Source organism: Enhydra lutris, unplaced genomic scaffold, assembly GCF_002288905.1.
Source record: "Enhydra lutris kenyoni isolate GAN:26980312 unplaced genomic scaffold, ASM228890v2 scaffoldscaffold26, whole genome shotgun sequence".
Taxonomy (NCBI): Eukaryota; Metazoa; Chordata; class Mammalia; order Carnivora; family Mustelidae; genus Enhydra; species Enhydra lutris.
The window spans coordinates 16,867,860-16,939,948 of record NW_019154110.1 but is presented as its reverse complement, the minus strand read 5'-3'; the positions used below and the strand labels follow the sequence as shown (position 1 = coordinate 16,939,948).

At 41.2% G+C, this 72,089-nt stretch overlaps 1 protein-coding gene across 1 annotated transcript; it reads right to left on the bottom strand.

Annotated features, from left to right (window-relative positions):
* Nucleotides 1-63,933: 63,933 nt before the first annotated feature.
* On the bottom strand, nt 63,934-66,215 carry LOC111151761 (transmembrane protein 100). Its single transcript, XM_022509946.1, has 2 exons — nt 65,979-66,215; nt 63,934-64,554 (listed from the first exon to the last, which is right to left on the bottom strand). Exon 2 carries the CDS (start codon nt 64,486-64,488, stop codon nt 64,084-64,086), a length of 405 nt encoding a protein of 134 aa, XP_022365654.1. The 5' UTR covers nt 64,489-64,554; nt 65,979-66,215; the 3' UTR covers nt 63,934-64,083.
* Nucleotides 66,216-72,089: the final 5,874 nt, after the last annotated feature.

The following is a 72,089-nucleotide window of genomic DNA, read 5'->3' as shown; positions in this document are numbered from 1 at the left end:
TTTCTATCTACTGGTTAGGCACATAGTGTTTACCAGTATGCCATGATGAATATATCTGCAAGAAATAAATTACTGCCAATGTCTATAATCTAAAAAGCAGGACAATTTAAAAAAATAAGAATACAACACATTCTGTATAAAGGAGAACTCAATTCTCAATTTTACTATTTTATAAATATTTTCGTGAAGTGTAGGAAATGAGTTTCCTAGTTTCTTAGTCCTAATTTGGGTAATCTAAGTAAAATAAACAGAGTCACAGTATTGCTCTAATATCACTTGTTCATACATTCATTTAACATCTACTGAGGCCTGCTATGTCCTGGACTGACAGTAAAGCAGTGAACAAAACAGAGGAGGGGAGAGAACCTGCTATAGGTAGAAGTTCAGAAATGTTATTTCCCTTCCCTTGCTATTGGATGGAATGACCATGCCAAAAAAAATTATTATTCAAGTTATTGTTAAACTTTATGTAACTGGAATGTATTTGGAAACATTGATGCATAGCTCAGGGCTGATTTTCAGAGAAAGTGTCTGTGAGTTTATGTCAAAGAGAAAAGGCACAAAGAAATGAAATCTTCCATGAGAATTGTAAAATTTATGACTTGTTTCCTAGCCAAGGGCAGGGACAACATTCCTAAATAAACACTGCTCTCATCTAGATGAAGAGAAGTAACAGAAAATGAAGCTAGCTAGCTTCCCATGACTTCACTGTCATCCATTATGTGACCTTCTGTAGCCGGGTCAGACACACCTTCATGTTTCCTCCCCAGCAATCCAGAAATCCTACAATAAGTTACTTTTAGGAAATCATTATAGTATTGATAAAAATATTACTCTGAGGTTGGCGCCAAGAACTTTCTGGGGACAACTATGGGGAATGACCTGCGCTGGACCTAACTCTTTGTATTTTATCTACATTTAAAAAAATAAAAGATATCTGTCCATGACCAGTTTGCTTTCCTTTCCTTCCCTCCATTTCTCCCTCCCTCTCTTCTTTTTTTTCTTCCTTCTGGATTCGTCCTTCTTTCCTCCCCTCCTTCCTTCTCCCTCTGTAAGTTCCTTATAGGAACAATTGAGCCTGTATTTTTCATTGTAATATATTAGCACATAGCATTCAATCAATATTGAAGGATTGAATGAATGAATGAGTGAATGTATTCAGTACGTGTGTGTGTGTGGAGAGCCAAATATGGATGAAGAATGGTAGTACGTCCTGGGATTTGGGGTGGAAAGAAAAGGGGGTTTGAGAATGATGTAGCAGTCTGTATTAGTGCAAGTCTGTGCCCTTCTATTAAATGTGTATTGTCCTGGGAACAGAGCCTCAGTCAATTAATAAAAGTGCCAGGTTTGTGTTCCTTCCTACCACACTCTAGCTGTGGGAGCTTAGGGAAATTATTGAAATCTCCTTGAGCCTCCTTTTCTTTTTTTTAAAATGGAATACTACTTACCTGTCCTATCTACTAGGGTTTCTGTGAGGATCAATTGATGTAGGGTGCAGATTCAGAAAAGTTCAGGGACTTGTCCAGGTTACACAGCTAATGAGTAGCTTGGATGCGATGGCCAGAACTCTTTTTTCACTGGACTCTGTCTCATCCATTCAGTTCAAGTAATATAGCCAGATATCAGCAAAATAGGATGGCATTGTTGCCATTTTTCTGCCATTTCATTTTTTGGTATTGCTGAGTTCAGACTTAGAGCACACGTAAAAGTGTATCTTTCCTACCTATCCTTAAATGATCCCAAGAGGGTCATCAGGCATAAATCAGGAGACAAGTGAGCTTTTTTTTTTTTTTTTTTTTTTTTTTTTAGTTGGTTGGTTAAATGATAACATGATTTCAAGTTATGGAAAACCTTGGCATCACTGATTCAGGGGGGAAAGAACTATACTTCTTATTCCAATAAATCAGCAGTCAACTTAAAATACATGGTAGCTCGGGGCGCCTGGGTGGCTCAGCGGATTAAAGCCTCTGCCTTCCGCTCAGGTCATGGTCTCAGGGTCCTGGGATCGAGCCCCGCGTCGGGCTCTCTGCTCCGCGGGGAGTCTGCTTCCTCCTCTCTCTGCCTGCCTCTCTGCCTACTTGTGATTTCTGTCTGTCAAATAAATAAACAAACAAACAAACAAAAAAAAATACATGGTAGCTAAAGGACTGTAGCCTGGGCTCCCTCTCGCTCAGGATATTTTGTGAGAGTGAAGATATCATGCTCCCCCAGGAGAAATAGAGCCTTGCAGGAGGAGAGCAAAGAGGAAACATGTGCATGAGTGTGAGCTCAGCACATTGTCAACAAGTGATACATTTCCCTAATCTGTGAGGCTTCGCTTGTGACCTGGGCTGGGGTCCTCTGCTTGGAGTCCTGCATCTCTTCCAGTGTGGATGATGTAGCTGGAGGGAATAGGACATGTCCCCGAGAAGACTGCCAGCTGCTTTCTTGGGCCACTCAAGTTTAAAAGAGAACATTACACCCATACCTTTGAGGGATGGGGGATGGGTTTCTTGGAAATGACTGTCATAACTGGATGAGCACTTGTTCTGGGTGGTTCTAGCAGAGTGCCTTTGAATGTGTGTTCCAGATACCCTATAGCTACACTCTCTCCTTCTTTCCTTTCAAATTCTCTCAGGTCATGACATTCCTCTGACAATTATTTCTTTCAACTGTTGTACGTTAGTTTGTTGCTCTATCCTCTTAGGCCACAGAGGGATTTCTGGTGGCCTTTATAAAGGGACACACGGGGGGCACCTGGGTGGCTCAGTGGGTTGAGCCTCTGCCTTCAGCGCAGGTCATGGTCTCAGGTCCTGGGATCTAGCCCCGCATCAGGCTCTCTGCTCAGCGGGGAGCCTGCTTCCCCCCTCTCTCTCTGCCTGCCTTTCTGCCTACTTGTGATCTCTCTCTCTCTGTCAAATAAATAAAATCTTTAAAAAAAAAAATAAAGGGACACACTGGTCCCCATTCCCTGTCTGTTTTTATCCTGTCCTTCTTCAGTCATTTCCTGGGAGGAACTTCCAGTCTGGGTACAACGTGTGCATTTTACCAACCTGCTTAATTAATATTCTTGGTGTTTTATTGGCAGCTCCAGAACATTCCTCCAGAACAGCAACTCCTTGTTGCCAGGCTTCACCATTTACTCACTGTGTTACCTTGACTAAATTATTAATCTTTATGTGCTTCAGCTTTCTCATGAGTAAAACAGGAAAGGTCATAGCACCTGCCTCATCAGGGCAAGGGAAGGAGGGGAAGTAGAACACAGAGATTTAGAGTGTGGATCTGTGGGGTTTCAAATCCCAGCTCTGTTATTTCCTGCTTATGGGCCTTTCACTTTTGGAAGCCTCTGGTTTTTCACTTTTCCAAATGGAGATCACAGGAGGACCAATACTGTAGAACTGTGATGACAATTAAATGAGGTAATATTGATCAACTGCTTAGCACAAAGCTTGGCACTGAGTGTGAGGTGATCTGTAGGTATGAGAATGTGCAGCCACAACCAACCGCCTGCCTGTTGGTTCTGTTGGGAAGTCATTTTCCTCTCTGTTCTTTAAAAAAACAAAACAAAACCATTTAAAAAAAAAGATTTTATTTAGAGAGAGTGTGAGAGCAGGAGCACGAGTAGGGGGAGTGGAAAAGGGAGAAGCAGGTTTCCCCCCCGAGCAGGGGGCCCGATGTGGGGCTCATGTGGAGCTTGTGTGGGGCTTAATATGGGGCTCGATGTGGGGCTCAATTCCAGGACCCCGGGATCATGACCTGAGCCGAAAACAGATGTCTAACGACTGAGCCACCAGGTGCCTCAAAAAGCCATTGTTTTTTATCTACAAAGAAGGGGGAAGGAAAATAATCATATTTTGCCTTTGCCAAGTAACAAGAATGAACAAGGATAATGACATGTATGAATGTGCTTTGAGACATAGAACAACACAAATCCAGGGAAATAATATTCTCCATATATCCTTCTTGGAGTAAGAATCAGAACGGCTCTAGGTCCATGTGATTAGAGTAGAAACTTGCCTACAGGGGCGCCTGGGTGGCTCAGGCGTCTGCCCTTGGCTCAGGTCATGATCCCAGGGTTCTGGGATCAAGTCCCGCATCGGGCTCCCTGCTCAGCGGGGAGCCTGCTTTTCCCTCTGCCTCTCTTTCTCTGTCTCTCATGAATAAATAAATAAAATCTTAAAAAAAAAAAAAAAAAGAAAGAAACTTGCCTTCAATTCCTCAATTTTTCAAGTAATGCAGTTCGCAGTTCGAGCACAACACATCTCCTCTCCCCAGAGACCAATCACTAACTGTCATTTGACACATTTATAACACACTTCCTTCGAAGAAAATGCTTACTGCATATCATACAATAAACCGTTTCCTAGTTCCAGTGCTGAACATCAGCGACCCACAGGCAACTTCATTTCAAAGAGCTACATGCTGTTTCTCTAACAGCCTAACCAACTCAGCTTCCCACCTCATTCCCAGAGTGTTAACTCTTTCTGTTCAAAGGAGCATAGGCTCATTTTGAGCCAGCAAAAGTGTGTGCATTATAAACCTGCGAGCGCAGCAGGATAGAACAGATCATTTGAGTTTTCCTCCAGGGCTGACTCCTTTTTACTTTCAGATCAAATTCTGTACTTCTGGACTCACCATTTGCACTGAACCAATGACCAGGACTCCAGAGGGTAAACCTACATGAATGCTTTACTAGGATAGTAGCATCTCTGCACTGCTAGTGTTCTGTGTTTAGGGTTTACCTAATAGCCTCAAAGACTTAGTATCTGTGAGTCCTAGACTGCTATCTTCAGCCGGCCCTTTAACAAGCTCCACTTGGGGCTTCCAGCCAGTGAGACTGGTCTTGTTGACTGACTCTGGAGTCTTGCTATTGGCACCAGGGACCCAGCCTGCTCCTGCGTGCTATGTCTGTTTTAGACCATCAGTCAGGAAGCCACAGACCTAGATATGAATCTTGATGCAGAAATTTGCTAGCTGTGGGTATGTGGGTATAGTCAGGGCGCAGGAATGCAAAAGCATGTGGCTCCAAGGATCCCAAACAGACCAGATTCAGCCACTTGCCACTGACAGAATCCAAAAAGGCAGAGAATTGAGTGATGGTAAAACAAGAAAGGAATTTATTTCAGTGAGGCCAATAGCCGGGAAAACAGAGGATTAGCATCTCAAAGACTGTCTCCAAAAGAGCTTCCAAGTTAATAAAAGGAAAATGTAGGACAAAGGTCATTGGGTATATGCAGGTAGTCAGTAAAAGTCAGGGTGGTCATTGTCTTGGGGGTCAGTCACATAGGGTCTTGCTGGCTCAGGGCAGCCTTAGTGCTCGAGGGAGTGGTTTCAGTTCCCATCACAGATGCTTTGCCAGCAGGGTCTTTTGCCTGAGATAACAGATAAACCGGAAAGAAGAATTTAATCAATTAGAAGGTTTGAGGTCAAAATGGAGATAGTTGAAGTTCTCTTTCATGGGTGCATGGTCAAGTTAGCTTGGCCACTTCAAGTTTCCATTTCTTTATCGACAGAATGGGGTTGCATTAGTTTCCCCCTATGCTGTTGTGAAGAGTAAATGAGATAATGAATGCAGCAGTTGCTTTTTCAACAACTAGTACATAAGATGGTCTCAAGCAATACTAATTGAAATTGGATGCTTATCTGTTTTTCTGATATCTGAGTCTTTCCAGCTTCCCTGTCCTCCAGATTTTTCCAGTTTTAGCCTTCACTGCCTAACCCTTCTCAGTTGTTATTTATACTCCTTCAAGTGAACATACTGACCTTTGCATTGGATGCCTGGAAAATTATTTGTCTCAACATTCTAAGTCCATCTGTCAATTAAGATAAATTTAGTGCATTTCTCAAGCCTTCAAGGTTCATTTCTACTGGAAAAATTCAGATGCAAATGAGACATCTGGTTCTTATATACAGATGGTCCATGCATTACTTGCATCTTTGTCAAATAAAGTTAATGTGAAGCCTCATGTAGACACAGTCCACAAGTCCTCTGTTTGCTGTGTTAGGGATTAGAAGATGATGAAAAAATGGCAAGAGTATGAGGAAACTCTTTTCTGAAGTCCTGTTAATTTATGTTTTGCTGTAAGTCTAATCATTCAATTGTTCTTAGCAAATGCTTTTTTATTTTTCCCATGTGTATGGCACTGTTTTCAATTCTGTAGGAATTTAAAGAAAACCGTGGTGTAAACTCTGCTCGAAAAGGTAACATATAGGCACCTGGGTAGCTCAGTCGGTTAAGCATCCAACTGTTGATTTTGGCTCAGGTCATGATCTTAGGGTCATGGGATTGAGCCCCAAGTCAGTCTCTGCACTCAGCGGGGAATCTGCTTGGGACTCTCTCTCTCCCCCTACCTCTACTCCCTCCCTGCTCTCACACATTTTCGCTCTTAAATAAATAAATAAATAAATCTTTTTAAAAAAAAGGTGACATGAGCTCTCTCAAAAACTGTATCTTTTTATGTAGGTCTCAAACCATGGATTGCAGATCGTAGGGCTGGGTTTTCTAAAGTTTTTTTTTTTTTTTTAAGATTTTATTTATTTATTTGTCAGAGAGAGAGGAGCGAGAGTGAGCACAGGCAGACAGAGTGGCAGGCAGAGGCAGAGGGAGAAGCAGGCTCCCTGCCAAGCAAGGAGCCCGATGTGGGACTCGATCCCAGGTTGCTGGGATCATGACCTGAGCTGAAGGCAGCTGCTTAACCAACTGAGCCACCCAGGTGTCCCTGGGTTTTCTAATTGGAATCATGATTTGCAAACTCTGGGTCTGATTATTAATGTAAAATCAATTAAAAGACAATAAATATTTATTAAATGAGTGCTACTTTTAGCTGTGGGTTATCAAAGATAAGGCAAGTTCAGTCTTTGCCCTTTAGAAGATTTTGGTTTACTTGAGGGAGGCAGACAAGTAACTGGATAATTGTAATACAGTATGAGCAGTCCAAATGTCAGAGCTATAAGAAGGAATTGAAAACACACACACAAGAGCTAGGGTGGGTTTTAGTCCAGACTTAAATGCCACCTTCCTCCCCTGAACTACCTCAGCATTTCATCTGACCTGCCACGATGGTCCTTTTCCATTTTTGCATCCTCCACAAATATTTGTAGAATGAATGAACAATTTCCTTACCTTTTCCAAACACAGGAAGCTGGTATTTATAGCTGAATAGTTACTATTCGATACCTGATCCTGTATACTGTTAGATAAGCTGGTAGCTAAGTGATAAAGTCCCTTAGAACCCCTCCCCTGAGAACTTACATCTTTGCAAGACCCTGAAGGGGATAGGAATTTAATGAAATAAGTACATAATCAAATAAAAGAACCCACCCCTGGAACTTAGAACATGGCAGATTTGGCTACACATCATGCTGGGAGATGGGGAAGGGGGTCATATGAAAACCAGATGTGGCTAAAGGATCTTTACAAATAATCATCCAAGAACACCCTCCTATTCCCTCCCTTAGTCCATGGTCTCCTTTTATTTCTCAGTTCACTTCTTCAACTCCCATGTTTAATCCGGCTTCTATCTCCACTTCTGACCCTTCTCAGATTTGGAGACCTGCCCTATTCCCCTTTCCTAACCTTTGCTTCTACCTTTATTTTTCATTTTTTTCTGCCCTCTTGGTATCACGGTTAACTATAGCTTCAAATAAAAGACCCCTGCATGCTTCCTTCCTGAGATACCCTCACAGGCTGGTTGGACCCATTAAATTCCCCCTCCAAAATTAAGACAAGTAAAGGAGGATGGAATTGAGGTGTTTTGAGTCCCACATATGACACTGACCAACTATGTGATCTTAGAAAAGAGTCTTTACCTTCCTGTGTCTACATCCCCATCTGGAAAAATAGAGATAATATTTTATGAACACTCAGGTGGTTCTGAAAATCAAAACCAAATATATAAAGTGTCTGGGACAAAGATGACACTCAACAAATGACAGTTCTTTCCCTTGTCACCTCTCTCAGCTGTGGCTTCTGTTTCCTCCCAGGCACTGATGGCAAAGTGACATTTCTGCTAAGACAAAAGGATTAGGCAGGCCCCTTTCTAGGGAAATTCCAGATTCACCTACCTACCTTTGGTGCTTCCTCCTGCTGTTCAGAGTTTGTTTCCTGTTTGCTCTCTTGGTTCATCTCAGGAGCACTGGTGTATTCCTCAATCCAGCACAGTTATTTTGTCAGCTAACTCATTGATAGTTTAATATGACACAAATTCATGTATTGGTAATACCAAAAGAGTCAAGTTAATCAGCAAAAAAAGGACTCGAGTTATGTTACATTATTTCCAATGGTATAAAACAAGGATATCTGGGCTATCTTATTTTTGACTGGTGCCTTAAGGGTTTTATATTGCCTTTGCGTATACATACTCTTATGTACATAAACTAAGCTGTGAGAGTGTTTTTGCTTTAATAACCTGGATCTAAGTGGATCCCCATCCCCTGAGCCTCACTCTATTGCCCTCTTGAACAGGGAATGGTAATCCTTGCGCTTTGTTCACTCAGCGGCAATATGGGGATACCAAGAAAGAAATGCAATTTAAAAGATTTCGAAAGAGGGCACAGAGGGCCTTGGTGGCAGTCTGTTGGTTAAGCATCTGACATTTGGTTCAGGCTCAGGTTGTAATCTCAGGGTCATGGGATCGAGCTCTGCATCAGGCTCCACGCCCAGGCCAGAGTCTGCTTGAGATTTTCTCTCCCTCTCCCTCTCCCTCTCCCTTTGTCCCTCCCACTTGTGCTCTCTCTCTGTCTCAGTCTCTCTCTCAAATAAATAAATTAAAAAAAAAAAAAAGACTTTTAAAGAAGACCAAGAATGCATTCTAACACATGGAATCAAAAGAATATGCCCAAAGGAGCCCGAGTTTTCATTTATTTGATTTTTACCATCTACGCTATCAGAATAGGGGGCTAAATGAATATCTTTACCCTTGATCCTTAACCATCCTTAGAGATTGAGAAGGCAAATGGGACACTTGTCACCCCCAAGTATTAGGGTTCTCCAGAGAAACAAAACCCATAGAACAGTGTGTTTTGTGTGTGTGTGTGTGTGTGTTAGAGTATTGGGAGAGCAAGTTCTTGGCAGAATGTTCAGATATATTTTGGGCATTATAAGTTTGAAATTCCTCCAAAAAGGCAATTAATGTAGGGGTTCAAAATACTAGGGAAGGATCAAGACAACTAGTTTATGTTGAATGGTAATCCAGGAAGTTGAATATATATAAAAGTTTCTGGTGCTCTTTGGGGATGTTTTATGACCAAAGTGGGTATTTGATTTTACCTGATTTCAAAAATATTCCAGCCTAAAATTATCACAGTCATGCTGTCTGGCTTGGAGTTTAGAATTAGGATTTTCCATCTCCTTGTATGCTGGAGAAACTCCCTGATTATTTTCTTAGTCTTCTTAAGAGATTTCTTTCAACTCATTCCTGTCAGGGGAGGGAGAACCTTTTCTACAGACCCTTGTCCTTTTTCCACCAAATACAAAGAGATATCAGTCTTACTCCAAGATCAGCTTTTTATTAAGATAAGTAATTTTGTCCTTAGCTGGTCTAATGAGATGTCATGAAATGTGGCTTTAAACACAGCTCAGAAATAATGTATTTATTGTTTGCCATGAAGCCTGCATTTCATATACCTCCATTAACCACATCTTACCTGAACATTTTTCAATCTCCAACTCAAGTGATCCCTGATTCCCCTTAAAGACATCAGTTCCCAATATTGGCGGCTGCCTGTTTTCATTTGTGCCTTCAGGTGAGAAAGGAGCATGTGGGGCGGAGTCTAAAGTTTTTAGCTAACAATTCATGTTCCTCATGCCATCCAGCGTCACCATTACTTGTCTTTCATCTGTGCCTCCAGATACTAACGTTCTGGTCATCTCCTGTCGTTCACTGAGTTTGGGTGTCTGCCTCCATCTCTTTCTCTCTACCTCATGTCCTGTCATCCTCCTGGATGTCCCAGTATCCTAGCCCCTTATTTGAATGTTTCCCTAAGGCACTCAGTGGTACATCAAGGGTTACATAAAGCAGCTGGGGGGAAAAAAAAACATATATAGAGAGCCAAATATTATTTGAAGATTTTATACTTATTTTGAAATAAGTACAGGTGGAGTACGAAGTAGAATGTAAGTATATGGAGTTGTTTTTTTTTTTTAAGATTTTATTTATTTATTTGACAGAGAGAGAAATCACAAGTAGGCAGAGCAGCAGGCAGAGAGAGGGGGAAGCAGGCTCCCCGCCGAGCAGAGAGCCCGATGCGGGTCTCGATCCCAGGACCCTGAAATCATGACCTGAGCCGAAGGCAGGGGCTTAACCCACTGAGTCACCCAGGCGCCCCATAAGTATTTGGAGATTTTAAACACAAAACAGAGACAGGTTGCTTCTGTGCGTTTTTTATGCTTTGTCTTTAAAGGATTCTTGGTGGAGAAGTGTGACAAGTGCTACCCTAGTAGTTAAGTTCCTTGTAGGCCTCAATTCAGCCACCAATGACCATGGCCAAAACCCTAAAAAACTTGCTTATCATCCAGAACTTGCTCATCTCTGAATTTTTATCTCCAAACACCGGTCTCTTTGTAACTTTGTAAACTTTGCCAGTTTACTTGTAGGAAAATGGTGTTTCAATTCAATTCACTTTACAGGGGTGCCTGAATGGCTCAGCCGGTTAAGTGGCTGCCTTTGGCTCAGGTCATGATCTCAGGGTCCTGGAATCGAGTCCCATATCTGGTTCCCTGCTCAGCAGGGAGTCTGCTTCTCCCTCTCTCTGCCTCTCCTCCTGCTTGGTGTGCTCTCTCTCATGCTCACTCCCCTCTCTCTCTCAAATAAACAAATTTTTTTTAAAAGATTTTATTTATTTATTTGACAGACCAAGATCACAAGTAGGCAGAGAGGCAGGCAGAGAGAGAGGGGGAAGCAGGCTCCCTGTGGAGCAGAGAGCCTGATGTGGGGCTCCATCCCAGGACCCTGAGATCATGACCTGAGCCGAAGGCAGAGGCTTAACCAACTGAGCCCCCCAGGCACCCCTAAATAAATAAAATCTTAAAAAAATAAATTCACTTTACATTTGATTCCTAATGAGGTTGATTTTTTTTTTCATGTTTGTTGGTCATTTTTATTTTTTCTTATTTATTTTCCTGCTTAGGTGTCTTTTTTTTATAGTTGGGTAGTACTTGTACCAGCAAAAATGTTTTATTTAATTTTTTATCATTTTGTTTTTGTAAATCATTTTATTTTAAAAATTATGATTGTTTTTAATTCAGCTTACCAGACTTTGAAAACATTATTTTAAAAATAATTGGATTTAGGGGCACCTGGGTGGCTCAGTTGGTTGAACTTCTGCCTTCCACTCATGTTACAATCCAGGAGTCCCAGGATGGAGCCCCATGCCCAGCTCCCCACTGCTCAGTGTGGAATCTACTTCTCTCTCTGCCCCTCCCACTGCCTGTGTGCTCACTCACTCTCTCTCTCTCTTTCTTTCTTGAATAAATAAATAAAGTCTTAAAAAGAAAAGAATAATTGGGTTAAAAAAATACCATTACTTTAGGACGGAACTGCGTCTTAACTTTATAGGTGGGTAAGTCTCATCTGGCAATTGACCTGTGGCCCATTCTTCTGAAGTGAACCTTCTTCCTGCCTCTAGTAGTTACAAATAGTATCTAGATGCTTATTAAGAATTTTAAAAATCATTTTCATTAATTTTTGTGTTCAAAATCTCATATACCTGAGAGAAGTTTTCTTTCTTTCTTTCTTTCTTTTTTTTTTTAAGATTTTATTTATTTATTTGACAGACCAAGATCACAAGTAGGCAGAGAGGCAGGCAGAGAGAGAGAGGAAGGGAAGCAGGCTCCCCGCTGAGCAGAGAGCCCGATGCGGGGCTCGATCCCAGGACCCTGGAATCATGACCTGAGCTGAAGGCAGAGGCTTAACCAACTGAGCCACCCAGGTGCCCCGAGAAGTTTTCTTTCTAAGGACAGTTTCTTTTTTTTTTTTTTTTAAATGAATAATTAAATGAAAATCTAGTTAATGATATATATAGTATCACTCCAGACCTTGGAACTATTAGGAACTTTGAAAAGACCCAAGAAAATAAATCCCAAATAGACCTTAGACCCAAATGCTTCAGCAGCAACTACTTTCAATTTCGCCTGATGTTAAGACAGCACATAATATTAGACTTTAATTTTAGGACCAATATTTAGGGCCTTTATATTAGGATCTTGAACACAGCCTTTCCATGTGTGTTCTAACTGTGAGAGGAATGCCTCCCTCCCGTGTGCTTTATAGTTTGTCAGAGGCTTACCAGAGCAATTTTTAGTATAAACAGACCTTTCAGTTTTGTTTTGTTTTACTACTCGTCTAATCCCTCTTCACAGGGAAAGCATCCAAATTATAGACACGATGCTGTACTCATAAACCCCAGTCCCTCTGGACACTGGGACTTTGTTTCTGGTAAAGCACATCTGTCTGCTTTCCCAGGGGTCCTCTTAGACCCTCAAGCAAATAGATCCATGGTGGGTCCTGCCATGGAGTCTGTCCAACACCCACAGATGTGTCAGAATCCGGAGGTGGTCGGGGACTCAAGCTGGCATCTCTGCCCACCACTGCCTGTTCTAGAGCCAAAGGGTGAACAGTGGTCAGAATCAGGGAGAGCAGCAGCTTCTGAGTCTCTAGAGCTATTTCTGTTCATGTGGCCACAGGCATTTCTGGTCGAATGCTGCCACTCACAGCACTCACATAAGATCTGGAAGCCATTTGGAGATCAAAGACACCCACAGACATCAGCAAAGCAAAGCTAGGGGCAGCTTCTGGCTGTACAAAGGGTATTAACATACACTTCTATTTAAGAGCCCGGAGGCTTCCTGGTCGAGCTGCTGGCTGAAGAGTTGCTGAAGAAAATCCATGGCTTCACCATTTTGTCCATGTCCAAACCTGATTGGGTTTGGATCAGGAATGGGAAGCACCCTCAGTAGAATCAATGGAGTGTCCAGAGAGGAGTTTGTCAAAGGTTGGGAGATGAGGGCACCCTCTCCACCCTCCTCTTAGCACTCATATAGCAAGGACTTGGCCTTCCTGACTGCTCAGGATGCAGATGGGATCCCTTGAGGCAGTGAACCAGGGTCTGTTTCTGCTCCTCAGAGCACACAGCAGATTTCATGTGATGTTCAGCTTTGGAGTTCCTGAACCAAGAACAAAAAAAGCTACACTCCATTCCATTTCTTATTTAAGTAATCCCCCTTTCATCCCTTCCTTCCCTTTGTTTTTTCTCCTCTCTACGCTCCATCTTCTCACCTCCTCTTGCCATTCTTCCCTCTCCCTTCCATCCCCTCTCCTTCCATCTCCTTTCCTTGCTGCTGAGCCTCTTAGAATTTAACTTTAGTAGAGGTTGGTACAAGATAGTTTAATCTAGATTCTTGCCTCTTTGATCAGGGTCCCATGGTGCCTCATGACTGAGAGGAAAGAATGAATTCCTTTGGGGTTCATGAGTCTGAGCCCTGAGACATTTCCTGTAGCAACCCCACTATCAATTCCCCGTGGAGAAGCTGGGGAAACTTCCAGGGTGAGACATGGAGGCAGAAACCACTGGGGTGACCCACTAGGGGTCACTAGAGTGGGCTCTGAGAAGGGACAGGGCATGGAAGCCAGAAGAGAAACAACCTATGATCTAATCTTGCTTTCCACTTGTGAGTCCTTAGGCAAGTCACCTTCCCTCTCTGTGCCTCAAAGTTCTGTCTGCAAAAATTAAGATGCTGGACCTAACGGGCTTTTCCAGTGCATTCATTTTTTGATCTCCTTTGTTATGCATTGCCAGAAGACTGTAGGCTTCCCACCCCCATAACAAATGTTATTTTCTTTGATAAATGAACAGGCTTATAATGTCAGTGACCCTTGAAAAAACTTGCAAGCAGAGAAAAGGGAACAATTCCTGTTCACATCTGACCCTGGGAAAATGGGTGGCTGGTTCCTCCCAGTCACACACACAGTCTCTGGCTCCTGCCTCAGTAGCTCATCTCTTACTGACATCACCCACTAGCTCCAGGAAACTCTCAATCTCTTTCTCCAGCGTGTGCCTGGGGGCGGGGGGAAGGGGATCAATCTTCTTTTTAGAAACTCAGAAGGTGTAGAGGTTGAAAACTGAATGTGCCTTGGAAAACAAGCAAAAAAGCTAGTATTTCTGAATATAGGCTTCTGAAGATGTTTGGGAGCCAAGCTCAGATAAGCTACATTCTCAACAGAGGTTGTTTTAGATCCACTGAGTTCTAATGAGATCTTCAGACTCTCAGAAGACTCACTCTCTCCAAGTTTTATGGCAACAAAATTCTAGTGTTACCACAAGAGATCTAACAGTCCCCAGAGCTGGCTCTGTGATGGGACTATGACCAGTGTTTACAAAAAGTGGGGTCATCTGGAGGTGGGCCATGGGAGCAGATCAAAGATAATCCTCATTTTGCTAAGAATGCTCTTTTCACCACCTACTCTGTTCCCCCAGACCACAACTTGGGTCCTGATTGTTAAGTTCCCTCATAGGAGAGAATGAAAAAAACATCAGCCTCTCTGTTCTATGGCCAGTAGAGCCTTTGGAAATGGAAAACTAAATTCAGGAATTCATATGGGAAAATAATCACTGGTTGGTTGATTTGTTTCCTTGTCATCAGACTTGGTTTCTGTCCCTGATCATTATTACAGACAGTTCCCATGGCCCTGGCACGAGCCAGACGTACGTGAGGAGGGTGGGGGCCTTGGCCTTTGCTCCCCATCTATGGTGAGGGGCTTCCAAGAGCTGTGGGGAAAGAGGTGGGGCTCAGAGATTATTCCCATTTGGGGAAAATAGAATGAAATATTAGGGCAAATTTCTGGTACTAGGAAATGCATTGTTGTTTCTAGTGAGGACAGTTCTCTGAGAAAGTGAATGGGGATAGAAAGCAGATGGTATTCCTGGTACTCTCAGTAGTAAGATGGACCAGTCTAGTCTCTTCTTTCTAAAATATTGCAGGGTGGGAAAACAAGACCAAATGACTTAATATGACTGGATGCTGTGGACCAGCGTTAGAGATGAAACACCATCTAAAGCTGCAACTTTTTGGTATGTATTTGCTTTACTTTGAACCTCAGGAATGGGGAAGAATGGTAGACCTAGGTGTTATAATTTGGATCCTCCGGAAACTCCAGTGAGTGATCCAAAGGCACACAATTTGTAGTTTGAAATGGAAACTGAAGTGACTGGATAATGTCCTTAAGCATTAATGTGGGCAAGAATGTCAATTATTAGAAAAACCAATGCTGGAACACTGGGGGTGCAAGGAGGTCCCCTGAAGCTATGTTCTTTGATCCCTTTTGCTGCTATTTGAGTGACTTCCTGCCATGGCTGTCACCCTGTCCATTAAGGATTTATTCTTCAAAGACAGTGCTTCTCGGAACATTGCCCTGTCCCTGAGTGACTCTTCCCCGATGTGTCCTGGGCCAGATGGTCAGAATGCTGCTCTGCTACAGTGTGTGGAGACATCAGGCTATAATTGCCCTCACAAGTAATGACATGCCTGGACATACTGCTCACCTCAGCTCTGGTTGCCACAGAGATGATTTCACTGTCCTTTCCATTCCAGCTTACTGTTTTGCCCTGCCTGTCACCCCTCCAGTAACCTTCCTCTCCTCTCAAGCTGCAAGTCTCCCTCATGCCCTCAGACATGACAAACAAGCATCTTCCTAGATGTATCTCAACTTCATAAGGAGGTGTCCATGAAGACAGTTTTTCCTCTGCCCCAAGAGAAATCATTCTCAACTTGGCAGTCTCCCTGGTTTATGTCCCCCCAAATTCCAAGACCTAGAGTTTTCTTTTTGAGGCATAGACCGCAGCGGAGAAAGTCTAAGAAATATATCTCCAACCTGTTCTTTCTTTCAGCTGTCCTACTTCTCTTGTCAGAGAGCTTTGCAAATTTATGCCTACAATTTCTCCAAATCTTCGTATTTTTTTTACCCACCACGTAAGTCACCAGCCTATTTGAATGACACAGAGTTCCTATTTCCATGTGATATTCAATACAACTATGTATATATAAAACCTAATTCCATTTAAATTAAAATAGACATATATATATATTTGTAAAACTGAGAGACATTTACTTTTCACATTTTTAGTTCTTTTTTTTTTTTTTAAAGATTTTTTTTATTTGACAGAGAGAGATAGTGAGAGAGGGAACACAAGCGAGGGGAGTGGGAGAGGGAGAAACAGGCTTCCTGCGGAGCAGGGATTCGATGCGGGGCTCAATCCCAGAACTCTGGGATCATGACCCGAGCCGAAGGCAGACACTTAATGACTGAGCCACCCAGGCGCCCCACATTTTTAGTTCTTTTTAAATTTTTTTTATTTTTTAAAGATTTTATTTATTTATTTGACAGAGAGAGATCACAAGTAGACGGAGAGGCAGGCAGAGAGAGAAAGAGAGAGAGAGGGAAGCAGGCTCCCCGCTGAGCAGAGAGCCCGATGCGGGACTCGATCCCAGGATCCTGAGATCATGACCTGAGCCGAAGGCAGCGGCTTAACCCACTGAGCCACCCAGGCGCCCCCACATTTTTAGTTCTTTGACTATAAAAGTAAGGTGTATATGTTAGAACAACTCAAAAAACATAGAAGGGTCTAAAGTCAAATAACTCTCTTCCCCCAGTTTCACAGTAAGAGGTACCAAGGGCGCAGTGCACACAAATAGATTTGTGGACATGTGTAATGTTTTATTCAAAATGTGATCACGGGCTCAGTTAAGTGTCTGCCTTCAGCTCAGGTTATAATCCCAGGGTTCTGGGATGGCGCCCTGTGGGGGCGCCCCACTCGGCGGAGAGTCTGCTTCTCCCTCTTCCTCTGCTGCTCCCTGCCCCACTCATGATTTCTCTCACTCACTCTCTCTCTAATAAATAAGATCTTTAAAGAAAACAAAACACAATGTGATCATACACCACATATTACTAGTCTTTAACTCTTTTTACTTGATATGACTATTCTTCTTTATTAATATACAAATCTTCTAAATTTTTCTATTTTTTTAGTTGACTGATTTTTAAGATTAAGTAAGATATATAAAGAATATCTAAAGAGTAAAGACAATAAATGTACATTGTCAAACGTGAAAACAATGGAAAATGGGCATACAACAGAAAGTATCTTATCTTTCCTCAGACCTCTAGTTTCCCTTTCTCAGAAACCACAACTTTTAGCACTCCTGCGACTTATTTTGGAAATTTGGAACAATGGATATCTTTCAAATAAATGTCTACCTCACTTTCCCCCCTTTCTTCATACTCATAGGTTAGAAAAACAAGGAAAATCCTTTCTTTTGTAAATGCTCAGGGTCTTCATGACCTCACAAAGCACTAAATAGAAATAATTTTTCAGGGAAAGCCACGAACCATCTGCAGCTGACAGAAGAGTGTAAGGATAACTCAGAACTGGAATGAGCCATGGCCATTACAAGTCTAGAGGACTGTGACTTTTTTGCAGTTCACTGACCTGGTTGAAATTTTGAAAGCTACAAAACATCTTGTCATAAAAATAAGCATATATGTGTTTGCATAAAATTATAGGAGGCTCACAAATGTCCTGGAGCCTAGCCATAGGCTCCAGGTTAAGAACATCCCCTTCCTGTAGAGAGAGAAAGCTGAGGCAAGGTAGGTAAATATCACAGACAGCTTGAGACAGAGCTCTAATTGGAACCAAGGTCTTCTGACACCTAGTCCCTTACTTGGTTTAAATGGTGTGTCCATGAGGACACTGTGTTTAATCTTCTTAAATTTTTTTCTTTTTTCACTCTGTTTAATCTTACTCTCTAATCTATAAAGAAGTGAGAGCATTGTGCAAATGAACAGCATGGTGAATCGTCCTGCTTAATAGTCTAGGGGGAAGTGGGCTACATGGTGGTTGGATGATAGAATGTGTAATCTGCCTGTTGTTCAGTGTATTTGTCAGAGCTCCCCAGAGAACCAGAACCATAGGAGGTATGTTCTTGTGTGTGTGTGTATGTGTGTGTGTATGTATGTATGTGTGTGTGTGTATATATTTATATATATATTTATTTATTTATTTTAAAGAATTGGTTCATGCTGTTATGGAGTCTGGCAAGTCCAAAATCTGCAGGGTGGGCTGGCAGATCCAGAAAAGAGCTGATGTTACAGTTAAAGTCTGAAAGCCATCTGCTGCAGAATTCTTTCTTGCTTTGAGGTCAGTCCTTGTTACATGAAGGCTACAAGTGATTGGATGAGGCCCAGTCATATTATGGAGGAGTAGCAATATGTTTTATTCAAAGTCTACTGAATCAAATGTTAATCTCATTCCCCAAGTGCCCTTCAAGTTGACACATAAAATTAACCATCATTGGGGCACCTAGACGGCTCAGTCAGTTAAACATCTGCTTTCAGCTCAGGTCATGATCTCAGGGCCCTGGGCTCCCTGGTCAGCAGAGAGTCTGCTCCTCCCCCTTCCTCTACCCACTTCCTCCCCCCACCCACCCCACCCTGCTCATGTGCTCTCTTGTAGGCATTCTGGCTCTCTCTGCTTTAAAAAAAATAAATTAATTTAAAAAAAAATTAACCATCACAGTGAGTCTTGTCCTGCTCTTTCTATCAGCTCTTTCAGACTTAGGTCATAACCCATGGGAATGTAATTGAGCCTGGAAGAGCATTTCCTGGAATGAGGAGATGCATTTGTATTATCCTCTGATGACAAAGCTAGAAATGTGTACTTTCTGGTACCAGCAACTCACTCTAATGAGTGTACATCTGTTCTAGTGAGGTTATACAGGAACTGGCAATTTTATACACAAATGATATTAAATTTGAAAACTTCCTTGGAGTCCAGAAAGTGTGCAGAAGTTCAGCATCCTGAACTTCTGCTCCTTAACAGTCAGGTGCCCAGCAGTTGTGTTAGCCATTGAGGAAATAGAACAGCTCCTATGTCAAGAAACTTACCGTTCCCTGAGAAGAATAGACCAGAAAATTTCCCTCCAGCTTTCCCTCCAGTCAATGCTCTGAAAAAAGAGTTTGCACAGAATGCTGCAGGAAGCACATTCTCAAGGATAGCTCCTCTCTCACAGTTCATTCCCCCTTCGTGTTTACTGCAAACACTTGCTTTAGGACTGGCACACAGAGATTCCCCCTGGCTGACTTGTTTAGCTTTCCTTATCTCTCTCCATCTTCTTCACCTTCAGAATCCAGTTTCCGTAAGGTGGTTTCACCAGAATAAAAGTGTTTCAATGCAGATTGGTGCAATGCAGATTGGAGAATGAGGAATTTGGGCCCGGAGTCTAATTTATCGCTTCATCTATGGAGGGAAGCCACATGGAGTCTAATTTATCGCTTCATCTGTGGAGGGAAGCCACATGGATTGATTTGGGTCCTCAGAAGCACAGCCCCTGGCATCAACATAAATAGAAGCCCCTCGAAGGAAGGCAGCTGGGTAGCTGATAGATTTCTGAAATAAGGGTTCTATTAAAAGGTCACTATGTTGTACTGTTATGTTAGCAATTATCACAGAGGAAGTTAGTCTGGGAGTAGGACCAGATTTTCCAAAGCTGGACTTGTAAATACCATGGAAGTAGACTTTCCTGTTGGTGACAGAAAGACTGACATTTCACAGCAGACGTTTGTGAGTGCAGGTTGATTAGATTATGGTTTCAAGGGGTTTCAATTTCTGGTTCACTGAAAGCTAACTTTAAACCACAGGTCCAAAATTTCCCCTCTGATACCTTTGTGCTGTGCTAGCCCAGTCTCTGCAGCTGAGGGGAAGGTTCTAGACTGTGTTTACTATCTAAAATTAAACAGGGCTAGTACAGCACAGGCTGGTTATGAAAAGCCTAGTTCTGTCATCCTAAATTGGTTAAAAGCTCTTCTGAAACCTGCTATACTTTTCTTCTAGAAGAATTCATGCTCCAGTTCAGAATTTAGAAATTAAGCAATGGGTGTATTCACTGAATACTGGGAGCAAGAGAGTGTACACTTCTTATTTGCCCAAACTTGAAACAGAATGAACCAAACCTTATTCTGTTGTAGAAAATAGTCTCTACATTTCAAATAGGACCTAATATCTGGAACAGATTAAAGTAGTAAAAAGCTTAATGTGGTTTACTTTTGAGTAAACAAAATGAAAAACAGTTGTTGGAAAACAACCCTATTACCCAGAAAGAAGAGAAATGGGAAGAAAGTCCAATTAGGTCAACCCCAAAGAACTTTGAACTTACCTTACTAACTTGAACTGAAATCCAACAGAAGAATCGAAAATCACTTATGAAAATATTTATCATGGTAGTATTAGTTAGGTATGCATTTGATATTATTCAATGCATTATCAAAGAAATACTCAGTCATCCTTTTGTTTCAAGCTGGCTAATTATCTACAAAACCAAATTTAAGACACATTGTGGAAGAGTTTAGCAATGTTGAAAATTGGCTGCAATTAGCCAATTCTTTAAAAATACTGCGGAATAAGCTTACAGGCAAATGGTCAAACATAAGGTTTAAGAGGGAGCAGAGACCTATGTGAAGTCAGTCATGATCTTAGTTTAAAAAATATTATTCCTAAAGGTATTAAAAATCACCGAAATTAATAATTTCAAAACCCAATGGACATGCTCTTTTGCTGGGTGATGTAAGAAATAACATGAGGCACCATTTGTGATGGTGTTTAAACAGGGGTCAGTGATGGTTATATTGGCAGCTTATCCTTGGGACTCTCTTAGAAACAAGGAAAGGGGTGATGCCAGAAAGAAAAATGTTTTCTTTAGTGGTAAGTCTCATTAAAGTCTGAGGTGATTGGCTTTCTCCAACACGGCATGAAAACACATCTCCGTGACTCTGAGTATTGTGATTTAGCGGCTCAAATATTTTGGTGGGTGTGAGCCAACAAAGGACCAAAACAGGGTTTGTAGAAAAATATTAAATGGCTGGTAGATATGAATAAGAATGTGATATACTTTCTACAAATCCTAATAACATAGAAATTTAAAACTGTCCTACAGACTTCCCTGCTTGTATCTTCACCTTCTTTTAATCTCATTGGCTCCTTCCCTCAACTTATGAATGTGTTTAATTATGATTTCTTAAAAGCTTCCTTTAAAATAGTTTATTGTTGAACTTTTATTTTTTCACATTTCTATGACATGCAAGATTGGGATACTTTCATTTTATGTATTTCCTTATCTGTATCATTTTGAATTGACTAAAGTCATTGTAAGGGCCTATTCAGCCAGAGCAGCCCCACCCCGGTTGAACTGCCATTTTGCTGTAAAGCTTAAATTGACCTTGCCCCCCGCCCAGGAGAACTTACTTAAAAGCAAGTCCGGTAAACCAGTCCCAGGTAACAAAGTCCAAGTATAAGGGTGGGTCAGGCCAGGTGGAGGTATTCAATCAGTGGGGGCACATACTGTCTCCTAGCTACCAAGGAGTAGGGGCCCCGCCTTTTGGGAGCCTTTTGGCGCCAATCCTAACCAAGGTGTGATAGGCTGGTTCAAATGTCTACTAGGGTAAATTGTAATTCAATTTGTCGCCTAGCATCACTGTGGAGTTTCCTGTGTGTGTGTTACAATCTCATTGGCCACCTGTGTGTGGCCAGGCCCAACCACATGGCCTTTGCTCTATAAAAGTTAGTCTGGAAAGCAGGGAGGGGTCGTCCTTTCTGGAGGGGCGGCCCTGACCAGTCTGTTTGACAGTCGGTCTGATTCCTGATGCTTGGTGAAATAAAGCTTTGCTTAACCTTTGCTTTGTATCAGTCTCGCTCCTTCAATCACGGACCCATTATTGGGGTACCCAATTTTGGGGGGACCCAACAGTCATCTTCACAGTAATTCTTCTTGCTCAGGTCGTCAATGATTTCTTAATTTCCAATTGCAAAAATCGAAAATCGGTGGTTTTGGTCCTCAGCCCATTTGATCTCAGACACTAACACTTCCACAACCTCCTCTTTTAAAATCATCTCTTTTGAAATGCAGAGAACATTCTTTTTTTGACTCTCTTCCTATCTCTGGTTCCGCAATCTTCTTTATGAGAGCTTTTCTTCCTCTTTCTCAGAGGTTCCTTCCCAGCCTAGTGAACAATCTCATTCCTCCCCTGACTTATGCAACTACCTGTTCTCAGCCCATGATTCCCAAAGTCCAACAACCATTCCTGTGTTGAAAGATCATTCACTGAGCAAGTTTTACATCCTAGGCACTGGGAATACAATGAAGACAAGGACCTTAAAGTTTAGAGTGGAAACAGATAATTCCTTTATAGAGGGATAAATGAAATTATGCTGAACAAACTATTTGAACACAGAAGATCACCTCCCTCAAGCTCCCATCTCCCTTTCAAACTTCACAGATATATCCCCAACATCTTCAGTGAAATATTTCTTGATCACCACAAACTCAGCATGTTGAAGTGAGAATAATCTGTTCCTCCATCCTACACTTGCCTAGCACCTAAACCCTCAGTTTGCCCTGATACTTCCTATCTTGGTTAATAATAAAACCATACAAGCAGATGTCCAAGCATGAATTCCCATGTTTCTTTTTTCATCCCTTTCTCACCCTTTATATTCAATTAGTCACTCCCTAAGCATTTCTCAAATCTGTTTGTCCTTCTTTTCATGACATCTGACCTTTCCTTATTTTAAGATCTTTTCTTTTCTGTACTATATTATCCAGTCCTCTGAACGGTCTCCTTGCCCCTCAAATCTTCCCTTCTAATCCAAATTACTAGAAATAGCATTTTACATCTTAGGGTTGTTATTCATTTCATTCATCCAGACATGTGGTCATCTCAAAAATTGTTAAGCTCCTGTTAGGCATCATCCACTGTATAGGTACCAGGGATAGAAATGTGCATAGAAGCAATTCCTAGCCTTGGGAAATGCATGATTTAATGGGGGTAGGAAGTCATTAAACATCAGTATTCATAAATGTAGGCATTGAATATTATATTTAATATTTGAAAAATTTTTTTAAAGATTTTATTTATTTATTTGACAGAGAGAGATCACAAGCAGACAGAGAGGCAGGCAGAGAGAGAGAGAGAGAGAGAGGGAAGCAGGCTCCCTGCTGAGCAGAGAGCCCGACGTGGGCCTCGATCCTAGGACCCTGAGATCATGACCTGATCCGAAGGCAGCGGCTTAACCCACTGAGCCACCCAGGCGCCCGTAATATTTGAAATTTAAGACAAAATATGAATCAAGCCATTAGAGAAATGTAAACAAAGAACCCAAGGATTTGAGAGGAATGAGAAGTCAACTGCAGTTGGCAATCAAGAAAGCTTCTGTACGGGAGAAGTCTTGTACTGTGTCTTACCCTCTATTAGGGATTCTACATGGGGTTTTCAAAAAACCTCTCTTAGAATCCCAAAGGTGAAGGAGATTAATATTTGTTTAGAAATTACTAAACAAGGAACCTGGGTAGCTCAATGGGTTAAGTGTCTGACTCTTGATTTTGGCTTTGGTCATAATCTCAGGGAAATGAGATCGAGCCCTATGTTGGAATCCACACTGGGTGTGGAGCCTACTTGGGATTCTCTCCCTCTTCCTCTCCCTCTTCCCCTCCCCAACCCCCTTGTGAATGTGCTCTCTCTCTCTCTCTCTCTCTCTCATTCTCAAATAAATAAATAAATAAACAAATAAAAATACCATTCCAGGAACTGTAAGATATAACACATACATTATTCATTTAATATTTACAAAAAACCTATGAGATAGATGATTTTCATTTCCATTTTACAAATGAGGGAAACTAAAGTTTAAATAAGTTAATTAACGTGGCTGACTTCATGCCCCAGCTAGTAGCAAAGCTGGAGATGGCACTCAGGGCCTACTGACTTCATTGCCCTGGCTCTCTTACACGTTTCTCAAGAGGCTTATCCCTAAGAGCCACGGCATATAATAAAGAAGAGCTTGGATTATGGCAAACATAAATGAGGTGTGTGCAGATCCATCACAGTCCATATGGGAAACAAAGGGCACATTCAGTGAGGTCATTGAGTGATGAGTAAGAGAAACACTTATGAAGTCATAGGCAGGAGTACCAAGCCATTCATAAGGAATGAATGGCAGAATACTCAGGCTTAGTAATGGAGGGATACCTCTCACTCCCAGGGCCAAAGGGGCAGAGGAAGGGAATAGTCACCAAGACCCAAGGCAGAGAGGTATGTGGAGAGGGCCACCTGACAAATGAAGGATGCTGCCAACCAGTAGTGACTCTGCAGATGGAGAGCCACGGGAATGACTATCCTGACCCACTTTCCACTCAGCCTCTCATCTCTGCGTTGGACAAACTCAACTGGAAGTCTGGGAGCGAGGTAGATCTTGGGAGAGTCTGGCAAATGAAAGAATGAGGGACACAGAAAAAATTGAATAGGCCATCATGGTACCTTCCCTGAGACTATGCCATGATATTGCTGCCATTCCTTCATACAACAATGAATCTTCAAACTAACCTTCAGATGGAGTCTTTTGAGTTCTAGGACTGTGTCTCATACAACTTTCTATTCCCAATTTCTAGAATGAGGCCCAGTAGATTAACAGGCTCTCAGTGTATGCTTATTGAATTGACTTGAATTAATAAAGGAATTGTATTGCCTGGTAGATATAAACCTAAAATATTTTAGAAATATAATTTTCATCTGGGAGGGAGGGTACTCCCAAATTTCTCAGATTTTCAGACTCACAATAGGACTAGAAACTGGATAAAGGTTTGAACAAAATGTGGATAACTCAGAGAACCTGTGTGTGGCTGTCAAGAATGATCTGTCATTTTAGACACACAGTTTGATTTATTCCTCATGAGGTTGCCCAGGAGGAGGGCAAGGAGGCCGACTCAGCATTATTGCATCTTTATTTGAAATCACGAACACATGCAGAAGAGCAAAGATGATGCTGTCAACACCTGCTTGCAGAGCGACGTGGAAGATTCCAACACAGTGCGTGTTGCTGTAAACAGACCCTCCAAGCAATGTGTGGTGAACAACGTATGATACTCAGATCCCTCTCTCTGCCACCCACACATTTGTCTTAATGGAAGACCCTCCCAACCTCTCTGTCTCTTTGTCACAAGAAGTTATTCAACAAAATTAAAATCAGAAAGGTCTAGATCCAAAGGCCCTTATATGTGTTTTGTTGTATTCTTTCTTTGCAGCTGAGGAAACTAAGACCAACATACACTGGCAGAACGCCTTACTCGCATTACACCTAACAAAGACAGCATGTTTAGTCCCTTACCAAGCAAACAGGTGTTGCACGAAGTCTGACCTTTGTTTTCAAAATCCTTTGGTTGATGGCAAGTGTTGTTCTCAACCAGAGCCTAATTTGTCTGAACCTCAGTTTCTTTATTTTATAAGAAAGAGTATCATAATAATCTCCAAAGGTTATAATGATAAAAGTGAGTGGATACATATAACCTTAAAATGCACTAAAATTCATTGAGTTATTCACCAATATATGAATGTTGCTCACTGGTGGCCAACTCTACACTCCTCCACTCAGGCTTTGGAGACCAGCTCCTCTTCGAGGATTTTGCTCTTGAAAGTTTTCTTTTTTCTGTTTCATCCTCCCCCCCCCCAAATAAACTTTATTTTATAGTGGTTTTAGATTGACAGAAAAATTGGGAAGATAGTTATGGAATTCCCATGAACCTCCCATTCTGTCTTATCAATTTTTCTCTCTCTTGAGGACCCTTCCTATCAGTGGACACACATTGTGCATCCCATCTTAAAACAGAATGACAGCATCTTCTCCCTTCACATCCCTTTTCAATTATTACTCTGTTTTATAGGAGAGAGCACAAGTAGGTGGAGTGGCAGGCAGAGGGAATGGGAGAAGCAGACTTCCTTCTGAGTAGGGAAGCCAGTGTGGGGCTCCATCACAGAACCCTGGGTTCATGATCTGAGATGAAGGCAGTTGCTTAACCAAGTGAGCCACCCAGGTGCCCCCCCCACCTTTTTTTCTAAAGATTTTATTTATTTCTGAAACCATTCACACTTTTTCCATCTCCAAACATAGCCATTCATTCTAAGTTGTCTGAAGCCTAGCCTACTGAAAGGTTTCCAAAGTGGTGGTCTTGTTTCTTTTGCCTCCTCCTCCCCCATTACTATTTCATATCTTAGTTTTAATTTCTCCATCGCACATATAACTATTTTAAATCTCACTCTTCTTCATTTATTCTTCTCCCTCTAATGCAGACCTTTGGAGAGCAGACACTCTGCCTGTCTTGTTCACCACTAACCCCAAGGCCTTGATACTGCTGGCACATAGTAAGGCACTCCGTAAATATATGTTCAATGAATAAATGAAAGAATGTGCTCAGCAATAGAAATGTAGTGGCAAACAAACATAAAAACTTGTGATTGTTTTTATCACCTTCACAACAGGGGCCAGAGTATCAAAAAAAACACCCATTCAGAGCCCCCCAGATAATCCCACCCTACCTGGCCACACAACCTAAGAAGAAGAATGAATTGGTTGTCAAGAGCTCTGTGGTGGATTAGTAGAGGGTGGTTGACTTCAGACACCTGTGGAAGGCCAGCGGTTATGAGATGTCAGGACTACACAAGGCAGTGCAGAGGCATGATGCCACTAACTGAACACATGTGCTCTGTGTTGGGAACGCTGCTCAGTGCTTCCCTCATATTATCTCATTGCATTAGATTCCAGTCATTCCATAAAGCATCTATTTGTTGCCCTCACTTTTCGTATGAAGTAAGTGAGGCACAGAGGGATTGTGTAAATTGAAGAAAGTTACAAAACTAGAAAATGACAAGTCAGAGATTCCAAAGCCTGGTTTCTCCCCATTGCATACTGTAATTTTGAGAACTATATAAGACATCTTGTCAAGTTATAATAACAAGAAGGTGAACCAATAATTGGATCCCAGGTCCCAATGCTTGTTTGGGGTTGAATTCAGTGTCCCAGGTATTAGCCAGATGAAGAATCTTTTTGTGAGAAACTGAAATGATCATTAAAAATGTTCCAATATTAAGAATTAAAATGAGACCTATTCCCCCTCTTATTCATTTCCCAACTCCTAGTAAATATTTACTGAGTGTCTACTATGCGCCAGGCACCTGACAGATGCTAGGGAAGTAGTAGTAACGAGACTGACATAATGTCCTTTTGAAGTTTCCTTTGGAAGAAAAGAGGCTACATTCAATTCTTCACCACATACACCATTCAGTTTCAGTGTCTTAATAGCAATGGGGTTCTTCATGGTCTAGAGACAGCCATGGGTCCTCTAGCAGTTTCCGTGGAGATGATACATCAGTGATGAATTTAGATGACACCATTTCCATCCAGGTCATCTTTGTTAGCTTAAGAGTATGTCTTCCTTTAGCTAGTCAAGTTTTGCAAAAGTTTGCTTACACTGGAGAAAACCTTGGTACGTCGTAAATTATTGATTGGGTCTGGGAAATTTTTTTTTAAATTTTTTATTTTAATCACCCAGTGCTCACCATGAAATGTCCACTCCTTAATCCCCATCACCTATGTCACCCATCCCCTCACCCATTTCCCCTCTGGTCCATCTATTCTCTGTTAAGAGTCTATTCTTGGTTTTTTTCTTTCTCTCTTTCCCATTGTTTGTTTCATTTCTTAAGTTCTACATATGAATGAAATCATGTGGTATTTGTCTTTTTCTGTCTGATTTATTTCACTTAGGATCATACTCTCTAGCTCCTTCCATGTCATTGCAAATGGCAAGAGTCCATTATTTTTTATGGCTGAATAATATTCTGTTATACACACACGTGTGCACCACATCTTTATCCATTCATCTGTTGATGAACACTTGGGCTGCTTCCATATCTTGACTGTTATACATAATGCTGCTATAAACCTCAGAGAGCTTGTATCCTGTTGAATTAGTACTTTTGTATTCTTTGGGTAAATACCCAGTAGTGTAGTTGCTGGGTCATAATGTAGCTCTATTTTTAGCTTTTTGAAGAACCTCCATACTGTTTTCCAGAGTGGCTGCATCGGTTTCCCACCAACAGTGCAAGGGGGTTCCTTTTTCTGGGCAATGTTTAAGAAGTGGTATTGAGAGGCTTTGGGGGATTGACTGGAGATGAAAGGGATGAAGAAATGGAAGAGTCAAAGATGACTTCCTGGCTTGGAGTCTGAGCAACTGGGTAATTGGTGTTGTCATTTATTAGAAGAAATGTACTAGAAGTGGAACAGGATGTTTGTTTAAGAGAAAGATCATGAAGTCAGTTTTTGATATGTTGACACAGAGGTGCTCTATGAGACATTCATGTAGCATGTTCAGTAGGCAGCTGAACACCCAGGGTGGAATCTCCAAAAATAAATAAATAAATAAATAAATAGAGAGAGTGGGGGGGGAGAGAGAGAGACAGAGAGAGAGAGAGAGAAACCTGGGGAATTATCAACATATAATAATAAAACCACAAAAGTGGAAAAATACATCTTATGAGAGGTGAGCCATGGAATTCAATAATTCAGATAGAGGGAGTAGTTTTCTATTATTTAGACAAGGCATTTTTAACTCTGTGGATTTGTTTTCTTTAATATCCAAATACTTTACTTTGGGGGAAAAAAAACAATAAAAACAAAAGAAGAATCAAAGTAAATGAAACAAAAAAATCCAATGTCACTTTCTCTTCTAATAATCGTCTTTAAACAATCTCATCTTGCCTAATTGTTCAGGATCAAGTCAGATAACTATTCCCCCAAGAGAAAGACACAGAAATGGAAATTGAATTAAATTCTAACAAAATGAGCCAATGTATTTTTCCTCCACTTATGTGTAATCCTGTTTCATCCCAGTTGTGACTGAAACCTCTGATTAAAAGAAAAAAAATCTGTGGCTGATTTAAACAGTGTTGTGCAACACATACCCTGTTATGATCAAACCTTTTGGGTTTTTTCAATTTTGTGTTGTTTATAGCTTTTTCCTCTTTGCTTTTTCCCTTGAGAATATGGTGGGATGCCCATGGACTTTGAGACAGAAAGTCTAGCTTTCTATCCCAGCTCTGCAGTCTCTCACCTGAGTAACTTTAAATCCCTTCTCTCCGACATGATGTAGATGTAACAGTTGCCATCGGGGGTGGCAAGATTGATACTTGGCCTGGTGTGAAGTGGGAGCTAGTGGCAGATGCTGTCAGTTGCCTGTCCAATGTCTATACTCTCCTTTCTTTCTAACAGAATGCCAGTTTGGTTCAGGGTGGCAAGGTGCCCAACATTTTGGGCTGAACAATATGAAACTGTTTCCTTTTTACTTGAAAATGCTGAAATACAGGCAACCTCCTGTGGTTCAGTATAAGGCAAACAAACAAAATTTCTCTTCCTTGCTTGTCTTACCATTAGAGGTGGCACAGAGTTCTTCTGGTCAGTGAGATGTTGTAGAAGGAGTGTGTGGAAGCACCCTTTCCTAAATAAAAAGGTGAAGCCTATTTTATCCTTCCAGGACTGTAGTCATGATGCCTGGAAGAGCAGTTGACATGTTGAAACTGAGGATGAAAACCATACACTAGAGATGTTGTGGCGGAAAGCTAAATAACTTCCTTGACAAATAAACCTCTTCCTCTTTCAAGTCACAGGTTATTTGGGCTTTCTGTTGCCTGCAGCTGATTGAGATCCTTTCTGGTATCAGGCTCATCAACTTTTGTTTCTTTTGACCTCTCTCTCAATAATCATTTCATTTTTTTTATAATTTCAAGATTTCTAGTGTTCTGAGATAGGGCTTCTTCTCAACTCTAAGGTAAATCCAAGCTCCTAGATGGAAAGATCTCAGCATGAAATAGTTATTTGGTAAAGTGACCTCACCCCTCAGAACAATCAGTATAATTTCTTGAACACATATGATGTCAGGGAACATGCCAAGCCCTTTGCATACAAGGTCTCATTTAATCCTCAAAACAACCCTATAGCAAAGTAACACTAATCATTGCCCACTATAAAGAAAAAAACAAGGAAGAGAGGTTAATGAACAGGTGCGAATGGACTAGACTAATCTTCTAATTCTACTACAATTCATTTCTCTTCCTAGCCACTATGCCACACTGCCTTGGTTCATTCCTTGTGCTATGACCAAGTCTGTAATGGTTTCCCTCCATGACCAGTTCATTTCATTTCTTTATCCTGCCTTTCTCTGTAACAACACTGTCCAATAGAACTTTCTGCAGTGGTAAAAATACTGTATGTTTTTCCCTTTAATACAGTGCTATTACCCAACACTAACAATATGTTCCCTGTTTCTTTGAGTTTTTTAAAAATTTCACATATAATTGAGATAACACAGTATTTTTCTTTCTCTGACTTATTTCACTTAGCATAACATTCTCAAAATCCACCCATGTTGTACCAAAAGTCAGGATTTCCTTAATTTTCATGGCTTAATAATACTCCATTTAAAAATACATACCCCATTTTCTTTATTCATCTGTCAGTGTCCACTTAGGTTGTTTCCATGTCTTGGTTATTTTAAATAATCCTGCAATGAACATGGGATGTTCATTTTCTTTTAAAAATGTTCATTTTCTTTTAAAAAAATATCTCTTTTAAAAAGATACTCTTTTAAAAAATGATTTCATTTCAGGGCGCCTGGGTGGCTCAGTAGGTTGAGTCTCTGCCTTCGGCTCAGGTCGTGATCTCAGGGTCCTGGGATTGAGCCCCACATCGGGCTCTCTGCTCAGCGGGGAGCCTGCTTCCCCCTTCCCCTCTGCCTGCCTCTCTGCCTACTTGTGATCTCTCTCTCTCTGTCAAATGAATAAAATAAAAAATCTAAAAAAAAAAAAAAAAGTGATTTCATTTCTTTAAAAAGGGAACAAGTGTTCCCTTTTCTCCACATCCTTGTGAACACTTGCTATTTCTTGTCTTTTGTAACTTTTAATTTTGTGTTAGGTAACCTAAAATAAGTAGTCATATGTGGCAAGTGACTGCCATATGGGACAGTGCTACTCAAAAAGACTACAACCAGATCTAGTCCCTTAGGTGTCTGCTTTGGTGCCTATGCCCTTGATAATCCCGGTATTTTCTAGGGTTGGTGGTTGTCCCCTACAGATCTTGTTTGTGGAATTCACTAGAAGAGACCAAGCTTTTCAGTAGCACCCACATCTTTCTTTCAACTCAGTCCTGTGAAAACGATAGCATCTGTCTTCATTGTGTTATGTGTTACTCTTTTGCAGTAGAGGTAAAATAGCAAAGTCACTGTGAAATGATGGTAATAAATGTGACATTTTTGCAGGTTACAAAAGGGTTGAGAGACCATCATTTCTTGAGGTGAGTGATTTATCTCAGGAACTTGGGCATTTAAAGGACACAATGGTATGAAATAAAAACCAAATGGAAGCCATAAAATCCAATAACCCTTTGATATTTCAAAGCCAGAATATCATCTATCATTTTCTTACTTCCAGCCTGGGTATTAAGTCCTGCTTTATTTCATAATTGGATTCCAGATGGTTTCTGACACTTTTAGTTGGATTTCTACATCAGGAAGCAATAAATCTGGTCAGTGGAATTTCTTAAGAAAACTATCTGTTTATAGTCAAGCAGCTGGGACAGGTACATGGCTATTTACAAACTCCCTTCAAATGATCTCTCATAGAGCAGAAATGGTGATTGCGGTTTTATCTCCCTAATTGGGACAGGAACTTAACAACTATTAGAAAGAGCCCAAGGTAATGATTAAAAAACTTAGTTTTCTACTAATTTGCTGTAACTTTGGGCAAATAATTTAATCTGTCTTAACTTCAGGTTTTCCATACATAAAAAATGAGGATAATGAAGACAATCATTCCAACTTCAAAAGCTTGGGCTCTATGGTAGGTGGTACATTCTGGGACAGCGGCAGCATGGTACTTTGGATGAACAGTGAAATACTGGGAGGTTCCAGTGGCCCAAGTATATAGACTAAGATGGAGGAAGAGGAAGAAGATCGTAAGTCAGTGGTTTAGATTTGGGGACAGAAAATCTACAACAGCAATAGCACACTATAGAAGTTCAGACATGCAGATTTCTGAAGTCTCTGCCTGCCTGACTTTAACAAGGGATATAGTCTCAAATGTGAATAGGATGTTTGAAGAAGGGAAAAGACTGATCACACTGGAAAAAAAAAATCTGGAGTAAGAGAGGGAAGGACATAGGAAGGCAGGAACAAAAGAAGAAGAGTAGTCATAGATGAGCAGTCTAAGAAAAGACACTGCTACCTATTATTCTCTTCCATAAGTATCTTCTGTCACAGTTCTGGGCATATAGTAGTTCATGCCTATCTTCATCTGTCTAGATTATTGCAATGTATTTCTCACTGGTGCCCCTCCCTTCAGTCTTGCTACCTGTAATCCATTCTTCATATGCAGCCAAAGAGACCCAAGGTATCTCCTGCTCTACTGCTTAGCTACAGAATAAAGGCACTGACTCTGACATTGGAAAAATATAGCTCATATTTTCATAATCCATTTTCTTGAAGTAAGGAGTTTAATATAAAGCCCTAGAAGGGAGAAATTGAAGTTAATTTGGAACCCGTATCAGAAGAAAAAAGAGTAGCAGAACTGATGGCATCATGTGATTTTAGGAGAGACTACAGGTCACTTAGGGAGGTAATGTGAGTGATGCACATGGTAAATGTAGCAGGTGGACCTGAGATTTGGACTGAAAAATACATGGACAGTAGCACTGTAACATGTAGTGGATATATCTGTTGTGTTGTTTCCATTAGGGACAGAGAAGAGATTTAGCTGGTCGAACTGACAACCAGAGGCATGCCAAGTAAGTCTGCATAGAAAGTATAAGACTGGAAAACATTTCTGATGTGGAGAACTGGTTTTGACAGGGCTTTCTGTGGAGGGAGATTATGAAAAAGTCCCTTGACGAATGTGAAAATCATCCAAGAGGTAGTCTGAAGAAGAGGTGGCAGGGGGACCAACATTTTCTTGGATGGCTGTGTATTAGGCATTGCATCTTACCACTAATAATCTTAATGAAAATTTAGGAAGCATGTCTCAATATCATGGGTAATAAAAATGAGGTTCAGGCAGCTTATATAAGCTCTGTAGGTTCATAGATCTCTGTTCTTTTCAGTGTGCTAGCATATGCAGCAGAGACATCATCTAGCATCCAAGAGGAGAATTAAAAGAACTGAGCTGGTGGGGCACCTGGGTGGCTCAGTTAGGTTAAGCATCCAACTCTTGATCTTAGCTTCGGTCTTGGTCTTGATCTCCGGGTCATGACTTCAAGCCCCACACTGGGCTCCACGCTGGGTATGGAGCCTACTTAAAAAAAAAAAAAAAAAAAAAAAAAAAGAACTGAGCTGGTAATGCCTGCCCAACTGAATGGAGAGTGTCTCTCTTGATATGAAAAAACGAGAAGACTAAAAGACTAAAAGCCCATACTGGGTATCTACATTGTTTCATTCACTGCATTCACTCCTCTTTCTGTTCATTCTCCTTCCTTGACAGTACCCTACTTTCAAAATGGAAAATAACCTACTCCCATTTTATTTAAATTTACTGAAATTATAAATATAGAATCCTTTCCTTTGCTGTATGGAAACTTAAAGTGTTCCTCAAGGCTATTTCTGTCATATCCTTTCTCTAACCAACCTGATACTTAAGCTTAGTCAATCTGACTTCATCTCTTAGGACTTTAAATCTTGAGTGGATAAACATAAGGCTGAGGAATTGGCTGGATTTTATTCATTCCAATAGCACCTTGATAGTTGATAGTTCCTCTCCTGTTTCCAAAACTGTTTGTCCAGGCTTCCCACTGATTCTTTCACTTAAGGTGGTTAGAACCAGGACCCAGAAAAAGAGAATGTTAATCTAGTAGAGGAGAATAATTGAGTCTCAGATAAATTAGCAGGCTAGTAGAAGTCAAGTAAAAGAGTGTGAGGAAAGAATTCAGAAAAAGTGCTACAGCACTAATTAAAATTATATTATGATGTGTACAAGTACAACTTCAATTGACAATTTGTTAGTCAAATAACATAGGAAATGAGAACAAGGCATTGAGAGAAGAAATACTGGGTGTAATTTTAGAGCAATGTACAAGGTTGACTATAAAGAGGAACACTTAATGCATTAAAAGGAACTGGAGTATGGGAGCCTTCACACTAATAAATAGTGGAAGAAACTATAGGAATGGTAGAAAAAGAGATGTGTAGAAATCCTATGATTTATATTTGAAAGGAGTCAAAGCTAAAGAATTCATTGGGAGTTTTATGACTCTGGCAATAAAATGGGAAGTCATGTCATATTTAAACTTATACAGTGTTATATCTCAGTTATATCTCAAAAATAAGGATGAGTTTGAGTATGCTATCAAGAAGGAAAAAGAGGGTGTTTTACGAATATAGACTGTTTCTTGCACACTGTAATGAGGATGGTAATGGAAAAAGATTTATAATACATGTGGGAAAGGAGGGATAAGGTCAGAAGTAAGCAACTTATTTGGTAATTTCTGAAGCCAAGTATTTTTTAAAAATAGTTCATAAGAGATCAAATTGAAAGGTACTTCTTTATTCAAATTTTTAACAGACTAGAATGTACTATCAAAAAAAAAAAAAAAACCCAAAACAAAAAATGAACACAAACTGTTAAGATTTATGTAACATATAGGGAATAGAATTTATGACCTATAAAATAGAAGACCTTGCTGTTCTCACCAATTTTTTAAAGATTTTATTTATTTATTTGAGAGAGAGGGAGAGAGCACAAGCAAGAGAGAGTGTGCGTGTGCACAAGCCGGGGGTGAAGAGGGGCAAAGGGAGAAGGACAAGCAGACTACCCATTGATCAGGGAGCCTAATGCGGTGCTCTATCCCAGGACCCTGGGATCATGTCCTGGGATCATGACCTGACCTAAAGCCAGATGCTTAACCAACTGAACCACCCCAGCGGCCCCTCTCATCAGTCTTTTTTTTTTACAGCTTAGTAAATTGACAAAAATATTTGGAGATGAAGGAAACCTTTGATAGTTGAGAAAGCAATGCTTAATTTGAGAAAAGAATGGTCCGGAGAAGTGAAGTTTCCATGCCTAAGTTACCAGAGTGAATGGAGCAAATTAACTCATATTAAAAGAGATTCTGGGGGTGCCTGGGTGGCTCAGTGGGTTAAGCATCCAACCACTCTTGGTTTCGGCTCAGGTCATGGTCTCAGGGTCATGAGACTGAGCCCCACTTTGGGCTCTCCGCTCAGCGGGGAGTCTACCTCTCTGCCTCTCCCTCTGCCTCTCTGCATGCTTGCCCACAAGCACACACACACAGCCTCTCAAATAAATAAATAAATCTTGAAAAGAAAGTTCTAAAGGGAAATTGTGAAGGCCAAGGGTTGGAAGAATAAAAGAAACATTTTCGTTTTCAGATATTAATATAGGGATGTATACATGGAAAAGTAAAAGATAGGGAAATTAGAACAGAAAGAGCAAAACTATAAAATCAATATGACAAAACTCATTATAATGATCAAACTTATGATAGAAAAACAACAAAAACCAAAAAGTAAAGTAAGAATAAGCCTGCTGGCCTGTGCAATGGCTATCATTTCTTTCACTTGGAAAAACAAATTCATGTGTCCTTATCAATATAGATGTGGTGCTAGAATGGAAAGACATGAAGGAAGGAAGTGGCATTTCATAGTTCATCAACTTGTGAATTAAAAAGAAAAAAACCCAGAAGTGTGAATGATAGAGAAAAATATGGTGGGGAAGTGGGTCAATGTCATAAACTCAACACTATGGATAGGAGAAGAGGTAGTAGAGTCAGAAAGATTTGAATACAAAATCTAGTTTTGCCATTCTATAGCCATGCGACCTTGGGCAAGATGCTTAACCACTATGTGAGGATGTATTGTATCCTAGTTTATAAAATGAGGAAGGGAGGGAAAATATTATTATTATTATTTATTTGACAGATCACAAGTAGGCAGAGAGGCAGGCAGAGAGAGAGGAGGAGGCAGGCTCCCTGCTGAGCACAGAGCCTGATGCGGGACTCGATCCCAGGACCCTGAGATCATGACCTGAGCCGAAGGCAGAGGCTTTAACCACTGAGCCACCCAGGCGCCCTGAGAATATTATATTATTCTGGTCTTACAGGGTTCTTTGTAAGAATTGTATGAAAAAAGTGAACGTAACACACTAGAATAGTTTTGAGCACATGAGTAAGCACTCAGGAAATGGTAGCTAGTGGAGCACCTGGGTGGCTCAGTTGTTAAGTGTCTGCCTTTGGTTCAGGTCATGATCCCAGGGTCCTGGAATGGAGCCCCACACCGGGCTCCCTGCTCGGTGGGGAGCCTGCCTCTCCCTCTTCAACTGGTTGTGCTTGCTCTCTCTCTGTCAAATAAATAGATAAAATCTTTTAAAAAACGGAAGCTAAAAAAAAAAAAGCTAAAAAAAAAATAAAAAATGGAAGCTAGTATTTAAAAATATTTGATGATAATACTGGCAATGAACAAATTAATATGGGGGTAGAGAAAAACAATTAATATGGCATGGTACAGGACCTTGACTTCTGGATACAGAGCAGTTGTGGAGCACTGGGAGCTGGTTCTGCATTGTAGGTCTTCATCAGAATAACCAGTAGAATAATGAAAAGACAAAAAAAGCTTCAAGAGTGTTTGAAACTAGTAAAGAGTGCCATTCACAGGACAGCAAGTCTGAGGAACCTCCAAGTGATACACTTCAGATGGAACCAAGTATTCTCACTCTAAGGTTAATTTATGACACCTCCTCATGAAAACAAAGGCAGAGTCACAAGAGGGTAAGAGACCCCTATAAATGGGTAATTAGGAGAGGTCAAAAAATGTCAAGGGACAGAAGAGAAATATACCACTTGGTCCGTCTATTTTCAGCAGGAGTATCTAAACCACTCTGTAGAGTGGCCTTGAGATCAAAGCCTTAGTTATCTTAAGAAAGGTGGCAACTAGCCACTCAAAGGAGATATATATATATACTTCTTCAGCTTATGCCTGAGTTAGAGACCAGATGGAATGCAACACTGGAAAGTGAATCCTGACACAATACTTTAAAAAAGATTTTATTTGTGGGGCACCTGGGTGGCTCAGTGGGTTAAGCCACTGCCTTCGGCTCGGGTCATGATCTCAGGATCCTGGGATCGAGCCCCATATCGGGCTCTCTGCTCAGCGGGGAGCCTGCATCCCCCTCTCTCTGCCTGCTTCTCTGCCTACTTGTGATCTCTCTCTCTCTCTCTCTCTCTGTCAAATAAATAAATAAATAAATAAATCTTTAAAAAGATTTTATTTGTTTATTAGGGAGAAGTAGGCAGAGAGCAGGCAGCAGGAGAGGGAGAAGAAGACTCCCTGCTGAACAGGGAGCCTGGTGCGGGGCTTGATCCCAGGACTCCAGGATCATGACCTGAGCTGAAGGCAGACACTTAACCACTTGACCGCTTAACTGACTGGGCCCCCCAGTACTTTCAATAAACAAAAAGCAGAAACCATGGAAGCAGGGAATTCACCTGCTGGCACTCTCTCTCCTTAGGTAACTGAATTACTGAACTCTGAAGTTCATGGTTAACCAGTTCAGTAGCTTTAGGTCTGAGAAGTTTCAGGTTAACAGGGAAAAAAGCCAAATATGTACATCATTCCCTTTCAGAATGAGAAAACAGGATAAAATCAACATGAGGCCTATACAGAGCCTCTGTAACATAAATCTTAAAGAACATACCACTCAAAATACAGCTGTAAATCTCAGACAAAGCTGGCAGTACTTAGAAGTAAATGACACTCCATAAGGGGTAAAAGCAATATTGTTTTATTTAGAACAATGAAAACTTGAAAGCAGAAGGTACTCACTAACACAAACTACTACCATGTGTCATAAGGAAAACAATTTTCTGAAATAATCCCAAGGAACCATCAGCAGATAGCACCAGGTGGAATTCTCGTAATTTGAAGATGGATGAAAAACAAAAAGGCCAAGTACTTGTAAGAAAGGTACAGTATAAGCACAATAAGAAAGTACTATAAGAAAGGTACAGGAGGGAAACAGAATTTTGAATGATTAGATAAATAGGGAGTGCTTCCCCACTTACTTTAGGAGGCCAGTATAACCTTGATACCAAAAAACGTGTAAAAGATTTTACAGAAAATAATTAAAAAACTCAAACAAATGTGAGCGCATATGGTAATCATGAGTTGAATGACTCAGTATTGTGACAACTTCTCCCCAGATTAATCTGTAGATGCCTTACGGTTCTGACCAGAATCCAAGCATGTATTTTTGTGGAACTGACAAGGCTCATTCAAAAATATTTGGAAATGCCAAGGGCTACAAAGAACTAAGTCTTTAAGAAGAACAAAATTGGAGGACTTACACTACCATATATGGAGACTTATTTTAAGGCTGTAGGATTTTAAAAATACACAGTGGAACAAGGATAGACAATGAACAGAAGAGCAAATCCAGAGGCTGACCCCTGTATGACAGGCACAGTCAACTAATTCATGACAAAAGTGCCAATGCAATGCCGTAGGAAATTGCTAATTGTGTAAGTAAGCCACAGTTCTTCTCAAATTCCCTCTCCCGTCATAGCTTTGAGTCTTGGATGGAAAAAATCCAAGCATACCTTGTAAAATAGCCCCTTTAGAGGCCCTCCTCAAATCATTCTGATTGAAGTGTGTCCCTGTCTCCTGCTGGGTCACTGAGAAACATGGGGCAGGTGTCACTAAAAACATATATAGTAATTTCTTTTGCATTTAGGCAGAGATGTACTTTTAACAGCTTAGCATAATGCTTTTCTGTCCTCTCCTAGCTGTTTTTAGGGAAAGAAATTCAATTATCTTCCCTCAATAATGTATCCATTATTGAACCTTCTCAATAACATATCCAGCATTAAACAGACCTTTGTGGATAGAAATTTATGTTTTATACACAGTGGAAATCCATCCCTCTTTCCCTTTTATACCTACTACAGAGATCATAGGATGTCAGTGTTAAGAAGGGACCTTGGACACCATCAGATCCAGAGGCTTCCTAATGGGTGTTTTTTTTATGCCCTGATGTGTGTTCTAAAGTTCAAAAGAATCAATCCAGGTTATTCATTTGTCTAGAGTAGAATCACATGGGTTATTCTGTTGTTTATAACATATTTAGTGGACAAAATCCTTCCAAACACACCTTCAGTATGAAAAGGTTGGGGACTTGCCAACCTAGTTGAACCTCCTCCTTGTAGCTCAGGGAGGTTATACCCAGTTAGGTTATACCCAGTTAGTTTGTTATATAACTTGAAATACAGCCCTGGTTTCCTCACTCCTGATTAGTCCTCTTTCCATTAGATAGTCCTCCTTCTTAGGTGAAGACTTCATGCCCCAATATAGCTTTATTATCTATGTTCTCTCAGGATAAATCTCCAAAAACCAAACTGCCAGATAAGTGTAGCCTTGCTACTCACAGTGTGGTCTGAGAACCAGCTGCATCAGTATCACCTGGGATCTTCTTAGAAATGCAGACCCTCAGCCCCACCCCACCCCCCAACCTGTGGCATCTTAACAAAATCCCCTGTTGATTCATAAACATCTTAGAATTTGAGACACTCTGGCCTGTGGGCTTGCTAATTTCAAATCTGTGAATGACACCTGTCAGGGGCCCATTGCCAGCATCCGGATGCAAAAGTACATGCCTGTTTTCCCCTACTTTCATCACCCACAGTAGAATTGGCTATAAGAAGGGTCATAAGGAGGAAGAACTGTCTGAAATCTCTTTCTTCCCAGAACAGAAGGTTGATGCTACTTTACTATGACCCCACCTGGCACTTAAGAGTAGTTTCTCCGGTGAAATACTTTCAGCTTGTCCAGTATTGGTCATCCTCATGAGTTGAGCTTCTTGAGAAACCATGTTTCTTCCACCTCATTGTCTGAAACCTGCTAATGGAAAATAGGAAATGAAAATTGACGGAGGTAGGGTGGGGAGGGGAGAAAGCCAGCTGGACAAAGGGAAATCATCTGGAAATTAAAAACAAAGCAAAATATGAATCCAGGAGTCTGGGAGTTGAAAAGGGAAGTTTTATGTAATTCTAGCCAGTTGATGTCATCGCAGCCAGTTCTCTGACTGACTAGGGAGGCCAAGGGGCTGGGGGACGTGGAGGTGGGAAGGACAGAGACATTATCCTTCGGATCTAAGGCTCAGCCTTACGTGTGCAGGATGCAGTCAGTAAGAACAAAGGGATGTGTCTGACCAAGAGCCAGGGCCATTTCCCTGCAGAGATTATTCTGCAGTCCTCAAGAGAGCTCGTCATCCCTTCTGCCCCCCACCCCCCCCCGCTAGTCGTTTTGTGGTCTCCTGAGCCCATCTGAGGCACAGTGACACCTCACAGGCTTCTAGCTCATCTGTGCCAGGAATGGGAGGGTCGGGGCCACTGACACACACCGGTATCCTGCAGCCTATTATTTCCTGTCCATCCTGGCTCCTGTCCAAGGCCCAGCATGACAGGTGGATGAATTTCACCAGAAAGCTCAGCAATGGGCCAGTTTTCCAGGAATGCTGTTGCTAACTAGATTCACATACTGAGCCACCCCCACCACCCCAGGCTGAATGGAGAGCTTGCTGAATGGGAAGATTTTTTTTTTTTTTTTTGGTTTTTTTTTTTTGTTTTTTTTTTTTTTTTTTTTTTTTAAACTCTGTCTCCAGTCTGGATCCTGTGATTGTTTCAACTGGTATAAGCAACTCCCTACTTAGGCTCCAGGGTTCCAAGTGCTTCCAAATCCCTGCAAGGAACAAAAGCGATTAATTCATGTCTTTGTCCTCAAACCAATGCTCCACAGTTGAGGACTGGAAGGAAATATAGCAGGTGCCACTAGGGACATGGGAATAAGGGAGCATGAGGGCCTTTGGGCTGCTTTAGCAAGAAAAGTTTCAGGGTGATATGTAGTAACCTGATTATGGAAGGAGAATGTGGGGGAGAAGCAAAAACAGATCACAGCTTTTAATGTGTTATCCAGAAATATTTAGAGAACCAAATTAAATTCAAAAGAGAGAAATTATTCCATTTGAACAGAGTTTGGAGATTGTAAAAAGTGTCTGGTCTTCCAATATACTTTTGACTATTTTTCCCCGACTAAAACTGAATTAATAGGTCAAATATTCATGCAGATGATTCTTGTTCATTGCCTCAGGCTGTGTGGTTTAAAGCCATCCCAACTCCACTAAGCGCTTAATATGTGCCTCCCACTGTACTGAGTGGGAAAGGAGAGGAGGAAGAATGACAAACTACATTTAAGTTCTTGCCCTCCTGGGTTGCTCAAAAAATCAAAAATGGAAATCCAGTAATTCTTTTTTTTTTTAATATTTTATTTATTTATTTGACACAGAGAGAGAGAGATAGAGGGAACACAAGCTGGGGGGAGTGGGAGAGGAAGAAGCAGGCCCCCCACTGAGCACGGAGCCCAATGCGGGGCTCGATCCCAGGACCCCGGGATCATGACCAGAGCTGAAGGCAGATGCTTAATGGGCACCTAGGTGCCCCTGATCCAGTAATTCTACTACGGGGTATTTACCCAAAATAAAATGAAAGCACTAGAAAAGATAGATGTGGGGGTGTCTGGATGGTGCAGTCATTTGAGTGTCCTACTTTTGGTTTTGCCTCAGGTTGTGATCTCTGGGTCTTGAGATCAAGCCCTATGCTGGGCTCCACACTCAGCACAGAATCTGCTTGGAGTTTCTCTCTCCCTTTGCCCCTCCCCTCTGCTCTCTCTCTCCCAAATAAGTAAATAAGTCTTAAAAAAAAAAGAAAAGAAAAGATATATATATATATATATACATATATATATATATATATATACACACCCCTATGTTTATTATAGCATTATTTACAATAGCCAAGATATGGAAGCAACCCAAGTGTCCATCAGTAGAAGAATGGATAAAGAGGATGTGGTATATGTGTACACACACACACACACACACACACACACACACACACACAGGAATATTACTCAGCTGTAAAAAAGAATGAGATCTTGCCATTTGTGGGAACATGGATGGACCCAGAGGGTCTTATGCTAAATGAAGCAAGTCAGACAGAGACAAATACCATATGATTTCGTTTATATGTGAAATCTAAAACAACAACCACAATAACTAAAGCAAACAACCAGAAACAGACCCATAAATACAGAGAACAAACTGATAGTTGCTAGAAGAGAGAGGGGTGTGGGGATGGACAAAATGGGCGAAGGAGAGTAGAGGATACAGGTTTCCAGTTATGGAAAGAATAAGTCACAGTGATGAAAGGTATGGTGTAGGGAATAGAGTTTATGATGTTGTACTAGCATTGTATGGGGACAGATGGTGCCTACACTACAGAGACCCTGAGATCATGACCCGAGCCGAAGGCAGAGGCTTTAACCCACTGAGCCACCCAGGCGCCCCAGAGCATAACGTATAGAGTTGTCAAATCATTATGTGATTGTACATCTGAAACTAAGGTGATGTGTGTCAGCTATAGTGCACTAAAAAAGAAAAAGTTCCTTCCCTCCTAGAGCTCACAGATAGGCAAGAAAGACAGACATGCAGGCAGACAAACTATTATATTGTGTGACCAGCATTGCGATGGAGGCACGTGTCATTGCTATGGCAATACAGAGACACCGGGAAAGATACCAATGTTGGGGGAGGGAGAGTTGCACTCTTAACAGTTCTGGGAATAAGTAGAGCCAGAATAGGGTAGGCCTGGTCCACCAGATCTTAAAGGCAGACAATCTACTAATGGAACTATCAGGTGGGAAAGGTACCTTTGTGTAAATAGGCAATAGATCTATGGGCGAGGGTCAGCATTTATTTTATCTTTGGCTCTCTTTGGATGCTAAGTAATGGACATCTGTTCCTGCTATGAGCCCAGGCACCAACTGGAGAGGCATTTTCAGAAGTCCTTAGAAGGTTCCCAGTAATCAGCAAGGCTTCTGGGAGAGAGCATAGATGTCCTGGAGATCTGGAAGGAAATTATTTTGGGGTAGAGGTATGTATTTCAAGATCCTGGCCAACATCTAAATGACTTGATTCTATTGCCTTCAAGGTTAAATACTAAGTCTATCTTCCCTATGCTATAGCATCAGTGTAAAGGAATGAACCATAAGAGCCAACCATCCCCCACCCCAAACCACTTCCGCCCTGGGGAGGGAAAGATTACTTGAATTTAAGGCTAATAAACCCTCTTGCTGCTCCTGTATAAGGTTTAGACAAAGGATAAACAAAGGGATTGACTCATCTCACTCTCCCTCTGGTGTTAGGGTCTTCGAAGACTATATTTTATATAGGAAAAGGTTTTACTTTCCTCATAAGGCTCTAGACTACATTTTTCTAAATATGAGTGTTTCTTCTTGGGAGCAAACAGTATATGCCTGTGTGTGAACACATATGTGTGTGCCTTTGGAGCAATTTTTTTTGCTTGAAAACTGGGCAGAAAGAAAAACTTATCCGAGTGGCACACTGATAAAGATCTATTGAAAGGGACAGCACTCGGAGTACCACAGTTCACAATGAGATGTTCATTCCAGCCTTGAACTGTCTTGCCAAAGTTCCTAGCTCCCTCTTCTGCCTTCCTCTCCTCCAGGTATTTGTCTAAGGGAATAAATGAAATTTTGGAAAATTTCTATAACTTATTATGTTCTTCTAGCAATTGTGCTGTTGTGTTTGGAACAGAGATGGGTGAATCCTGCCCAGTACTCCCGAAAAAGGGTGAAGGATTCTTAAATAGTAAGATCAGTTGCAATGCAAAAGACTAATACAAAAGCAAAAAGCAACACTGTGGGAGAGAAAGAGCTAATGTTAGAAGAGTCAGGGTAGCTAGATAGGAGAGATTATGCTCATGAGGAGTTTCCCCTGTAAAGATTTTACGTTATTTTGATCTTTTGCTTTGTTCTATAAAAATAGTAGTATTTAACTGTGGGTTTGAAGTTGTCCTCTCCTACTTCGCAATTCTCCTTTGCTATAACAACCCTTTGGTAAATTTTAATTGAACTTTAAAGAATTCTGGCAGTGGTATTATGAGAATTAGGGGCTTTCCATATTTCTCTTTATTGGCCGAAATTCTTACTACAGTAAGAGCACTGTCTTCAGAAGAACAGTAGTACAGGCATTCCTGGTGGGAGTAAACTTGAGACCAAAGATCCTTTTCAAAAATGTAGCAGAGGGAGGGCATGTTGAAGGAGATTTAGATGTGCAGATGCAGGCAGAATTACAAAAGAAAAAAGAGAGAAGAAAAATTCTCATGAGCCTGCTACCCTCAAGAATTTTTAATTCACTTAAGAAGATAAAGCATACACCCATGACTCTGATTTTCCAGTTGTGGTCATCATTTGCTCATCCTGCCTTGGCTCAACTTGATTCCCCTATTTTTGTTAATCCATTCAGTTTCCAAGACTGGAATTTGGATGCCAAGTTTGATTCTTTCCTCTTCTTTACCCTCTACAAATAATCAGTCTCAAAGTCTTATTGGTTCCGTTCTCTCAAATACTTATGCTATTTTCATCTGATACTCTTATGAAGAATGACACTGGAGAAGATGGACTGGGGAAGCTGCTGGATTTAGCAACTAGAAGACCTTTAATGACTTGTAAGGGACCAGTTTCAGCAGCCATATTACAAGGGGTTGAGCAAGTATGGGTGACGAAGAAGAGATGGCTATTGTGTCTAATAAGTACTTGGGGAGTAATAATATTTAGTCTATGTTTAAACTAAAAAGTCCAAATTATGCCTTCTTTAATAATTCAAATGGACACTTTACTCTTCTTATTCCACTGTTCTATTTCATTATTTCCTTTTCTTTTAAAGGAAAATTGGTTATAAAAATTATGGTAATGATATTTTGGGAAAATGTTAGCCTTTCTCACCCGAAGAGCCCAGGCAGCAAAATTCCACCATCTATGCAGAACTAAAAATAGAAGTTTAAAAATCTCCTGGATTCCAAGATGATAAATAACTTTTGCCCCCCCCCCAATTTTTTACTTTTAAGATTTTTATTTATTTTTTTGACAGAGAGGGATACAAGGAGAGAGGGAGCACAACGGGGGGAGAGAAGGAGGGGAAAGCAGTCTTCCCTTGGAGCAGGGAGCCCGATGTGGGACTCGATCCCAGGAGCCTGGGATCATGACCTGAGCTGAAGGCAGATGCTTAACTGACTGAGCCACCCAGGTGGCCCCCAATTTTTTTCTTATGACTACTCCTATGAATACTTTTCTTGTGAATCCTAACTTTCATGTATTTACAGCTTTTCTCTAGCTTCCCAGCTTGCTTTCTGCTAACTAAACCAGTTTCCTTACTATTTGTATGACCTTGGCTTTTTTTCCTTGGCATTTTTATTTTAACTTAGTTTCTCTCATCATCCCACTAGTCTACAGTTGCAATGAATTTCCAAATTCAGCCAAAATATGACTTTAAAGTGTATAGAGAATCTGGCAGTTCGAGTATGTAGGTTTGAGTATTGGGTACACTGCAAAATGGTTGTATGAACTTGGAGAAAAACCTAATGTCATATGCTTAGGTTCTTCACCTATGAAATAGGAGGAAATTATTTCACCTCAGTAAAGGTTGGTGCAAAGGCTAAGATATGAGAGTGCCTGACTCATAGCAGCCATTTAATAAATGTTAGTTTCTTCAGACACCTTCTCTAAAGTCCCCTACTTTTTTCTTGAGCTATAGACTTGTATTTCCAATTTCCTATAGACAGACATCTCTACACGTAAGTCTTTCTAGTGGAAGTCATCCTTTTCCATCAGACTTGTCCTTCACATTTCCCTCTGTATTTTTTTCATGATACCATCAGTCTGTCACTCAACACTTTTTTCCCCCCCAACTCTTGTTCCACCCTTCACTGATACCTGGCAAAGACCATGAGATGCCTTTAAAGTATCCCCAGGTGAGAGCAGAAGCACCAGAGTCTGCATTGAGGAAACAACAGGTGCGGGGAGCTGCAATCTACTTAGTGAAATTCCTTGGAGAGACTTTCTAATCCTGACTCCTTTCTCCCCTTCATCCTTTTTCTGGTGTGCTATGCTTGGCTCCTGATCCAGACTTAGGATCTGCTTTTATCTTTGCTAGTTGAGGATCCAGCTCAGCTTTTCTGGATTGCAGATTAATGGCTAATCTCTGGAACCTCAACTATTGCAAACACTCATGAACTGATCTCCCTTTCTCTATTATCTTCCTGTCTAATCCAGCCATCCAAAAGGGATCACTTTAATTATCCAAACAATTCTTTTAATGGTATTACTCCTCTACAGATAAACCTCAAAATGCCCCTCCCCCCTACATCTATAGCATAAATACCAAATTACCTTGCCTGGGAAATAATGGGAGGAACTGTGTAACTTGGTTCTCACCTGTACCCTGTATTTCTAGCCTGATCTCTGACCATTGTCCAGGATGAATTCTTTGCTATCATGTCAATTTAATTACTTATTCTCTAGAGTATACTTAACTGTCCGAAAATTCAACCACCTTACCTTCTTATTTTGGGGAGAATCTTTCCATTACATTATTATTGGTGGGAGGTAGGGTCAAATGCATCATCTATTCCCTGCTTGCTTCCATGGTATGAGCACTGACTAAGGTTTTGACAGTCAGATGCTCCCATCCAGGACAATAAAAAGTGAGTGAGTGATGCAAACCCAGAGGAGCAGTTGGGATTCATTTACAGCTGTGGTGGTGGTGTGGGCAGAGTCCTCTGGCAGGTGTAGTAGCATGCTGGTTAGATTCTTTCTGCTAAAAAAAGCTATTGTGTTGGGGTGCCTGGGTGGCTCAGTGGGTTAAGCCTCTGCCTTCGGCTCAGGTCATGATCTTGGGGTCCTGGGATCAAGCCCGGCATCGGGCTCTCTGCTCAGCAGGGACCCTGCTTCTCTTCCTCTCTCTCTGCCTGCCTCTCTGCCTACTTGTGATCTCTGTCTGTCAGATAAATAAATAAAATCTTAAAAAATAAATAAAATAAAAAATAAAAAAACTATTGTGCTTCCTGTTTCTGGGCTCTTGGGAATACATTTGCCTCTTACCATTTTCTAAACCTGATCCTTCCAGCTTTCCTATGGTTCTATAAGTCACTGATTCTTATTCTAGTACATTCCATTGTTCTTCTTACAGACAGAGATGTTTCTGTTGCTTTCAACCCCAAGAATCCTAGCTTATATCCTGAAACCTGCCTTGTTGTTTTCACCAGCATTTCTTTACTAGGCTAATTCTGTGTGCAGAATGCCTTTCATACTTCAGTCTGCTTTTCCATATCCAGCTCTCAACTCCTCTTTCTTGGTAATCTTAACAGTTTTTGAGTATACCCTTTGAGCTGGATTCCAGATTAAAAATATGCAGAGGAATATATACAGTCACAAAATAGAGATAGAAGACACAGCCCCCAGCTGACTGGAGTTGTCGTGCATAGTGAAAGACAAACATATAAAGAACAATTACATTTCAAAAAGTTAGAAACCAAGATGGACGTATGTACTATGTCCATTAGGGCATGAAGGGAACAGTTCTTACTTATGGCAAGTGTCCATAGGAAGGGGCCTGCCAGGTATTGAACTGCAGGAAGGATAATACAGGCACAGAGGCAGCATGAGCAAAGGCAAGGAGGTGTGAAGGAACATGGCAGCACTGAGCCATGGCTGAAGCTCACTGTGGCCACAACATAGGATGTGAGGGGAAGGAGAGTGGTGGGAAATAAAGCTGGGGAAGTGTTTTCTATCTGACAAGTTTAGTGATATAGGCTCCATCTTCTAGGCAACAGTCTTTAAACCTTTTTTGATTGTGCATTCCTTCCTTTAAAGTCTTATACAGTACTATGATGGATTCATATATGAGACATTAATTATGTTAATTTCATGTTTAAGTTTAAAAAAGTAACAAAAAACACACTAGTATTGTCTCCCCACACTGTGAAGGACTGTCTTGCTTGGCCTCAAACTGGTGTTATTAGAAGAGTTTATTAGAGGACAAAGGAGTGTTTACTTTTTTGTAGGATAATTCTACGAGCAGCATGGAAAAAGGATGAGACCTAAATTCTTGGAGTTTTAATGTGTGTAAGACTCATCTGGATTGTCTTGAAAATAAAGAACTGGAGTCCCCAGTGAGTTAATGGAACCAAGCAATGTTTATTAACGACGACTAATATTATTAAAAGACAGCCAGACATTTAGCGCCCCCAGATGGAAGTATTTGATACTTCACACCACCTACAAAGTATTCCCGCCAAAACCACCAAATCTGAATCTGGTCAAGGCTTTACATTTAAATGATAATAAGGAAATTATTAGTAATTATGGCATAATTACTAATTTATATAATATAAAGTAATAGCTATTATATAATTACTAATAAATAACAAAGTACCAACAAATAAAATCTATACATTATAAAATTAATTATTATATAACATTATTAAATAAATCGAAGAAAACTACAGGGGTCAAAGGAAACTCTACATCACAAACAACCCAAATTCTTCAACAAATAAGAAGCAAAAAGTGGAACAAGAGTGTTATAGGAGGAAAAAAAGAGACAAGGGGTGTATCAACCAGTTGCAATGTGGGGAAGTTTTTTGGGATGGGGCACATGGCTGGCTCAGTCAGTAGAGCATGAGACTCTTGATCTTGGGGTCATGAGTTCAATCTCCACGTTGGGTGTGGAATCTACTTTAAAAAAAACCCAAAACCAAAACTGTGAGATAACATGGGAAATTTGAATGTTGATTAGATATTCGATATAACGGAAAATTGTTGATTTCCTAAGGTATAATAAATGTATTTATATTTTTTAAAAATTCTTTATTATCTAGAGATACACACTGAAATACTTATAGATGAAATGATATGATATCTGGTACTTACTTCAGAATAATCTGGGATAGGGGTATTTATCAAACAAGATTGGCCATGGATTGATAATTATTAAAGCTGGGTGATAAGTAGGTGGTAGCTTACTATATTTTTCTCTGTACTTTTAAACATGCTTGAAATTTTTCTAATAAAAAGTATTTTAAATTCAGATTCCTGGGTTTTGCCTCCTAGAGATTGTGTTGCCATAGGTATAAGGTGATACTCAGAAATCCAGACTTTTAACAAGCACCCAAGGGAATTTGGAATCAGATGGCCCCTAGACTATCATTTGAGCAAATTCAACCCAAGAGTGCAGTGGCCTGAAGGGAGGAAACCAAGTAGGAGAAATTGGCAGTATCTTTAATAGAGTAGGCACTCCAGATAAATATCTGAAAATTTTATTTGATGGTCGTTTACAAATAATTGTCCCAAATCTTCATAGTGTTTGTGTATAATAATCACTCAGGGTGTGATTACTGGTGCTATTTCCTGATGTGGGTCTTTTTTCCATTAGATTTTTTGAGTCCCCTAATGCTTGCCTCATGAACCAAGGCTAATTCCCTGATTAGATAATCATCCTTGTGAATGCTTTCTTCCTAATCACAATGGTAGGAGAGATGTTGCCAGGCCTTCCAGGAAGGGAGAGACACCCAGTTGTGACCCATTAAATTGGCATCAGCTCTCACTCCACCCCTTCCAGGAGGAAAGGGGAGGGAACAGAGAGGTGACCCATCCATCCCAGTGCTGTCAGGTCACATCACATCTCACACACTCCACACCCCCTATTTCTTTCCACTTTTGAGATTTTTCAACTGGAAAGTGCCTCAGGAGTTGTATAATGAGCTGGGGTGTGTAGGGAGACAGGGCTGGTGACATGTCATAATGCAAACTAACTGAAAATGGGAAGGTCCTGCCATGGCTCCTCAGAACATGGGTCCCTCTCCATCAGTTACTGCCCCCGCCCAGCAAAGTAACATAAAAAGCTGCTGCTGGCTGAAACATTCTGAGATTTCAAGAATGCTTTTCCGGGACGCCTGGGTGGCTCAGTTGGTTGGACGACTGCCTTCGGCTCAGGTCATGATCCCGGGGTCCCGGGATGGAGTCCCACATCGGGCTTCCAGCTCCATGGGGAGTCTGCTTCTCCCTCTGTCCTTCTCCTCGCTCATGCTCTCTCTCACTGTCTCTCTCTCAAATACATGGATGGAATCTTTAAAAAAAAAAAAAAAAGGAATGCTTTTCCATCCAGGCAAAGCTCTGCTGTCCTGCCAGCAACAGAAAAACAGTCTTCCAGAAGACTCTTCTCCTAATCTAGAGTAGCTCTAGGCTTCAGACCTGCCTGGGATCAGCTCACCTCAGGGTCAGTAGATGGAGTAGCCACATTCAACCCCTCCCCAATATATTATGAACTATAATAGCCTTTCCTCTTCTGCACAATCCAGGGAAACCTTGCTGTACCCCACTGATAAGGTAATGAAACAATAGTAGCCAGAGATGGGCACTGTTTGTATCCTGGTTTTATAGGCAGAGACCTTCAAGTTAAGGGTTTCAATGATTTATCCGTGATCACTCAGCTCAGGGTCAGAACCAGGATCAGGTAATCCTGCTTCAGACTTTGTGCATGTAACTCCCTAGAGGGTTTTTTGTTTTTTGCCTTGATGCAGTCACCTTGCCTTTTAAATCCTATCCTGCTCCTCCACCCCAGAGGGAACCTACCTTCCTGCCAACATGAACTCCACGTTTCCCTGAACATGTCCCACTTGTTCTCATATATTTCCCTTTTCTTTCATTTTTCCTTCTCCCTGAAACCCTTTCTTCTCCTCAACCCCCATTTCTCTCATTGAGATCCTTCTCCAGCTTGACAGACTTCTAGGATTCATTCACTGTTCTCCGTAAGGACATTTCCCTCTGCATCTTCATCACACCCTGCTGATAACATTTCTTGTCACTCACATTTGTTTCGTTTTCTTCTGTCTTCCTTACGATGGCATTATGGCCATGTGTGTACTTGCCTGTAGAATCCTGTTACACTCCAAACTTCTTGAGCCAAGTGACCATTTACTACTCAACTTTTTATTTTCTGGGCATTTACAACAGTGCTATCTTACAACAGGAGCTTTAAAATTCTATTGATGTGAACGTGTGCAACCCTGCAATAATGTATAACCTCGTTTTCATTTATCAAAATACAATTAAAGTGTCCAGGGGAAGTTAAATGCTGCAAAGGATCGATGCTATGATTCATCCTCACACAGTTAAAACTAAAACTCCTTCAGCAACATCATGATTTACTAAATACCTTGAAAGTGAATCACCATGGGAGTTTTGAATGTCTCGCTCCCACTTCTCCCCTCACAGAGGTGTGGAAGTAGAGGGGACAAGACAGAACTACAGAGCTGCCTGGGGTAGTTAGTATATTCAGATGCTCACCCCTAAGCTTCCTTACCCTTTTGTGATTCCGGATTGGTTTGGGTGAGTGACTAGGGAAAGGGTAGCCCTCTGGGGAGATTAATAAGCAGGTCGGAAGGATGAAGATCAAAGAGCAGCTTTGGCTGCAGACCATGGAGTAACCTTAGTAACTGGCAGAGGCTCTCTGATCTCCATGTTCCTCCACACCCCCTCTGAGTTCACACTACATTTTGCCCCCTTTCCTGGGGTTACCACCCTTCTCAATTACAATCCACCCTTGTTTCTCCAAAACTCTACATCCTGCAAGACGATAGGTCTGCTGTTTATTTGCGTATAACTCACTATCTAGCCATCAGATAGCCCCACCAGGAAAGGTTTTATGAAACTTTATGAAACTGGTATGAAAGCAAATGTTAGGTAGTATGAAAGTTCAGGGAGAGCTTGTTTCAGCTTTTTAAAAAAAAATTATCTAAAATGAATTATTTAAATTGCTTTTCTATAGTATTTAACTTCACTAACCTACAGCCAACTCATAAATCTTATAAAAGTTTGCCTTTTAAATCATCCATTGCATGTTGTCTGGGGTTTATTCCAGAATAATTTGGTGTGGTATATGGGAGTTGGGGGAAGGGTACAAATGACCAAAACTGGCCATAAGTTGATAATTGCTGAAGCCACTGGTAAGGGACCTGGGTGTTCATTATGCCATTCTCTCTTGTATTAGTTGATGTTTGAAATTTTCCTTATAATTTTTTTTTTAAGATTTTTGTTTATTTATTTGACAGAGAGATCACAAGCAGGCAGAGAGGCAGGCAGAGAGAGAGGAGGAAGCAGGCTCCCTGCTGAGCAGAGAGCCCGATGCGGGGCTCGATCCCAGGACTCTGAGATCATGACCCGAGCCAAAGGCAGCGGCTTAACCCACTGAGCCACCCAGGTGCCGCTAAATTTCTTCTTTTAAAAAAAAATCATTTTGTCTTCAAATTCTGCCTCCATGTAATTCTAGTGTAGTTAACTTTTCTGTTTTGGAAGTGAGGAATCATTGCATTGGGTCATCCGCTCTCTCTGACTTCCTTATCATCCCAACATGTATTCTCTTCTTTACATGTCCTAAGGTTGGCAAGACAAGGGTCTGTCTGCCTAGTTGACCTCAAGTACTATCCACAGAGTGGCCCAAGAATCTTGGGCATTGCCAGGCTGAATGCTCAGACTCCTTTCGTAACCATTTAAAAATATGCCATGGTAGCGGGAGTTCTAAGCTTGAGGGTTTTATTTTCACTGAGGGCTTCAAATACTGCTGCTGGGCTGCAAATAGAAACTAGGATGGTGGCTTATTTGCAAAAGTTCTGTGTTCTTTTCCTCTGTCCTCATTCCTTCTCTATCTCTCTCTCTTTCCTTTGTCTTCTATTAGAAAAACATTTATTGGTGGGCGGTTACCAATCTGAGGGTAAGAGAACTTTCTGGTGTTAAATATTTCCAGGATATCAGTAACCAGAGGTGTTGGGACTGCTGTGAACAACACCGTAAATTGGCACCCTGTGTCCCCTTTCTGGAGACTTCAACAATGTTATTGTTCTGGGAGGAAAACAAATTCAAAAGCTGAATGGAAGACCCTCTTTGAGGAGGTGACAGGTCGTGCTTCATAGGTGTTTTGGCAGTAGCAAGTTAAACCGGGCATTTCTTGAATCATACAAGCAGAGGGACTTGCCATCTGAGCCACAGCAGAGCTTGTCGTGCACAGACTACATCCAGAGTATTATCCTGCTCACTGGGCGATTCCCTGCAGCGTTAGTACCTGGCAGGCGTCGCCTGAAAGCCGCTCTTGGGAACTTCTGAGGTCTTGCCTTTCTCTGCAGCTTGTCTGATTCCATGAGGTCCTAGAGATGCCTTGAATGACCAAGAAAGTCAAAGTGAAAAAAAAAAAAAAAAAAGAGCAGTTCAACCAGTTAGAGCCCTGGGCTGTGGAGGAAGATGGCCAAAGAGGTTGGATTTACAGCTGTCTATCACCCCTCTCATTTTGCACAGGAAAGGCATTTCTCTAATCCACCTGTTCAATTATTTATCATGCTATGTGTTTCCTCCTAATTGTTACTCAGGCAAAGCCTTTATGTTGTAAGGGGACACCCTAGTATTTTTTAACGACCTTAGGCAAAGTGATTGACACTTGATCCTGGAGTCAGATGTTCCTAGTGACGCAGCTTGCTCCCCCAGTAGCAGAAAAGCTGCCTGCCGTGATTAAGTTAGAACTGTGAAAGTGCTAAAATGTGTTGTCAGCCTTCCTCTGATGCAAGCACTTTTATTATAGAGTGTGGTTGCAGAGGAGTGAAGCAACACAAACCTTGCCTCCAAATATCCCTTTTTGCTCTGGACTAGCCACTCTATACAGAAAGGCAACATGTGTTGGACGCTTGAAATACCAACGATCACAGTCCCGCCTTATCCAAACTTATAGTTTTTCTGGGTCGACCCCTCCCCCCTCGCTGTTTCTTTTTCTGGGTTCCTTTGACAATGTGACCCCAACTGATTTGTGCCTGGCAGGGTGCCAGTCTCTGAACTCTCATTAACTACCCCAGTCAAGCAAAACAAGAAACAATCCATTCTGTATTTGAACTTGAAATGGAAAATCATCTGTGTTTGCTTTTCTCGATAGGAGGCTGAGATGGAGCAAAAGGGTAATTCTATTTTTTTTGGACATGGGCTACTTCCCAATGAAAACGCTGGGGAACCTGTGAGCAGTGGGTATCAGACCCACTGTGACTCAATCCTGGCTGTCCATTCTATGTTAAAACCACAAAAAGGGCTTTCTTAATGCCACCTGCCTGAGTTTTTTCTACTGCTCTTCAGGGTTCCTAGGCAAAGGGTATTTTTAGGATGTGGCTGTCTCCTGAGGGAATAGCCTTAATTATTAATGATTCATTAATTTACTAATGTGTACCACAGCTAATGCAATGAAACCAAATACACATAAGGCTATGGCCTATAAAAATTAGTGATTAAATACAAAGGAAAGTGAAAGCAATAGAGTATGTTATATTCCTATTACTTTCACATTCAAGACTCTTACCGGTATTTATTCCAAATTACTATAGGCACTTTGTTCCCATTCTATCTTGATGCCAGAGGTACACGAATCCAAATATATTTAATTAATACACAGATTGGGTTGTTGACCCTATAGGCTTTTATTGTTTTTGTAGAAAGTTTATGCCTGGACTACCTTAGCCAGACTTTCTTAATTCAATCACAAAATGTTTCTTTTTAATGCTTGGATTTCTGATACCTACCCATGTTTCACACATTTTACATGCCCAGTAAATATTAAGCAAGTGATTGAACTAATGAATGAATGAACGGAGAGGATCCCAGTCTGGCTTAAATCAACAGTTCCCAAACATGGCTGCATATTGGAATCACTTATGAGCTCTGTATTTTTTTGTTTATTTTAAAGATTTTTATTTATTTATTTGACAGAGAGATTGAGAGAGAGCACAAATAGGCAGAGCAACAGGCAGAGGAAGAGGGAGAAGCAGGCTCTCTGAGAAGCAGGGAGCCTGATGTGGGACTCCATCCCAGCACCCTGGGATCATCACCTGAGCCGAAGGCAGACGCTTAACCAACTGAGCCATCCAGGCACCTGAGCTCTGTATTTTTATTTGTAATGATTCTCAAAGTGCCCCTTTATTCCCCTCTCATTCTAGATTCTTTTAAAGCTAATTATTGCTCATTATAATAATCAAAGCAACTTAGAGGAGTCTAAAGAAAACCTGTCTCCTTTTCCTGGAATCAACACTCCAATGACGGACATGCTTTTAATGGGTCACCATGGGTTCTTCTATAGTTTTTATTTAAACAAGCTCAAGTACACTTCCAATTTATTTTACAAGAATGGTATATGATAAATATTAGTTGAAAATTTGCCTTCCACATAATGTGTTGCAGACACTCTGCAATATATCCAAATTATAATATCCAAATAATATTAGCATATACCAATTTACGTCATTCATTTTATTAGTTACCGAGTGTATATAATACAGATGTACCATAATACATTCAAAGGTTATTTTTGGGTAAGTGTGTGCCAACGCTGGCAGTGCAGAAAGAAATATTCTTTTTTTTTTTTTTTTTTTAACAATAACAGTTGTTTATTTTGAACATAACGGAAAGAATGGGGAACACGGGGAAAGAATCTGGCTACAAAAGTAGAAACAGAATTTCAGAGAAAAACATTCCAGTGTTCCGTGGTTCTATAAATATTCTTATAGTTCTGTTATATCTATGTAAAGATATGAAACTTATGATCAGATAGGTTTTCAGAAGTGAAATAAAGTTGGAATAAAGAACAGACACATTGAAATTTTAATAAAATATTGCCATATTACCTGATGTCTCGCCCTTGACAAATCTATACTTAACCAGTCTTCTACCTTATTATAAATTTATTGAGAAATAAAACAATTTGTAGAGAAAAAACACTGTGGTTATTAATTTTCATTTCCTGGGATATTTGGGGTTTTTTTGTTTGTTTTTAACAGATTGAAGGTCTCATTTTGAATCTGCTGAACCAGAGCTTCTAAGGTCAGCACCTGTGAATTCTGGTCTTATAGAGCTTCTGGGTGAGTCTGAATTTGTCAGGGCTTGGACAGACATTTGGGAACCACTGATAAAGACAGTCTCCTGTTTGAAACATAAGCTGTATGGAGATGTAAGCTTCTTTTATCTAGGAACAAACAAACAAACCCTCAAAAGCAACAAGAGCTGGTTAGTGGAAAATGTGCATTTTCTACAGGATTTAAAACTATATATTTATTTCAGCTGTTGATGCAAATCTCAATTCACCACCTTAACTCTTTAAAAAATGTCTTTGTCCAATCAGAACAATAAAGCATAGCTGTAAGTATAACCAATTTCAAGGCTTGTTGAAACAGCCTTAGCTGTCTGGACTGGGGGCATAGACCCCCAAGGGAGGGCATTCCACAGGAACCTATAATGCCCAGGTAAACAAGGCAAGGGCAAGGTGGAATGGAAAGACAGAAGACCTGGATCAGGACATCTTATTTCTGTCATATATGAAATGTTTGATCCTAAGCAAACCATTTAGCCTTTCCAAGCCTCAATTTTCCCATCTCAACGTGAGAATAATATTTCACGGAGCTTCTGGAAAGAGTTAGCATGGCAATGAATATGGAATTGCTATGTCTACATCAAAGCACTATCCAAATGCTAACCAGCCCTCTATCAGGTAGCTTGATGCCATCAGGGTTATTTTTAAGATATGTAAATTTGGGTATGAATATGTTGAACATAAACAGCTTCTGACTGAGCAAACAAAACATTGATAGGTAGATGGATTTGGAGGGGGTGTCTTCTTGCCTGATAGGACCAAATGCAAATTTCTATGTCAACCCATTTTCTCTGTGTTTGAAATTTCTCTCATGAGGTAAATTGCTGGTTTTCTACTAATATCTCATTTGAACTGATTTTCTGGTAATTTCTGTAGCTTTATATGTCAAAGCATATTGGCTATGCTTTAAAATCAAGATAGATGCTAGTACCACTTAATATATTGAGTACCAGTCATTGACATAAAGCACTTTTTATCTGTTAAGTCAGTTAATAGTTATTACAACCCTATGAGGTGTACAATTAATATTCCCATTTTGTTGACGAGGAAACTGAGGTACAAGTTTACTTGTATAGGACACAGAGCAAGGAAATGGGAAAACCGAATTTCAAGTCTAGGCACTTTGTATCTCGAGTCCATGCCTCTAACAGGAGTGCTACACCATCTTCAGGGAAGATAATTATTGAAATGATGAGGAAGAGGAAGATTTTAGTTATACTATTTTTTATTCACCATCCCCACAGTGCTCATACATTAAAGTGAAGTGTTTCTGCTCAATTAGAACCTGAACATTTGGTTCTCGTTAAGTTTGAACCTTATGGATATTGGAGTTATTGAGCCTCTTTGCTTGGATAAAATTTTGTAATTGGTAAATCCCCTTAAGGAGTTTTTTCATTGTTGCCTAGAGCAATCGGGTGAGGTGGAGAGGCTGGGGGCTAATTCTCCCCATGACCTTTCAGCACTCACTCTGGGTTTTCCCTCAGGGCGTATCCCTGATTGTTTCTCCCTACTTACTCCCATCACCTGGCCAACTCCTCTACCTGTCCTGCTCTTATCAAGACCCCACCTGCAGGAAGCCTTCTTTGATTCCCCCTAAAGTACGTCAAGTTTTCCTGCTATGCACTTCCGTCACACCCTCCAGTTTTGGGCTGAGCCTGGCTGATAATTGTGAGTCTTGAATTTTCCACACAGGAAACTCAAGGAGGCCAAGAATGAAAGCACCAGATTTTGTGGCAGAAGATGTGGCTGGGGTCCTACATCAGTCCTATGTTTGTTAATAGGAGTGTCTTGAAAGGTGCAAAATGCTGAATTACAAGATATATTATAAGAAGACCTGGCTTCAGGTGGCAAATGATTCGGTAATCATCTACCTCTTCAGTCCTGGTTTCTCCAAACTGTTGACTCACTCTTTAGCTTTAGCTCAAACTCTTGACCCTGTATTGCTCAGCGTCTGGTTGGGACGTTTACTCAAGAATCAGGTTTTGGAAGGTTAATGTGTACCAGGGAGTATCAACATGGTGGGTAAGTGAGTGGGTTCTGGAATCTGAACCCAGACCCTACTCTACTAAACTGTGTGATCTCAATTACTTGGTTTAATCTGTGACTCTGTGTCTTCATCTATCAAATGGAAGTAATAGTAGTACCTCCTTCATTGGATTGGGCTGAGGTTCAGATGAGATCGTCCATGCAAAGCTCAGAGCATGATGCTTCAAGCATAGTGAGAACTCTGTAAATGTTGTTAGCATGGCGAACTCAGCCTTCAGTTTTTAGCCTGGTTTCTGGTCTCCAGAGCACTTCTGGGAGAATTTATCTCTTGCCGTTTGCTTTTTCAAAGCCCAAATCTAATTTGTATTTTTCCACTCTAATCTCTTCTCCCACCTCTAGCCTGCTCTGCCCTAGTAGAGCCCAGCTTCCGGGGCCACATCCCTTTTCTTAAATATATATTTTAAGAGCAAGTGTTACATCCACCACAATGACTGAAATGGAAGATTGAAAATATTTTGAGAATTGATGATGATATAATGCATCCAGAACTCTCTTATAGTGCTGATGAAAGAATAAATTGATTTTACCATTTTTGAAAACTCTGGCAGTAAAGCTGAACACACACCTACCCTTTAATCCAGTCTATTCCTAGTTGTATTCTCAACAAAGATGTGTGTGTACATACACCAAAAGTCACGTAGAGGAAATTTCACAAAAGCACAGTGTTATCTGTTGCTGAATAACAAATTACTCTAAAACGTATAACTTAAAACAACACACATTTATTATCTCCCAGTTATTGTGGTTCAGGAATCCAAGAGTGACTTAACTGAGTAAAGGACCATTAGGTCCAGTATGTGCAGTGCCTAGAGCCTACAATCCTTGTCAGTACAATTTTCTTTTTGCAATAAGTGAAATACATTCTCCTTTTCCTCCCTTCCCTCCCCTCCCTGACTTTTCCCTCTCTCCCCCCTTCCTCCCTCCCTCCCTTCCTCCTTTCTTTTTCTTTCTAGTGAAAGGAAGGGCCCATGAAGACAAGTGCCTAGGGCCTACAAAAATCATAGACTTCAGCCCTGTGGTTCCTGCTGAAGGCGTCTTAGGAGGTTTTAGTAAGGCTGTCTTCTGGGGATACAGTCAGCAGAAGATTCCACTGTGGGAGGATCCCCTTCTAGGTTCACTGAGGTAGTTGCTGGTAGGTCTCAGGTCCTCTCTGGCTATTAGCTGGAGGCCTTAATTCCTCACCACACAGGCCTCTCCAGAGCTTCTTGAGTGTCCTCATGACATGGCAGAGGGCTTCTCCCAGAACAAGGCAGGAGAGAGAAAGAGAGAGAGACAGAGAGAGAAACATTAAGGCAAAAGCCTCAGTGTCTTTATAACCTAATATTGGACATGATGGCACATCAAGAGGCCAGGCACAAAGAGTACACTTTGTATGATTTCCATTTATATAAAGTTAAAAAAAAAAGAGCCAAATGACTCTATGTATTAGAGGTGAGAATAATGTTCCCCCGGAAAAATAATGACTGGAAGTAGATTTAAGGGGGCCTTGGGGAGGCTGCTGCATTTAGTTTCTTCATCAGCATTTTAGCTCTATAGGTTTGTGAAATTCTCTGAGATGTACACTTTTCTCTATGTACATTATACTTCAAAAAGAAAAGCCCGTGTCAGAGCACCTTTATTGTCTTCCTTTCCTAAAGAGACATTCTGGAAATGACATCTGTTATGGCTTGGTGTCTTTCTTTTGGTCAACATTTTGGTCCTGGCTGTGAAACCTTGACTGAACAAGTCACTTATCCTCTCTGAAGGTGGTTTGCTCCTCCGAAGAGCTGGGCGGACACATGCCCTTCTGGCCTCAAAGTGTGATTGGAGAATGTTGGGTAACGTCAGGTATAGTTGAATACTGTTGTACACAAGATTAAGTCCTAGAGTAAGGGAGTACTCTAAAAATCAGCTATAAACAAACTACCCTTGACAGTTCTATAGATAAGTCCTAAATCACAGGGATGCCCTTGGAAGCTCAAAAGCCAGGTACTAGGAGTTCTCTTCTTTTGTTTCTCTTTAGATTTCTACCTTTGGTCTTCCTTTCTTTGGGGCAGCCCAGGACAAGATTGGCTTGAATGGCAGTGTGGGGGGAAGAAAAGGACTTTTTACTCTCCTAATCTTTTATGTTGAGGGCACCTAATTGAATGTCCATATTACATATACCTTTATAGCAACTCCTATGTATGTGAAAGCACTGGAAATTATAATCATATTAAGGAAACGTAAGTTATGATTCATCTTTGGAACAGGAACTTTCCTCAGATTATTTTGGGTCTAGAAAACCTTTATGGATAATGTCAAGGTTAAACAAAGTGTCTGATTAAAGTCAATTAACCAAAACGGGGGCTGCTTGATGCTTAATGACATGTTGGAATAATAATCAGAGAGAGAGAGAGAAGCTAAGGTCAACATTAGATATTATCATAAATAACAATTTTGTAATTATATAGTACTTTATAGTTTAAAAAATCTAAATCATTTCTTAAAAATTAACCTTATTTTAAAGATGAGGCTTAACTGCTCAAGGTCATCTGACTAGTTTAACAGAACTGGGATTTATAGTCAGATCTTCTAAGTTCAAAACCATAATACTTCCCAGGAGACCAGGAGATCTCCCCCCACTTTGTTTTATGAGTGGTGGTGGTACAAAGAGGTAGCTTTGAGGATTTGTGATCTGGCTCTCCTGGGCTTGTGCCCTGGCTTTAGTCACCTGCATGATCCCTATGACCTTAACCATCTTCTCTAGGCAAGGTTCCCAGGATTAATCAAGGCAGTGAGGTGGGAAGCACAGAGTTACCTGGGTGGCTATGATTCTCACCTAGTTAGAGACCTGTTGCACAGGATGAGGTCAAAAATTGTTCCTGTTTAAAAAAAAAAAAAAAAAGAAAAAGAAAAAGTTGTTCTTGTGTGACCCAAGATGAGTGGGGTTTAGGGTTATCCACCTGGGTGAGACAGCTGGTTTCTAGTGCTGCACGATGGGGCCAGGTTTTTTTTTTTTTTTTTAATACATATATATCTGCATCATTCTTATGAATGCATTCCATATCTGCTTATCACTATATAATAAAACCTTTTGAAAAGACATCCTTGCCCAGTAAAGACATATGTTGTGAGATAATTGTGATATCATAATTCACCCTCATGAGAGTTGGAATTCACAGTGCATAGGACAATCTTTGTGCCTTTAATGGGACTGAAGGCTCCCAGACAGGGCTCATCTGCTGACTAGGAGAACCAGATGTAGCCATTGTGAAATGGCTTAGGAAGGAGAGTAGTAGTGTGCTCAGTGGAGAATCTTCCCCACCTCCTCACATTTAGGAGATATATTGCTGTGTCCAGATTTGATTCCATTTCAGTTGTTAAAATTTGTCATTCCAGTGTTTCCTTTGGGACTCAGGTAGCAGCATGAGGCCCCCTGGTGGCCTGAAATCATTCATGAGTTTACTTACCAAGCATTTTGAAGGGCAGGCGTGGCTGGAGAGGTAGGAGCGAAGGTAGTAAGCTCTCACCTGCACCTGTTGCTTACAGTTGAGGAAGGCAGAGTAGGATGACCTATTTGGGAAGAGCTGAGAACTAAAATATTTTCTTTTAAGAGAGTAAAATAGGGGCGCCTGGGTAGCTCAGTGGGTTAAGCCGCTGCCTTCGGCTCAGGTCATGATCTCAGGGTCTTGGGATCGAGTCCTGCATCGGGCTCTCTGCTCAGCAGGGAGCCTGCTTCCCTTCCTCTCTCTCTGCCTGCCTCTCTGCCTACTTGTGATCTCTGTCTGTCAAATAAATAAATAAAATTAAAAAAAAAAAAGATTTAAGAGAGTAAAATAAATGGACTGTGATTCTAGACTTGCTTTCTGATTTACACTTGCTTTCTGATTTTTCATTCTTTAGTTCATTTAGCAAACATTTATTGAATACCTACTCTGTGCAAGATGTTGTATTTGGCATCACATGAGGGTTAAAAAAAAAAGGACATCATCCCTTCTAAAGAGCTTTGGAAGAAGTTAAAATATTTATGCCACCAACATGGCAGAAAATGAAAGGTACCCTCAGAGAATAAATGAGTAAAGACTCTGAAAGAAATAATTACTTTGAGATAAAAGGGAAGGTTTTTTGGGAAGCTGTTTTATTTAGGCTAGGACTCTAATGAGAAGCAGGATTTGGAGACGTTTAGATGGAGAGGAACAAGATGGCATTATGGAGGAGGGAAAACAGAAGTTGAATGTACATGGAAGCAGGAAACCACAGTCTGATTCAGAATGTTGAATAGTCTGATCTGACTAACTCATGAGTTTTCGGGCTGGAGTGAAATGAAAGCTGGATACATCTGTTTGGATCGGATAGTGGAGAACCTTGAACACTTGCCTGAGAAATTTCTTCATCAGCAACGGAGAGCCTTTGACTATTCTGAGCAGAAAAGAGGCATGTCAAAGCCCAGACTCTCTCTCATTGAAACCAACCCGGTGCTACATACTTGGATTTGGCCCAGTGGGGTGTGGAGGAGTATGGATATGCATGCATTTAAGATAATTGTGGTGTACTCTACTATAATGAACAACTCCAGGCTTGCCCCATCTGACCTTTAAAGCCAGGAGAAACAAGGAGGCCATCGAGGCTTCTCCCCTTTACAAAACTACTTGGGCACTAGGCAGCAGTCAGCTCCACAGGGCTTTTGTCATATTTAATTAAATTCCTTAAGAGGGTGCTTCCCTTGAAAGTGCTAGGTGAGGTTTGTTTTGTTTTTCTTTGCATTTCTAAGGTTTAAGAAAGGCTTCATGCCTCAGTATCTTCCCATACTCATTTCATGTGGTTTAAACTACATGGACCAGCGATATACCTCGCGACAGTTCTGGGGTAGAGTCCTAGCTGGGTTTAGAATAGCCCAATATCCACAGAAGTCAAGCAGTGATCTTACTTGCATTGTTTTAGAACTAACTCATTTAAGCATCCTAAGAATCTACACAATGTCTGGCATAGAGTTGATGCTCAAAAAATAAGCAAGTATTTAACGGCTGGTGGAATAGATAACACACATTTAATAACACATTATAAAATCCCTGACTCCAGGCATTGATTTCTTTTCTTTTTTTTTTTTTTTCAAGATTTTATTATCCATTTGACAGAGAGAGAGATCACAAGTAGGCAGAGAGGCAGGCAGAGAGAGAGAGGGGGAAGCAGACTCCCCACCAAGCGGAGAGCCAGATGTGGGGCTCGATCCCAGGACCCTGGGACCACGACCTGAGCTGAAGGCAGAGGATTTAACCCACTGAGCCACCCAGGCGCCCCCAGGCATTGATTTCTTAACTGTGAACGGCATAGATGTGTTTAGAATGTAGTGAACAATAATTAATATTATTCTTCACAAGTCACAAAGAATGATACAATAAAAAAATAAAAATCCTCTAGATAAGTTAGGGAGAAGCAACATGCCCATCTGAGAGAAATGTACTTGAGATGTTTCCAACGAGGCAAGGGGAAGTTGGGCAATTTGGAGCTGCAATAAACATAACTACAACAGCAACAAGCATTTAAGAAATTTCAGCAACAATAAGTATTTATTATTTTGAATGAAATGTACATTATCAGACTTTATATAAAAATCAAAAGTGCTAGGTTGGATTATTTTAACATTAATTTAACCCCCCCATGTCATTTAGTAGCTACATCTTTTACCTTTTAACTTCTGACTCATTACAATCATCTAAAACTGTCCAATGTTAAAACATTAAAAAAATTAGTTTATTCTTTAAGAAAAAGTACCACTGATGATGAGTTATTAAAAGCCAAAGAAAAAGAAAGATGCCAGAGAATCTACTTATTAAAAAAAATTATCACAGAATTTCATAGAAGGATGTAAAATCCGAGATGATTTAGACTCTCAGCAGAATATGTTTTTATGCTACGACGTCTTAAAAGTGTGGGCTTTTGTTTTTGTTTTTGTTTTTGTTTTTGAGGCAGGTCGCTGGTGTGCCAGAACTATCTATTTTCTCATCTTTCATTGGCCACTTTCCAAGGTGAACTGAACATTGCCTAATGCCATGCACCCCCCCATGACCCCTTGAATGTCTAATGTAGAGAAGAAGCTGACGTTTCAGTCTTAGAAACAGCCCTTGGAGTTAAGTTTGTCATTAAAGAAGACACAAGTGGATTCTTCATAAAACAGAACCCCTCTACCCTCCCCCACTCAGTTCACCCCCATCCCTCTGGTCTACCACAATGCACCATTCATTCTCTCCCACTCTCGTTCTGGGTGAATTGGATGACACAGGGAGAGGACGTTTTCCAGGCCACATATCCCATTTGGTCTCATCCAGTCCTAAGCAATCAGGCTTCTCTGATTCGCCACTAGAGCCGTCTGACTTTCCCGTCTCTTGGCTTTCTTGCTCCTCTGCCTCACCTTCCAGCACAAGGCACTGGAGGCTAACAAAAAAAGTCCAGATGACAGGAGGACCAGACCCAAGATGGAGATGATGGAACCGTGGGAATTGAAGCTGTAAGCCACAGCAGTGACCACTATCCCGGCAATGAGGACCACCACGGCGAACGGAATGATGCAGCGGTAACAGGAGAGCTCAGCACCGCCTGTAGCAGCTGTCAACTGAATCTCTCTGACCAAGGGGACCGTGGTGACCACCACTTCGCTGTTGGGGTTCTTCTCCATTGTCACAGGCTTGGAAGATGCTGGGCTTCCCACGATCTCCTTTATGGGGTCTTCAGTCATTTTTACTAGTGATGTTTCTTAGCTGGGTTCACAGACTAGGCCTGGGGGCTCTCTCCAGAGTGGAAACTGTGGAGGAGACAGAACATATCAGGTAAATGCATCAGAGTGAGCCCTGTAAGTAGAAATAAAGAGCTGGGGAAACATCTCTTGGGTTCTTTTCTAGGACACACATGTGCATGTGAAAATCAGAGTTCGTATTTTCTTTTCCTGATTGTTTGCATTCTCTTTGCAAAATGCAAGATAAAACGATAGCCATAAAAAAGGGGAAGATATAAAAAGCAGGAAGCACTTTACAGCGTTCAATATACTCTGACGATCTACAAATGTTTTACAAGGCTTTCCGCTCTGTCTATTGCTTCTCATTCCTCTAAACACATGGAAAAGTCTCAATCCTAATCCAAAAGACAGCCTCCTTCATGGGGAGAAAGCACTATAAACAATCCTTCAGATAGTTCGTTCCAAAACTCATAGCAACTTAGTTCTGCCAGTGTTTTCAGGCATAACATGCATTCCAAACTATCACCAATTCACTGCCCACCAAATGAGTGTCAAGACCAGCAGCGAGTGTACAAATGATGTTCTTCTATAGCAGATGACTGTCAGTAGTCTCCATTGTTGTAACTGTTTAACAGTGCAATATGTACCCTGGGACCACGGTAGGGGTGCAGGTCAGCAAAAATTCAGCAGCAATGAGACTAGGATTTGTGATCTGAAATGGGGCAATACCTTCTAATCCATTTGAAAAAGGAAGAGCAGGGGGAAAATTCAGTTTTGTAGGATATAATTTTGTACTTATATTAAAGATAAGATTAACTCTTAGAGTAATGAGCTATCAATTCAAAAATTTCCATGGAACTCAACAAGGAATTTCAACACTATGCAGACCAGACATGTATTAAAAAATAAGCGTGCTAGATTTTCAGCAAAGTTTTAGACTTTCTCGATTTTCCCATGCCCTTGCTGCTCTTTCTGGATATTCTGAACCAGAACATTTTAGGACAAAATCTGAAACTCTTGGTCAAAAGCATCTGGTTGAAAGGCTGTCTAGGAGAAATTAGTGAATGCTCTTGTCTGCTGTTCAGACATGTTAAGTCATTCTCTTTTGTCCCTGAGAAGCGATGGAGCAGCCAAAGAATCGAGCAGTTGCAGTCACTGAAGAAATTTAGAGGAAGATTCTTGAGGCTGTTTCAATGAGATTAATACTTTGAACATATGAAGCATCCACTGAAAACAGATTCAAGCCCAAATCAACATATCACTCCCTGTGCAATGAAGCTGGATGTTAGAACTGCCTGCCTGCATACAATTTTTAGTCACCAAAATTAATCACTGCTGTCCAGTGATACCCTAGTATCATCATTTCACCAGTAAAAGGGTATTAGAGATTATATAAGAAAGCAAATAAATAAGTAAATAAATAAATTGCCCCCAACGCTGAGGCATACGTTAACTTGCAAATGAAGATCTGTCCCCAGACGACATACACATACCTCAGAGAAAAGCAATCCATTACCAGGGGAGCCACCGGACTTGGGAGGGAATAAACAGCAGCCTTGAGCTTCTTCCGTCAACTTCTGGGAAAAGAGCCTGTAATAGCAGGTCTGTCAATAAAATGACAGGACAAGAATCTGCTCTGGGGAAAAGAAAAGGTAGAAAAATACTGTGCCGTGTGCTTGGTTTCAGATCCTGGAGTTCCTTCTTTCGCTCTACCTCTGTTCCTAAATGACGCTTGTCTTTCCCTCTCTCTCTTTTTATTTCCTCCCCCTCCGGATTGCCCCTCCCTGTCATTTTTTTTTTTTTTTCTTCGTTCTCTTCCTTGCCAGCAGATTTTGAGTTTTGGCTTCCCCCAACTCTGCTCTGTGACATGATAAGTCAGAATCATTCTAGAGTCCCCAGAGACAGGAGCCAGCTTTTACTTTTATTTCTTTTGCAGCATTTACTAAGTAGACGGCTTTGCATTACTCATTTTTTCCCCAGCTAACCTCCAGATCTTCCTCCCACCCATCAGGCATTTTCATAAGAAAATCCCAGAGTCAGCGTTGCAGACCCAACTGAGGGGACAGAGCCGACGGGACAGACACTTTAGGGCAGCAGGAACAGCTGTGAAGTCATGGGGCAGCTGAATTCAGCCTGGAAGCCAGCAAAAATCCATGTTCCTAGGCTTCCCCAGTATTCTTTCTTTATATGTGTGTGAGGCCATCCAAGGCTTAAAACCTCCCTTGTTTGATATTAATTCACTTAGGAACGAGGGTAGGAGATGCCAAACATTTATGGTTGAGGGAGAAACCAATCATCTTTATTTAAACACAATCACTTACTGCTTGTGCTAGGAGGTGAGTACTGTTGGCAATGCTGAAATTATCATGATCATCACCACCTTCATCACTGTCATTTACAGAGCACCTACTATGGATGTGACCCATACAGTGTTCATGCAATAGTGTTAATTCCCACTAGCTTAAAATGAGTTTGTAGTAGTGTATAAATGAGGCTCAGAGGGGTTAAATAATCTCATAGAGGTCACGCAGAAAAATCCTTGGTTTGAGCCCCAGTCTTTAATGGGCACATAAATCATGTGGAGAGCTTATTAAGTGTAGACTCTGAGTTAGTAGGTCTGTAACAAGCTCCTTGCTTATGCCATGGCATTTGCTGCTCTTTGGCCCACTTTTAGGAACAAGATATTTGAAACATTCAAGGACACATGGCTTGATGCATCCCACTCTCAGACAATGAAGTTAAAGGTTTATATTCACTTATTCCCCAAGTGGCCTTACAGGTTTATACTTTTTTACAGATAAGCTATTTGAAATTTTAAAGCCCCAGATTGCCCTTTTGAGAGAACAGTGAGATAATACCGGGACACTTATAAGTTCATCCCTATACTCCTGGAGCTAAAAGTTATCCATCCTCTCTATTTTAATCTGTGCAAGTTGTAATAACTTCTTTTTAATTAATACAGTGAATCTGCAAATGTAAATTAAATCTCAGAAGAGATTTGTTCCCTTCTTTCTCTTGGGTTGTTAGATTTCTTTAATTATTGGTGCAGGTCTTGGACATTCCCAGGCATCCCCCTTCTGTTCTAAGATAACATCCTGCATCTAGTAAAAATACCTTGATGATTTTGTCTTAAAGGGGGAGGGAACAGAAGTCCTTTTTTTCTAGAATGGAAGTCGGAGAGAGGGCTTCCTCACCTCAAATAAATAAATAAAGTTGAAAAGTCCTTGAGGTCTGACTTCACCGACTCAGGGGAGCCCAGCGTGCTGAGAACAGTGACTACCTGGAGGTCCTCCTAGCTGCCATCCTTGTACTTTTAAAATGTGGGGGCAGAAGAGGCCATCATCCGGGAAAAATGCTGTCACTTGGTGTCAAGGATAAGGGATGCTTAGGACCTGGGCTTCTCAGCATTTGGCCAGCACTGCCCTGGGAAGATGGTGATATGGAGGCTGCTGGCTACATACACTAGAGGCTTTGGGGACACTCCTAATAAAAGCATCAGTCCCTCCCATCTGTAGACTGTGAACTTTGGGCACAGTTCCTCTCTGTCTCCTAGCATAGGTCTCTTCCTACCCCCCGCCCCCCAATAATCCAGTAAACCCAATGAAGTTCTCAATATCACCTTACCTTGCTGAATATCATATTCCCCTTCTACTAAAATCAAAGGTACATAAATCAAACTTTTGCCAGAGAGAAACCAGAGGCAGCCTTTTTCCACAGTGAGCCCTTGGCTGAATCTATAATAAGGGACAGTGGGTGTATCTGTGTGCTGGGAAGGGGGGCAAGTCTGTCACTACTTGTAACACCAAAGTATTCTTCAGCCTCTCCAGGCTCCAGGCATCTCATTCAACCTAATTCTTCAGAGAGAGTATGCATATGCCTAGGAACACAGATGCACATCTCCAGACTCCATAAGTAGATAGTTGATGACTTGTATTGATAAATACAAAGATGAAGAAAGTTTTGGGATAAAACAGAAGTTGTATGCGAAGAATGGGCACCAATCATTATACCTACTGCGACATACAGTTTCAACTGACTTTTAACTCTTCAGGGAGAATTCCTAGTCATCAATGCTTGATGTCTTTGAATATTTTTACCTGCTTCCACTCTGTGCCTGTAAGATGTTAAACCCCCTTGGGAATTGCTTAAGGGACACCTGCCCCCAAAGGCAAAATCTTCTCTACAATGCACCCAGTCTTCTTTCTGCAAGCCTTTCAGAAGGGAGAAGAAACCTTTCTGGTTCTTTTTTAAAACACATGGCTCCAGGAGATTCTTTTAAGTTTGGGGAACATTTCAGAAAGCTTCCAGTGCTTGAATTAAGTCAATGCCCCCCACCACCCCCTACTACCCCTCTGTAGGCATTCAACATTGTTCTCCCAGATCTTTCAGAAAGCAAGGCAAATACTCTTACCTTTCCCAGCCAGAATCCGACTGAGACAGCTGCCAGCTCCGGCCAACAGCAACCCAGAGAGGGGGATGCAAATCACCACACTAGGGACCGTAAACAAAGTACTCAGCAAGGCTGAAACACAATTAAGGGACCGGAGAAAACTTGGAGAGAGGAAATCCTTTAAGTGCTGCTGCATTTTGTTCTATTTCCCTCTGTGAGAATGTCATCCATATTTTTAAAAAGGGAGCCAAGTTTGAAAAGAATGCCCTGCTTTGTTTTACTCTCTTTATAGCCTCATTCAGGCTTCTCATTTTCATTTTCAAGATGTTCCCTACCCAAAGCCCCTATCCTGATAGTTCTCTGCCCTACTTGGAACCTGCAGAAAAGAATTTGTCATCTTTGTTCTATACTTCCAGACAGGCTCGGGTGGGGGGTGGAGGTGGGGACAGGTGGGGGGCGGGTGGTTCGGGAGGTATGGGGGCAAGGGGAGCTGGGTGTAAACTAATCTCTTTCGTCCTGATATGCAAGTAAGCAGAGGGATAGTTGGAGAGGAGGATTCATGGTGAAAATGGCATGTGGTCCGTGTGTGGACCCTGTCCCTAAAGTCCCAGTCAGTAATGGTCTGATCAGTACTCTTCATCAGAGGATGGCAAGGCACCATGGAAATGATGGTTTACTGGAAAATCTTATCTCTGAGGAACTGAACTCCTGATCAGCATATAATTTCCAGGCTTCAGCATCAGTCTGGTGGTGGGAAATTGAAACCACCCTGCAACATGTAATATTTCCACCAAAGGCATCAGCAGAGCTTGCTGTTCTGGAGAGAATTTCCCCAAATTTGAAAAATCTTATTTCATTCAGAAATTAGATTAGGAACGAAGCTTTTTAAGTGCAGAGGATACAGAAGTGGAGGAGGGCACGGAAGAAGGTGGTGACATAGAGGAGATTTCGCCCCTTCCCTTAGATAGAAGCCAAGGTTCAGTCTCTGGGCTGGAAAGGGGGGCATTTTGATTTTGCCATTGCCTTTATGCTGCTGAAGACCTGGAAGCTGCTCCTTTGGGAGCACACAAGCTTTGCATTTTGTGAAGAGCACCCCCATGTGTATTCAATTACTCGCCCATATTTACTTTCGGTTTGCTTTTGTTTGGGGTGGTTGAGTTGGCTAATTTCTAGCAGCTCTGAAGATGCCAGGTCCTTCCGGCACTCTGTCCAATCACTGCAGGCCTTTGATCTGGGTCATCACCCAGTCCAATTGGATTCAGTGAGCTTTGGGAAGCTGGCCAGTTTTTCTTCTTTGCAGTGCTTCTTTTAAGGGTGTGTCTGCATTTATGTTCTGATATCACTAACATTTTGGAAAGTGATCTGTGCGTGTGTGTTCATTTTGGATAATAGGTCATGTTATTACTGCTTTCCTCACACCACTCCCCACCCCCAGGCACTTTTCTTTGAGCTCTGGGACATTAAATAGATCTGATAGCACCAAGAGGAACAATGGATATGCCTTAGGTATAAATATATATTTTACTATTTGCTGGTCAATTTCCAGCTACCAGAAACTCATGAAGTCCATGTGAGTACAGAAAGGAAAACATACATCTTTTAGATACATATCCTGGTCACCATTCTCTTACCCATTTTGTTCTGAGTAACTATGAATAATCGTATAAACATAAAAAAACAGAGTTGCTAAATCAAATGACACAGTGGAACCTTAGGGAGGGCTGAGTAAATCACCTCCCACGTCAACAAGGAGCTAATGGGCACTCCAGCCTAGGATGAGAATTGATTTTCTTGTTTCAAAATCTGAATATATGTTGAACCTGCTGTGTTCCTGATACATCCCCCTGTATCTTGCATAATCCTTTGTATTTATGTATTACTACTCTTTTGAGCCCTAAGATGAGGAACCTCAAAGGTCAAGAGTTATAGAAAATTGGGCTGACATTTTCCCAAACAGGTACATAATGCTCAGGTCAGCCTTCCCTAGTAGACTATGGGTCATGTATTCAGGGGCTTGTGGGAAGCCCACCATATTTGCCTTTTTTCCAGGAGAGGAAAAGGAAGGGATAAGAATGAGCTCACTCCTTTGCCACTCCTCTTGATACTTGATAGTATGAGGTCTTACTATGCCTTTTTACAGAAGCCATCTCCCCCTAGCCTCTGATGAGAAATGTCGCTTGTCTTGTCCATAAAATAATTGGGGTGCCCATTGTGTAACCTCAGTCTACTCCTGATCAGCACATAATTTCTAGGCTTCAACATGAGTCTAGTGCTGGGAATTTGAAACCACCCTACAGCAGGTAAAATTTTCTGAAAATGACTGATCTGTGACATCCTATAAGGGTCAGTTAGCTTTCCTTTGTTCCACATCCATAGAGCAGGATACACATTCCGACCCAATTAGCCATCTCTCAGTTGTGTCGTGATGGTCTTAAAATGACCCACATAGGATGGGTACATCAGGGCTGGCCTTCCCCCACATCATGAAAGCTACAGTTGAAACTATAGACTTTAAGCTCTCTATATATGGGCAAGAGGGACATCAAGTAAATTGTCATGAATAGTTTTTGTCAACTTTCAGCTATCAGCAACTCATTAAACCCATGTGAGTATAGAATGGAAACATGGTTGTAGAAGCAGAGGTTCAGAGGAAATCACTGTTCCCAGGTTTAAGGCCAGAGTCTGGATGCCTTGGTTGTGAGCTGCCCCCCACAACACTCCCAGGGGAGAGAGGAGGAGCATGTTAACACTTGCTTGGTGCCCAGTGTGCACCCCCCGTAACACAGACCCCATCTCAGGTGTTCATATTTTCATTTCGCTGATGGAGAAACTGAAACTCAAAAGGGTTAAGTACTTGCCCAGTATCTACTACTAGGAAGAGAGGCAAAGCCAGGATTCCAGTCCGAGTGTCTCTTTCTCCTGTGCTGTGCTCGGAGGACTCTGTTGGGTAGGATTATTTACGAGGTTGTGTGTCTCTTCCTAACTTCAGAGGGCGTCCCATTTTCTTGGGTTCGGGATGACATAGTCTCACTAGGTTTCATTTTGGAAAAGTGTTTTGAAAAGGCGTACCTATTGCTTCTAGGATGTTGAAACCATGTATGTTGCCTCATAAGCATCTGGGATTTAAAATCGAGCTGTGTTACTAAGCAGATTTGAGGAGGTTTAAGACACAGGTCTGGTACCAGTGGACTCTGTGCCAGATACCACAGCACTA

Coding starts and splice junctions, on each gene's coding strand:
- LOC111151761 (XM_022509946.1), bottom strand. CDS start 64,488: ATGACTGAAGACCCCATAAAGGAGATCGTGGGAAGCCCAGCATCTTCC.